At 34.5% G+C, this 72,089-nt stretch overlaps 5 protein-coding genes across 7 annotated transcripts; all 5 read left to right on the forward strand.

Annotated features, from left to right (window-relative positions):
* The first annotated feature begins 8,587 nt into the window (after positions 1-8,587).
* Positions 8,588-18,272, forward strand: LOC141683701 (uncharacterized). Its single transcript, XM_074488455.1, has 9 exons — positions 8,588-8,660; positions 9,141-9,385; positions 9,685-9,784; positions 10,426-10,482; positions 11,558-11,675; positions 15,811-15,905; positions 16,110-16,171; positions 16,992-17,088; positions 17,622-18,272. The coding sequence occupies exons 2-9, from the start codon at positions 9,150-9,152 to the stop codon at positions 17,673-17,675; spliced, it is 819 nt and encodes a 272-aa protein (XP_074344556.1). The 5' UTR covers positions 8,588-8,660; positions 9,141-9,149; the 3' UTR covers positions 17,676-18,272.
* A 14,261-nt stretch (positions 18,273-32,533) lies between these two features.
* LOC141684827 (photosynthetic NDH subunit of lumenal location 3, chloroplastic-like) lies at positions 32,534-34,743 on the forward strand. Of its 3 annotated transcripts, none has more exons than XM_074489958.1 (3): positions 32,534-32,660; positions 33,606-33,859; positions 34,450-34,743. In XM_074489958.1, the coding sequence occupies exons 2-3, from the start codon at positions 33,629-33,631 to the stop codon at positions 34,588-34,590; spliced, it is 372 nt and encodes a 123-aa protein (XP_074346059.1). In that variant the 5' UTR covers positions 32,534-32,660; positions 33,606-33,628; the 3' UTR covers positions 34,591-34,743. The 3 variants fall into 3 exon arrangements, with proteins under 3 accessions (XP_074346059.1, XP_074346061.1, XP_074346060.1); XM_074489960.1 differs by lacking the exon at positions 32,534-32,660 and adding an exon at positions 33,284-33,479; XM_074489959.1 differs by lacking the exon at positions 32,534-32,660 and adding an exon at positions 33,285-33,454.
* Positions 34,744-35,237: 494 nt separating this feature from the next.
* Positions 35,238-36,338, forward strand: LOC141686145 (protein FAR1-RELATED SEQUENCE 5-like). The gene has a single exon (XM_074491199.1). The coding sequence runs from the start codon at positions 35,238-35,240 to the stop codon at positions 36,336-36,338; it is 1,101 nt and encodes a 366-aa protein (XP_074347300.1).
* A 12,889-nt stretch (positions 36,339-49,227) lies between these two features.
* LOC141682941 (photosynthetic NDH subunit of lumenal location 3, chloroplastic-like) lies at positions 49,228-50,743 on the forward strand. The gene is made up of 3 exons (XM_074487629.1): positions 49,228-49,366; positions 49,516-49,771; positions 50,392-50,743. The coding sequence occupies exons 2-3, from the start codon at positions 49,541-49,543 to the stop codon at positions 50,533-50,535; spliced, it is 375 nt and encodes a 124-aa protein (XP_074343730.1). The 5' UTR covers positions 49,228-49,366; positions 49,516-49,540; the 3' UTR covers positions 50,536-50,743.
* Positions 50,744-53,190: 2,447 nt separating this feature from the next.
* On the forward strand, positions 53,191-59,604 carry LOC141683836 (peroxisome biogenesis protein 22-like). Its single transcript, XM_074488601.1, has 8 exons — positions 53,191-53,391; positions 53,867-54,055; positions 54,154-54,201; positions 55,506-55,562; positions 55,659-55,760; positions 56,373-56,438; positions 58,759-58,860; positions 58,964-59,604. The coding sequence occupies exons 1-8, from the start codon at positions 53,275-53,277 to the stop codon at positions 59,075-59,077; spliced, it is 795 nt and encodes a 264-aa protein (XP_074344702.1). The 5' UTR covers positions 53,191-53,274; the 3' UTR covers positions 59,078-59,604.
* The last annotated feature ends 12,485 nt before the right edge of the window (positions 59,605-72,089 follow it).

Below are 72,089 nucleotides of genomic sequence, written 5' to 3' on the forward strand. Positions count from 1 at the left end.
AAAACCTTTAATTTATGGTCTTCATAATTCATAAAATATATGATAATGTTGGTTTATACTGGTATTTTACTACGTCATTACGGCATGAACGGATAATATTAATTAAAATAAATAATCTTGGTAAAGTTTACATATGAAATACAACCAGAAAGCGCCTAGTATGCCGAGAGATGTGGATTTATTAATATTTTTTGAGAGAGGGGAAAGAGTTACTGATGTCGGAAATTAAAATTGAAGAATACTAAAATTCAAATAACAATTATAAAACAAAATCTTATGTAAACAAACACCTATATTATGTAAAATTACTAAAATTTCTAAAAAACTTCCATGCATCTCCTTAATGGTAAAAAACAAGAAATGCCACTACAAGTCTCTACGTCAATTGTAGATAAACACTATTGCACCAATGTCATCACAATAAAAATCTACTCATATACACAAATAAATTCATCATCATTAGGAGGGAGGACAACATGAAATATTATCAACAGGTATAACTAAAATAATATCGATTCGCCCAATTTAGAGCATGCTCGTGCATTGCACGGGCTATAAAGCTAGTTGCTATCAATGACAAAACAATTATATTCATTAAATATAATCATCATCATAATATTTTTGTTTAAATTAACGTATACTTAGTTTTATGTGTCATATTGTGTGTTAAATTAACTAAATTTTGAGTTACATATATTATATGATTAAGATAACTTTAAACCTCGTACTTTTAAAAAAAATCTATTTTATAATATAATTTCCATCTTTTAAAATACTTTATAACATTAGCATTATTAATTAAAATTTGATTGATTTTAGAGTTAAAACGAAATACATTACACGGGATGGAGGGTGTGAAATGCAACAATTTTTTATTTTTTCATCGGTATATTGTATGATATAAGATTATTATTAATTAGTAAAATCGAGACTTTTAAAATTAAAAACTATAGAGACATAAATAAGAACATCATGAAGTAGGAAGTGATTCCAAAAGTTAGACACTCCAAAAGTTACTCAATTAGAACAAGTTCAATAGTACTCTAAAAAAATTGTCTTCGAGGCATTTTGTATATTTCAATACTCCAAAAATGTTCTAATAATGCCTTAAAACACTAGGACATTAATTATATACCTTATTTTTAAAGCACCCGTTTACATGTCCTATATTATTTCAATTAATAAAAAATGAGTAAAATGCAGCGTGTACCTCAAATTCGATCTCCTCCATGGCCTGTATTTGAACTTTAGTAAATAGAGAGTGTGTACCTCAAGTTTATTTATTATTGTAATATGTGTACAAAACTTAACCTATCGTTATAGTTGGGGTTTTGTGTAGTTTACCATTTCATTATATGCTTTTCTGCCCAATATGTATTATGTACACATACATGTTTATATTTTATTTTAAAACCGTTGTAACTTATAAGGTCATATCTCTTCAATGCAAAATATGGTTCATACGTACAAGGAGAACCAGGAACTTCAACATGCATTAACCAGGAACTTCAATACTTATGGCATTACAACATGCATTAACCAGGAACTTCAATATGAAGGTCATCCCTGTGCACATTATCTTAAGTCATCATCTAATTAGACTATTGCAGTTATGAAATATTACGTAATATAACAATGTGGTGGTTAGAATTAAAACCCATGTTGTTAAAATATATTACGACTATCAGTGGGTATGAAATGTTGATAGAACGTAGAGATCAAACGAAGGCAACCATGCATATGGGTTGAATAACTATATAAAACACATGCCCATCAGAGAAATATGGTAGACATAATTAAACATGCATGCACACAACATCTTTACACCATGTTGATGTTTGAATAGTTAAATTTTACGTGATCCTATGAAAGAAAGCAAAGTAATTCATCAAATTTTTCTTCAAGGCTCATTCTGGCATGTAATATAACGAATGAATAATGTAAAACAATAAATCTGACATTAAATGTCCTGTTATTTAAAATATAACAAAATATTGCTAGATAACTTATGTAGAGAAAAAGATTGAGCTAAAACTGTGAAACTTGACCTAGCTCGATAAAGAAGATGAATATGTGTAAAGATGCAAAATGTATTCACAATAACAAGTTTGTTACAATGCTTAATAAGTAAGTAATCTAGAGTCTATGTATAGGTATATATACATGTCTACTACGTTCCATAACTTACTAATCATTATAATAATGGTTGACTAATGCAACTTTAACTTGTCTGATGTCAGCAGCGTTTCATCAATTCCAACACCCCCCTCAAGTTGGAAGGTGTAGAATGCACACCTAACTTGCCAAGAAGATGGTGATGTTGTAATACAGTTAGTGGCTTAGTAAAAACATCTGCTAGTTGAGTTCAGAAGGGGGTAAGTGACAAAGAAATCAAACCAGAGCTCAGCTTAGTGCAAACAAAATGATAGTCCAGCTCTATGTGCTTTATTCGTTCATGATAGACCGGGTTTCAAGAAATGTAAATGCCTGCTTGATTGTCATATTTCACATAAATAGGAGTTATATCCAGTTCATGTAAGAGATGAGAAAGCCACACAAATTCTAAGGTTAATCGTCGCAAAGAACAATATTCAGCCTCCGCTGAAGATAGTGAAATTGTATTCTTAGATTTCCAAGAAAGTAAATTGCCACCCAGCAAAACTACAAAATCACTTATAGACTTGCGAGTATTTGGACACGCAACCTAGTCTACATCACAAAAAGCTTCGAGTTGAAAAGATGTATCTTTAGTGAACAATAAACCTTGACTTGAATGATGAGAAAGGTATCTGAGAACATGAAGACCAGCTTCCCAGTGAGGTACTCGAGGTGTGGACATGAACTGACTCAAATGTTGCACGCAGAAAGATAAGTCTGGATGATTGTTAGATAAAAAAAATTAACTTGCCAATGAGACGTCTATAATGAGCAGACTATGGAAATAGTTCTCTTTGATCAGGAAAGAGCTTAACAGTACGATCCAAAGGTGTAGAAACAGGTACAGTATCTGTGCAATTAAACTAAGATAGAAGATTCATGGTGAATTTTCGTTGAGAAACAATCATACCAATTGGAACTTCATCAAACTCCAGTCCTAGAAAATAGTGTAATTTACCCAGATCTTTGATTTTAAAAACATCATCTAAGTAAGCTTTGATAGAAACCATCTTTGTGGTATCATTACCAACAACCAGAATATTAACAAAGTACACAGCTAAGTAAAGCACTAAATTATCATGTTTCTTCTAAAATATAGAAGAATCATTCTCTGAGACCTTGTTTGATGTTTATTCTTCTAAAACAATGATTAGAGAAATTGAGGTTCTTGTTAGTGGTGGTAGTTTTGGTGCACATGCTGGGGTCATTGATTGGACCACTTACAGTTTTCCACAAGCCGTTGAATTAACTGATTTGCCAGAGAAGTTCAATGGTGGCATTGACTTTTCTCGTTGGTAGAAAATGATGAAATTGTGGTTGACCTTTATTATGGCCAGTTATGGAGTATGAGAAACCGGTTATGGATCAAGAAAAGGCTGACACAGTTAAGGCTTTTGCGAAGTGGCTGAGAAGGATGGGGTGGCTAGGACGGCCATTTTGGCTGCTCTAACAAACACCTTGTTTGATGTTTATTCTTCTGATGCCTACTCCGCAAAACTCTTATGGGAGTAGCTGGACCAGACACACAATACTGACTCACAAGGTCTGGAAAAGTATTATATTGCTAGGTTCCTTGAATTCAAGTAGGTGGACAATAAGTCCATGATTAAGCAAGTACATGAGTTCGAGATGATAGTGCATGATTTGAAGGAGTCTGGAATGGATATCCCTGAAAAGTTCAAGGTTATGAGTGTGATTGAAAAGCTTTCAAAGTCTTGGGAGGAGTTCTCTCTCTCCCTGAAAAGAAAGAAATGAGAGATCACCTGGACCAACCTTATGCTGGACATCTCGGTTCAAGAACAACACAAGTCCAAACAGGAACATGTGATGCCAACTGAGCATGGTAGCTCAAAGGTGATTGTAGCAACTGCAGAACAAAAAAGGAAGGTTGTTGCTAAGAAAGTTAATAGCAATAAACCTAAGAGTGACAAAGATAAGGCCAAGAAACCAAAGGAAATAAACCATGTTGGTCTTGTGGGCGGGTTGGGCACTGGAGTAAGGACTGTCTTACAAAGAAAGCGTAGAAAACCGAGGTGGTAGCGCATGCGAATGTTGTGCTTGGAACCGCAAGTGGGCCCGTAGTGAACATGATTGTTGGTGAGGCTACGGCTTCTGAAACCAACGTTGACCGGTATGTATCCTATAACCCTGTACTATTTTCTACCTATCTGTCAAATGAATGATTGATAGATACTGGAGCTAATGTGCATATTTGTACTGATATTAGTTTATTTTTATCTTATCAACAGAGTCATAGCCTGACAATGAAGATGGGGAATGCTAGTGTTGCTCAAGTACATGGAGTAAGAAATGTGGACCTGAAGTTCCCTTCAAGACGTATTCTATCTCTGACTAGAGTGTATCATGTTCCCGACATGCGTAGAAATATAATAAGTGGAAGCTGTTTAGTTTCTAATGGTTTTGAAATCTCTTTCAACTGTAATAAAGTAGTTCTTATTCATACTGGTACATTTTTTGACAAGGATTACTTGTCAAATGGTTTATTTGTTATTAATGCTGAACCCGTTTTGGGGACTTTGAATAATGATATTATTCCTTCTGTTAAATATGTTGAATCCTCAAATTTATGGCATGCTAGATTAGGTCACTTAAACTTTGGTGCTCTTAATAATATGATGAACTTAGAGTTAATTCTAAAACATACCATAAACAAGAATTTTAAATGTTGAGTATGTGTGTCTGCTAAACAAATAAGGAAACATTTTCATAATATTGTTAGGGATTCAGACTTGTTAGATTTAGTACACACTGATATTTGTGAATTTGATGGTGTGTTGACCAAGGACCAGTTTAGATACTTCATTACTTTTATAGATGATAGTAGCATATATTGTTATGTTTATTTACTTAGACATAAGGATGAAACACTTAGTAAATTCATTATATATAAAACTAGAGTAGAAAAACAAACTAGTAAGGTACTTAAACGATTGAGATCTGACAGAGGTGGTGAGTATACGAGTGACATTTTTAATGAATTTTGTGCAAACAATGGTATAGTTCATTAAGTTACTCCACCATACACACCTGAGTCTAATGGAGTTGTTGAGCGTAAGAACGGAACATTTAAAGATATGATTAATCATAGGCTTATTAACTCTGGGTTGCCTAAATATATATGGGGAAAGGCTCTAAATACGGTGTGCCATATTTTGAATAGAGTCCCTCTGAAATACGTGGATAAGACACCTTTTGAGTTATAGAAAGGCAGGATGACTAGTCTTAAGTATCTTCGTGTGTGGGGGTGTCTTGCTAAAGTGCTTGTCCCTGAACACAAGAGAAAGAAACTAGGTCCGAAAACTGTTGATTGTATCTTTCCGGGCTATCTTGATACCACCACAACTATGAGATTTTTGGTATTAAAATCTGACATAAATGGTATAGTGGCAAACACGATAATTGAATTTCACGATGTTACATTCTTTGAGAATGTCTACCCTATGAAGACTGGAATACCTGAAAAGACTTCTGAGGAAGATCATACTCACAAATCAAGTTATATTCCTGATCATGTGGAGAAGATGACAAATATGGGGTGGAACCTAATAGTAGCTCTACTCCTAAGGAAGTAGAGGAACCGAGGAGAAGTAAGCGTGCAAAGGTAGTTAAGGATTTTGGAGGTGATTTTATCACTTACAATATCGAGAACGAACCTTTAACTTTCCGACAAGCTATAGATTCTTCGGAGTCTAGGCATTGGAAGGGCGTTGTGAAAAGTGAAATTGACTCTGTTATTTCTAATGGAACAAGGGAGTTAGTTGATCTCCCTCCTGGATGTTCTACTATCGGGTGCAAGTAGTCTTTAAAAGGAAGTTGAAGCCTGACGGCTCAATAGATAAATACAAGGTTAGACTGGTAGATAAGGGTTTTAAGCAAAAGGAAGGCATTGATTACTTTGATACATACTCTCCAGTTGCAAGGATGGTAACAATCTGAATGCTTATAACATTGGCTTCCGTCCATGGTCTTATCATTCATCAGATGGATGTAAAGACAACTTTTCTTCATGGTGAACTTGAAGAAGAGATTTATATCCTGGAGGATTTGTTGCAAGCATCCCAACACAGCAGGTGGGGGCAATTATCTCTTTAAGAGCATTCAGGATCTTTGACGAGGCCTGACGACTCAGCTGTTCTATTTTCTTGTTTATTTGTACATGTTCATACGTTATGGCTTCTGGTCCTCTACTCTTTTATAATTCGGCTAAAGCTATGGTGTCTGGTACAAATTCTGGATTTTTTTTGTTCTTACAGTAATGATATGCATACTTTTTACCTTCATTTTTTGTTTCGTTAATTGTTGTCTTGGTCATGACTTGTTAAATATTTTATATAACTGCCTTTATGTTGTTGTAACAGTTAATATTTCCAACACATACTTTATACTCCCTCCATCCCATTGATTAGTATATGTACGAGGTGTGACACGGAGTTTAAGAAAAAATGTAATTAAGCGGAGAAAAAGACGAGAAGTGGGTAAAATGGTGAGTCCAATTAATATTTAATGGATAAAGTGAGTGTAGTGAAGAAGTAGGGGAGGTGAGTAGGTGATTATTTTTTTATATTATAAAAAATTACTATTTTTGGAACATATACACTCCGGAGATCAAAAAGAAAAATCAGCTGTTTTTAGGGCATCTCCAATAAAGGTTGCTAACAAAATTGCCAAATCATGACAAATTATTAAATATATTATTTTTTAATTGTCTCTCACATCCATGTCACTCTAGGCAACATTTATTAAAATTTTGCTCCAATAGTTAAGCAACTTTAAAGGCTGTGGTCCCTCTATATTAATTTTATATTTAGTTCAATATAAAAATGGATTGGGTAATATAAACTTTAAATGTTTTTATGACTTTTTGCTAATTTAGGAAGTTGCCAAGGGGTTGCCAAGTTTTGACAACTTTGGTAGGCAACCTTTTGGCAACCTCCCAACTCCAATAGGTAGGCAACCAAGGGTGCCATGTCACGTAAGCTTGCCAACCCCCATTGGAGATGCTCTTAGAGTAGTTTTCAAACCCCGTCCTAAGAGCATCCACAATGGAAGTACCATTTCCGGTTTTTCTAATGTGCCATGTAGGCATTTATCATCCTTTCTAACATAAATGGCCAATATACTCCAACGGTGTCAAGCCCAGTTAGAGTAATAAAATAGTAAACTCTTACTACCTCCGTCTCATTCGATTCTATACGTTTATTATTTGCACGTATTTTGAGGCTTTTATAAAATATAGTTTGATAATGTTTTTTTCAAACTTTCTTTTGAATAAAAGTTTAAACATGAAACTTTTATTGATGATTTTTTTTTAAATATTGTGAAATTATATTTTAAATGAGTATTGAAAAGCATGCCGAAAAGTAGGGCTGAGCAAAACCGAACCGAAACCGAAAAACCGAACCGTGCTAATTCGGTTCGGTTCGGTCCTAATTTTTTCAGAAATTCGGTCTATTCGGTGACTGAAATAAAATTCGGTTCGGTTCGGTTCTTTTAACAAATATTTCGGTCCGGACCGAATAGACCGAATAGACCAAATAATAAAGGCTATATTTTCATATTATATACATTTTACATATATCTTAAAAATTATAATCATAATTTTTAATTTTTAATTATATTCATGGACTATTAGAACTCGACATAGCACAATACTTTAATTATATTTTAAATTTTATAATTTATGATTTAATTTTTAATGCAATTTTCTTTTTGAAAAAATTTTCGGTCTATTCGGTCCAAAACCGGACCGAACCGAATTATTTCGGTTCGGTTCGGTCCGGTCCATAATATAACTTCGGTCCGGTTCGGTCCAAGAAAAATTGACTATTCGATTTTTCGGTCTATTCGGTTCGGTCCGGTTTTGGACCGAACCGACCGAATGATCAGCCCTAACGAAAAGTAACGTATAGAATTAAATGAGACAGGAAAATAATTAAATATAGTACATGAATATGAAGTTAAGTGTACAAAAGAATAAAAAACATAAAATAATACTTATGGTACAACACTGTGAGGAAGTGGCGAGGCCCGCCATAGAGGTCCTGCCCACTTTTATTTAACATCCTCCGATGCTAATTTGCTGGGACAGTTCCATTTCACGCATTCCTATGCACGTTACGGACGGAGGCAGTAATAAAATACCGTCCTTTCCCTTGTTGAGTGATTTCCCATTGGCCAAGGTCGTGTGTCTTTCTCTAGCTGAAGAGATAGATGCATACTATTTTATACAAAGTACTAAATGCAAATATAAGCACAGTTAAAAGAAAGAAAGGGCAAGTGGACAGCAACAAAATCAAAAGTAGTCTTTAGTGACTAGTGATGATGATACAAAAAGGGCAATAACAAAATAACCCATTTAACCACTTTGCATCAAAAAGGTACTATTTTTCTTTCCCTCTCTCTCAAATTTACTGCCACACATTCTTGGGTTTCTGGGTATTCTTTTTGGAAAGAAATTCTTGTACAGTTTTGATTTTTATCAAGTGGGTCAGCTCCACACTCAATCATTTACTATTACCCTTTGTTGTTGTATTTTGTTGTTTCTTGATTTGTGTGTGTGTATATATATATCTGCTATGCAATTGTGCTGTTGAGGAGTTTACTCAGTTAGGGCTTGGCTGGAATTGTTGATTATATTTTGTTTTTCGAAATGGGAATAATTTGTGAAAGATTGCATTTTCAGCTTGAATTTGTTTCTGGTCTTGATTTAGATTTTAGGAGGAGACATAAAGTATTTGAATTTTTTTTGTAGAACTCTGGAAAGTAATTAGTGTGTGTGACATGCTTTGCTGGGTATTTTAGGACTGTACAGGATAGGGTTGTACTGCATTGTAGGCGCCTTTCCGGTTATGTTGTTTTAAGTTGATTATTTGAAGTTTAATTGAATGTCGGCAGAATCAAACATAGATTAATATGAGCAAACTTTTGCCTCACTGTTAAAATCGACATGCCAATCATTTCAGTCTAGTGCCATGGACAGCTCGTCTGAGATATTTGCAAAGGGGAATCACCATGGTACAAACATTATTGGAGGCGTAACATTTTCAGGAAATTCTTATAACAATCAAGGGTCAAGTTGTGTAACTCAAGCTACAAACTCTTCTAGTTCCCTTTTGCTTGATTCCGTGCCTGGCCTCAAGCGTGATGCAGGTTTTGCTGTTGAGTGGTCGGTTGAGGAGCAGTACAAGTTGGAGGAAGGACTTGTTAAGTAAGTAGTTTGTTCCATACATCCAAGTATGTATGAGCATGAGTATATACTTTTGCGCTCTCAGTCCTTCCCATAAGCCGGTTATCATAATTAGGCTCTCTGTTTTTTTTAAAAGGTTCAGAATTTGACTTTGAAGTGTGTGTTTGTAGGTGCATTTGAGAATTTAGGCTGTCCACTAAATGAATTTTTAAAATTTGTTTTTGTATGACTTTTATTTTACTGATAATATTCTTTTAAAAGTCCCTATCTGGTCATTACCTTTGTTGTAGTATGTTAATATTCTTCTTTAAAATATGTAGATATGCTGATGATCCGAGCATTATGAGGTATATAGAGATCGCATCAATGTTGCGAGATAAAACTGTACGTGATGTTGCTCTGAGGTGTAGGTGGATGACGGTGAGCTCCTTACTGCATTAATATATATAGATGAACAATTAAGGAATATCTTAGTATATTTGTCTCTAGTATTTTGTTTCCCCCTATAATACCATGGTTGCTGATACCTAATGTCAAGTATAGTATAGGGCTGATAACTAGACTTTTGAATTTTGTCAGTTAAAACACCTATGGCAAATGATGTCGATGTCTAACAACTCATAGCTTCTGAACAGGAAATTAGGTCCAAGCTTTGGGTGTTTTTTAGTTGGATAAGATTAGTGGACATCACATTGGTCCCATATTCTATTTGGCTTCTAGTACTGATTGCTTTACTGGGACAAGTGGAGGGTAAACATTTCATTGTTTAACCCCCACTTGTTATAGTATTAATGTTGTATTTGGAATACAGTCATGAATATAATCATGTGATTTTGCCAAAGCAACCAAAAAACATTCTTGTTTCTATTATCATTATAATCTCTATGTTATGTATGATATTTACTTATGCTTTAAGTTAAAAATTGACTTTCACTAGTAATCCATTACGTATTTTACCATTATGTGCTCCTTTTCCAATTTTAATATTGCCTTAGGAGATTACTTTGTTATTTTTCTTCTCCCATTTTATCCAAATGCTTACTGGACACAGTATTATACAGGGAAAACGAAGAAAACAGGACAATAATAACTTTGGGAAGAAAGTGACAAATAAAAAGGTATAACTGTAAGCTACCCCCTTTTTTTTGAAAAATGTTTTTGATATAATGTTTCCTTTTTTTTTTGAAAAATGTTCTTGATATAATGTTTAAAAGGTATTTTAGCATAATGTTATCTAGTATGAACACTCTCCATTTTGTCATTTGAACAACTATGGTAACTTAAATAAAAGGATAGGTTGGTGGAGGTGTAACAATGGTAATTGGTTAATTTACAACTATAGCTTAATACCTTAGAGGTTCTTCTATCTACGCTTATCCTTTGATATAAGTCAATTTTGATGAAGGATAAATATTTGGACTAGATATTTATAAAGGCAATTAGTTTCTACAGTAGGGTGCATTATATACTGGAAGTTTAGCACTATATAGCAGGATCATTTACCAGTAGAAAAAGAGTGTAATTGATCACAATATATTTAGGAATTATATCTTGTACAAAATCTGTTAAATGCATAGACAAACTCCATGAATGTAATATAGTGAATGAGGCCTATAAACATTTAGTCAAATATAAATAAACTGCTTAAATTGTATCAGTTCTATTAAAATTATATAATATGAAATCCGACCCTTGACATGAATAGCATTGACACTGCCCATCAAGTCATTTAAAGTTATTTCCAAGTGGAATTTGTAGTTTCCACGAGTATCTATGGACCCCTTATTTCCACGAGTATATAGGTAGAACCCTTTTAAATAATACTCTCTCGAGTGATACCCTCTCTATAGTGATTAAATGTCTCGGTCCCATGTGGTAATGAATTTTAATAAATAAAACTCTGTAATGTGATAACCTTTCTAAAGTGATAAGATTTTCCGGCCCGAAGTCGTTAATCACTTTAGAAGGGCTCTACTATATATATGTATATATATATATAGTTATTCTGTTGTGTCCTTCCAAGAAAAATTGAAATTTTTAAACCTGCTTTGTGAACTACAAATTGAAGGTTTCTACTTTGTGGTGTTGTACTTCAGGCTTTATATATTTTATAACCCATAAATCAATTCATGCCTTTGGAGAAATTAAAGTTCACAAATGAATCTATACTAGTTTGACGATATGTTTTGGCAGGATAAATCTACAGATTCATTATTGAAGGCAAACACATTTTTAGTTTCACCATTACAATTAGCTGGATTTTCAGTTACTAGAAATCATCAAAATGGAACTAGTTACATGTCTCATGAAGGTTAGTATATTTTTTACTTCACATCAAGAGTTTTTCTCTTGGATATAATATCCTGCAATAAAAATATATAGTTTTGTTTATATATATGAATGTTTCTTTGTTTTTTACTGTTGTCATACAGTTTTGTTGATTGAATGTAGCTTATTCACAGAGTAATATATATGTATATATGGTAGGGTTTTGTCCCACAATCATGGTGGTTTGGTATGTCCAATCCAAAACCGGCTCCAACAATTGAACATTGCTGGAGGGAGTGCCGCAATGACCAGCTCCAACAATGTTTGATTGCTGGAGGGACTCCCGCAATCTAACATCGTGGCACCCCATGAACAAACAATGCGGTAGGTGGCATCATGGCAATGTTAGATAAATATTATTTGGCAGTAATATATTAGAAAATAAATTATTTGGCAATAGTGTATCATTTAACTGAATAGTTTCACTAATTAAAAATTAAATTGTTTATTAATACTAATTTGTAATAAGCTATAAAAAATGACTTTTTTTTATTTAAATATGTTTGAATTTGATTATTACTAATTTATTTTTTATCTGTTTTTATTTTTACTTGTTTATTTATTACTCCTCTATCCCAACCATTTCTTTACATTTCTTTTTTTGAATGTCTCTCCCAGTTCTTTACATTTGAAAAATTTCCAAAAAATATAAAGTTGAATGATATAAAAATTAACGATATCCACTAATTTCCTCCATAACAGTCACTTTATCCATAAAATATTGATCGGTCCCACTACTTTACTCACTTTTGTTACTTTCCACCACTTCTATATAGTTTTTCTTAACCTCTGCGCCTAACCCAAATACCCAAATGTAAACAAATAGGAAGGATAGAGGGAGTAATTTTTACGATATATAAATGATTTTAAAAATGAAAAATAAAAAAAAACTATCAAAATTAATAACTAGTACGATTAAAACGCAATAAAAAACAAATTAGTAATTGCTCAAATTGAAATATTTTTGCATTATATGATATAACGAACAATCATCTCGTATGAAAGGGTGGAAGATTAGTAATGACAATATTGAATTTAGAAGATTGTGGTAAAGGAATGCAATATAGAAATGTAATTCATCAAACTAAATGTGATGCTCGAATGTGCGTCGTTTACAAAGTGAAGATAAACAAATGAATTTTTTTTATTATAATTAAGATTTTTTAATTATAGGTTGATAACACTTCATAGTTCATAGCAATGCTAGGAAGCCAACCCACCCATACCAAAAGTTTGTATCAGAACCACCTATGGGGAAGCAAAAGACGTACCACAAAACAACCTAATAACAAGACTGAAAAACAACCTAAAAACATGACGAAAAACAATAAACAGAACCAAACTAGACTAGGTCTCATTCAGTCCCTGCAGCAACACCTCCATTAACTGGCCGGATGTCCGGGGCTTTCTGGATCTTGAATAATGATGACAACATCTGGAGGTGCGAAACCTAATACAAAACCCTGAGCGTCTATAGGGATGGGAGTCACCTGCATCTATGGGAGGTCCAAATCACATATCTAGGTCAAGCTTCTCTTGAAGGCGGCCAAACGACTCCAAAACATAATGCATTAGGGTGCTAGTTGTTAAGCCCAAGCACTGACAGGTTGTGGGCTGCTCGGTTTGAAGACTCCGCCACTTACTAGATGCAATTTTTCCACTCCGGATTGTATCTAGAGAGTGGAAAAAATTGAACCTAGTGTCAGAGTCTTCAAACCGAGCAGTCCACTATCTAGCAGTGGTTGGGCTTAACAAATGGCACTTAATGATGTTTTGGAGTCGTTTGGCCGCCTTTAAAAAAACGCCTTTAAAAAAACTTGACCTAGACATGGGATTTGGGCCTTCCATACTCCAATTGTAGGTGACTCATCCCTATGAACACTCAGGGTTTTGTGCAGGGTTTTGCACATCCAGATGTTGTCATCCTTCTTTAAGATCCAGAGGAAGCCTCGAAAATCCGGTCAATTAACGAAGGTGCTATTGCAGGAACCGCATGAGACCTAGTCTCGTTTGGTTATTGTTTTTCCGTCGTGTTTTGTGGTTTTGCTTCCCCATGGGGTGTTTTTCTACCAACTTTTGCCCTTTTTCTAGGGTTGTACGGGTGGGTTGGGATTTCTAGCATTGCTATGAAGTGTTATCAGCCTATAATAAAAAAATCTTAACTATAAATAAAACTTTTCATTTGTTTATCTTCACTTTATAAACGACACACATTCGAGCATTACTTTTAGTTCGAGGAATTACATCTCTAATTCATTTTCCTTTATCACGATCTTCTAAATTTAGTGGTGTCATTCATAATCTTCCACCTTCCGACAAGTGGACAAATGAGAAGATGGTTTATTAGTTCGTGAATTTCTGTGAGTAATCCTAATTATTATCTCGAACTTCACACTTCAACCATAATTCCTAAAAAAAATTCACCTTATTTAATGTGTCGAAAATCATATCAACACAATGCACAATATCATTAATATTCGTAAATGTAAACCCACTCTCTTTGCTTTCAATATTTATCTCATCTACATCGTGTTCATCATTTTTCTACAAACCTAATATCCTCATTATCATCATCAATGTTCACCTTATTCCTACCCACCAATATTATCCATATTTATTCTTTATCCACATTATTAAATATATATATTAACATCTACTATTAATTAGTATATCGGATCTAGCAATGCTCATTAGATAAAGTAGAATCACTAAATGAAAATGTAGCCATTGAAATTTAACTTTTTTTTTGGAATTTCTGACCTTCACTAAGCTTAAAAATCACAGCAATGGTTGAAACTTGAAATGAGAGGAAAAATGATAATCGGAGAAAGATGAGAAGAGGAAGAAATTGGGGGTAAGAAATTGCATGCTGCATGTGGCCATTAATTGCAACCACCAAACACATTTATTGCAAAAAAGCAGTGGGTGGGAGTAGGTACCTCCGTAGTGAGTTGCTGCGGAGGGAAAGCCTCTAGCAAAGATCCAGTAGGCACAAGATTTGTTTTCACTTGATCTTAAATATGAACACAAAAAAATAAGTAAATTCATTAAAATTCAAAAAAACTATAGTACTATATCAGGATACTTATTTTATAATATGTACTTTTAATAAAAAAATATTAAAATTGAAATATTACCATTAACATGTGAAACATCATTTTAATACTACTTAAACAAAATATTGATTATGTTATTTGTGAACATTTAGTTGTTTATTGGTGTTATTTTATATTAGGCCGGGAAATTGGTGTATATGAATTAGCTTCCTTGTTTGTTAAGTGGTCGAAGTGGTAAGAAATCACTCTTTAAAAAACATTTTTCTGAAGTTATAAAATTCATTTAGTGGTTTTTTCGTAATACCTTAAGAATTTTTTAAAGCTTATCGTCTAGCATGAGATTAGAGTTTCGGGCGGGCCACAATTTGGCGACAATATACAAGACTTGAAGCTTTATAAGTAGGGAAGTAGTCATCTTTCAGTGGAGTTAATTATCTTTAATATTTATCTCCTGTAGTATAGACTTGGATTTGATCTAGCAAAGAGTTAAGTTTGGTTGTAAGTTGTAACCAACGATTAAGAGTTTATTCCTTGTAAGACAGAGATCTTGAGTTAAACACCTATATACTTGAAACTGAAACATGAGTGCTAAGATTGACCCTAAAAATGAGCCTGCAGTGCAGTGATCCACTCTTTAATCCCAATGGCTGGATTTTAGATGCGGGAAGTATCAACCTTATGGCATGGGGAGAGTTAGTCATCCAGCATGCGGTCAAGCTGTCTGATCTAGAGCTGAAAGACTTGAAGTTTGAGCCCCTAAACTTTCAACATTTTATATATCCATATAGACTTGCATAAGCAATAATTTAAGTAAAGTACCTTGATCTGTTAAGTTTGCAGCTGTATGTCAACTCGCAGTGTTATATGCTCCTTCTTTCACAATTCCTCCTTGGTCTCTGTTATTGCCACATTTTGTTAATCATCTCAGAAGCAAAAAGCACATTACAATTTTTAGCTTCAAGTAGTTATGGGCCGTGTTATAAGCTATTTTATATCGATTTGTGAGATTATCAATATCAGGATTCTGTGCCGTTGCTATTAAAAATATCATCTGCTTTTCAGCCTCAAATTATGCAAAGATTCTCTTGGAGCAGAACAATCATGCTTTTGGGATTTTAACAGCTAATCTCTATAGTAAATGTTGCAATGCGGTGTTGGTTAGTACCATACTTCTGTTGCCTTGTTAATGATGCCCCTAGGCGATACATGTCTTGATGAAATTATTATATGATTTGATATGAATTTTATCTCTTTGAAATATTTAAATCTATCTAACATATTTAAACTGGCGTGTTTCAAGATATACATAATTGGATCGCCTGTTTTCTGCTGATTTCTTACTTTAACCGTGTTACAAACAGTTACAGGATAACATTAATCTCTTTTGTCGCACGAGGAACAATATCACCACCATCTTAAACAAGTACGTAAATGTCTACATTGATTCTGTTTCAGATACTTTTTAATACCTGGGTTTTACGATGCTCACGGAAGAATACTCACGGAAGAATAATCAGACATATGAATACACCATAGCACAAACACAATAAAGTCTAAATAAGTAGGGTACTTATTTAAAATATTTATTGTGACTGAAAATTATACTAAAGAACATTTGTAATAATGATCTAATCCACCGCCTCTAGGTGCAGCAATTCAATTTCTTACCAGGCATGCTTACAAACTTTGGCCCCGGAACATCTTAGCACTTGTGCTATACATGTATATATATGTCTAAGCATGCCAGCATGATATGTAGTCTAGAACTCTAGATACGTAATAATGATCTATATGCATAAAAATATTAATAGATAAATAGCAAACCTTCCTGCCTTCTTTTTGCTTCCTGGACGGCTTAAAGTTTTTTTTGTCAGGCTGGAAGACTTAAATTTGTTGTAATAAATATGTATATTTTTACCTGTCAACAATAATTTTTTAATATACTGCAAGTTAATATATACTATCCAAGATTTTAAAGTGTATAATTAATTGGACTATATTTTGACATAAAAAATATACAAATGAGAAGTTATGAGTGCAGAATTTGGTCTCATCAAACCCTTTTAGAGTGCTGGCTTATATAATCACAAACATGTCGGAAAGCTGACCTTGTGACATTATCCATGTTTACTACTGCGAAACAATCATGATGGTTCTCATAATGTCAGTTCCGTTTTTGAAGCATAAGCAATATGCTTTGAATAAATAATCATTTCTCATAAAGTTCACTACATGTCTCACAGCATGAGCAATATGCCGGGGATAATGAGCCGGATGCCGGCACTGCCTCTATCAATCAATGATGAACTTGCAAATATTATCTTGCCTGGTGTGAGTGAGGTATTTTCTCGCACTTTCTCGTTTTGTGCATATGTTGTTGGCGGTGCATCATCCTTAAATTACAGATTTAGGAATTTTTTAAAAAGAGCAGTGTACAACCATTTAATGTCAAATATAATCTTCTCTTGTTTGGGCAGCCAAACGAGATCTAGATTATTTCTTTGCATGTCTTCTCCTGATATACTTGCATCCTTCTCTTTGATTGGAAATTAGTTCTTGTAATGTTACTGGTATCTTCACGTATACTGGATCAGGTGTTATATGCTTTCGTAGTGATTTTGTGTCATTAAAAGCCCCGACCTACACAAATGTAAATAGCTTAAGCATTAACATACTAATTAATGATGCTACATGTGAGGATGTGTTGACACAATTGACGTTGCATATATTAATGTGATTACATGTGCTTTGTCTTGTTTATAGTTCATTTCTTATTGACACTTCTATATATGGTCGATGAATCTAATTGCCATTCAAGTCCTGCTGCAAATGAAACCAGAGTCTAGACTTACCATATATGCTTGTATTTCCAGACAATGATAGCTGGTGTGTCAAATGAGATCCGCATAAAGCAGGAGTTAAGATGATGTTAGCAAATGTTGAGCTTAAGTTTTTGGATCTGTGCAAGTAGATATGCTCCTTCGTGTAAATATGTGATTCTTTCACTTATGTCAGTTCCCATGATAAGAGAATATGCAGATACCATTTTTGAAAGCAGAAATCTTCGCCTCAGCGGATACCAAAGCAGCTCTCACAGAATAATGATGCATAGAGCCAACAATCACCACAGTCTTTTAGACAACAAATTTCTTTTCAAGTTAGAGGATCCGTCTTGGGCAGTATCATCTTTGAACTACGGGGATGTGAATCATGAAATGTACTGTGCTAGTTTTGTAGTATTAAGTGCTATACAGTTTTGATTGGTTATATTCAGTATTTTCTCCCAACAAAAGCTGTATGTTAGTTTGGACATTCTAGCAAGATTTGTTCCCTGTTGATTTGGTCATTGTTTTTTGATTCTTTTTCAGTAATGTTGGATTTTACTTTTTTACTCTAACCCTCTTCAAATTTTTAGCTGCCTTTTCCTTGCAAACTCTACAACTAGGTGAATTGTAATTGTGTTCTTACTAAATTTTTTTATGTATTCTTTTTAGGGAATAGTATTTTATCTCCGATTCATTTCAGACTATTTCTTCTTTTCAATATATGCGTATAAGTCTCAAATTTGACAATTTAATGATATATGCACACCACTTATTATAAAATATGTGCATTAAAATAATATCCTAAACATAATTTCCAGTCGGTTAATGCTTATATAATGCCAAAAATAAATTGTTGGAACTAAAAACTATATAAAAATTGGAAAATTGGAAAATTAGGGCCTATGGCTGAGGAGAAAATGTTAATTTCAGGTATGAATCTCGTATAATAATGTGACTCATGTTGTGTATTTTAAGTCTTGTATTCTTGTGTACTTACTTAGATTTGTATTTTTATGTTTGTATTTTCATTTCGTGTCATGTATTTTTTATTTAATTAAATTAAATTAAATAATTGAATAAATAAAAATATACTAATATTTATAGGCAAAAAAATTGTTAAATGTATGAAATATATATTTATTTTTAAAATAGTTTTTGATTGCGTATTTATATTATATATTTCGTGTCTTATCTTGTACTCAAAATATAAATACAAAACTAACAATAAATGGTGAGTGTGTACTTTCGTGTATTACAGTAAAAAAATAAACACAAATAATAAATTTTCGTGTTTGTTAGATATATTTGATAATGTCATGGCTAATATGTTTTATGTTTAGATTTCAGATCTTATTTGAACAGGACAAATCAGTACTTAACTGTTGATCAGTACTTATACTGGAAGTCAGGACTTAAGGGATATCAGTACTTATGTTATCAGGAGATAAGCATCAGGAGATAGATATCAGAACTTAAGTGCTGAAGGACGATCAGATAAGGACAGTAGCTGGTTGAAGTTAAGAAGATCAAGATAAACATAAGAAGAGATATGCATGAAGAAGGAATTCCGTGAAGAATGGAATACTTGGAATAGAAGATATCTGATTGATATATTTTAGGAAGCAGAATTATATTCCATATCAATTAGCGATTATCTTGTAACTGTGTAGTATATAAACACAGACATAGGGTTTACACTATAAGTGTTTTCATTATCGAGAATATTATTTACTGTAACCCTAGCAACTCTCGTGATATTTTGTTCATCACTGAGAGATAACCGTTCCAGATTGTAACAGAGTTTATTGTTTCAATAAAGTTTGTTTTCTGTTACATAAGTTCTTGAAGTTTGATTTGATTGTAATAAACACTGTATTCACCCCCTCTACAGTGAAAGTGTGACCTAACAAGTGGTATCAGAGCCTTCTGTTAACACACATATAGTTAAAGATCCAAACACAATCATGTCTGACACAGAAACTCCAACTAAGCCTACCAAAACTGAGGAATCATCAAAGACATCAACTCAGAGTCGATATGAGACTATCAGAGTTCCCATATTGAGACCATCTGAATATCCCATATGGAAGGTAAGGATGACCATGTTTCTGGAAGCAACAGATCCAGAATACCTTGATAGAATCAAGGAAGGGCCTCACAAACCTACCAAGCTCGCTGTTGTAGTTGCAGGTGAAGCAGCAAAGACCGTACCAAAGGAAAAGAGTGATTACACTGCTGAAGATATAGCATCTATTGCTAAGGATGCCAAGGTACGACACTTATTGCATAGTGCCATTGATAATGTAATGTCAAACAGGGTAATCAACTGCAAGACTGCTAAGGAGATATGGGATGCACTGGAGACAAGGTGTCAAGGAACTGAAACAGTTAAGAAGAACAGGAAGACAATACTCACTCAAGAGTATGAACACTTTGACTCTAGGACTAATGAGTCATTGACTGATGTATATGATAGATTTGTCAAACTCTTGAATGACTTGTCATTAGTAAATAAGGAGTATGATCTTGAAGATACAAACCTTAAATTCCTGTTAGCTCTTCCTGAATGTTGGGATTTGAAGGCAACAACAATAAGAGACAACTACAATCTTGATGAAACAACTCTTGATGAAATCTATGGAATGCTCAAGACTCATGAACTTGAGATGGAACAAAGAAGCAAGAGGAAAGGAGGAAAGTCAAGGACAGTTGCTCTCAAGGCTGAAGAGGAATCCCCCAAACCACCTTCCTCAAAGAAAGACAAGGGTAAAGCTCTTATCATAAAGTCTGATACTGAGTCATCAAGTTCTGAGAGTGATGATGACTCAGATTCTGAAAGCTTGCCTGAAACTGATGCTGATGAGGAGATGATGAAGCTGTGTGCTCTTATGGTGAAAGGAATCACAAAGATTGCATACAGGAAGTTCAGGAAGGGAAAGAAGTTTTCCAGGAAAGGCATAAGTTCTGATAAGAAGAATTTCAGAAGATCTGAAGGAAGAGGAGGAAAGTCTGACAGAGGAGATTACGCTAATGTTAAATGTTATAATTGTGGTGAGAAAGGCCACATATCTCCTGATTGCAAGAAGACCAAGAGTGACAAAGGCAAAGCTCTTGTCACAAAGCAGAAAAGCTGGACAGACACCTCAGACTCTGAAAGTGAGGAGAACTATGCATTGATGGCAAATGCTGATAAATCAAGTTCTGAGAGCAGTTCTGAAGCTGCTGAAACAAAGGTACCTCAGACTACTTATGCTTTTCATACTGATGATATTAATGAGTTGAGAAGATATCTTAAAACCATGTTTGTTAGTTATAGAGATCAAACTTTAACATGTAAAAGATTAACTTCTGAAAATCTTGCTTTTAGGAAAAGAAATGAGTTCTTAGAAAAAGAGTTAGTCATGTTCCATCAAACTCAGAAGGATAGAGATGATGCTTTTTATGTTAGGGATGAAGTGCTAAAAATGAATGAATCTCTAAAAACTGAGTTAGAAAAGGAGAGAGAGATTATCAGAACTTGGACTAACTCTGGAAAAACAACTCAAAATTTGCTAAGCAGTGGAAACTGGAAAGAGGGCATAGGTTATGGAGAAAATAAAAATGAAAAAGGAACTGTAGAAATTAAGCCTGTTGATAAGCAAAAGCTGAAGTTAAAACCTGTTAAGTTTGTAACTGAAAAATCTGAAAATGAGAAATCAGAAGTTAAAAAGGAATTAGCTTCTGACAAACTAAAACAGGAAAAGACAGCTGAAGTTAACATAGGCTTAATGACAAAGAAGCAGCTTAAGCATAAGCTGAAAGATGTTAAGAATGCAAACAAGGTAAAATCACCTAGGAAAAACAGGAATGGAAAGGAAGGTGTGAATAAAAGCAATAACTATAAATCTGTTCCTGATGCTCCTAGGAAAGCGTGTCATAACTGTGGAAGTTCTAACCATCTGGCTTCTTTTTGCAGGAAGAATAAGAATATTAACTCCTTATCTACAAAATCAGGAGTTAAGAGTCAGTCTGTTAGATACAAACCACAAGATCCTTGTTTTCATTGTGGTAGTTTATGGCATTCCATTTATACTTGTAAGGAATATCATAGTTTGTACTATGATTATTATCAAATAAAACCTTCTTTAAAGAAAGTTTCTGTTGTTCCTTCTAGTGTAAGTTCTGATTCAAAGTCTGGTAGTATAAGTTCTGATAAGAAAACTGTTAACATAAAATCTGATGCTAAATCCGCTGCAAATGTTAACAAACCTAAAAAGGCCAAAGGATCCAAGCAAGTCTGGGTCCTTAAAACTAATAATTAGTGGTCTTTTTGATTGCAGGGCAACAGGAAAAATATTTTAGTTCTGGACAGTGGATGTTCAGGACATATGACTGGAAATAAGGCCCTGCTATCAGACTTTGTGGAGAAAGCTGGCCCAAGTGTTTCTTATGGAGATGGCAACATTGGAAAAACTTTGGGATATGGCAATATCAATCTTGGGAATGTCATCATTAAAGATGTAGCTCTGGTCTCAGGACTTAAACACAACTTACTGAGTATAAGTCAAATCTGTGACAAAGGTTATCATGTTGATTTCTTTGCAGAACATTGTGAAATAGTTAGTAAATCTAAAGAAAAAATTGTTCTGAAGGGATTCAGGCGTGGTAACATTTATGAAGCTAAGCTTTCAACAAGTTCTGATGGTTCTGCAATCTGTTTAGTAAGTAGAGCCTCAACTGAAGAAAGCTGGAATTGGCACAAGAAACTCTCTCATTTAAACTTCAACAAGATAAATGAACTGATCAAGAAAGATCTTGTGAGAGGACTGCCAAAATCAGTGTTTGTTCCTGATGGTCTTTGTGACTCATGTCAGAAGGCTAAACAAAGAAAATCTTCGTTCAAGAGCAAGACTGAATCATCAATTCTTGAGCCTTATTATCTGCTTCATGTTGATCTATTTGGTCCAGTGAATGTCATGTCTATTGCAAAGAAGAAATATGCGTTGGTCATAGTAGATGAGTTCACCAGATACACATGGGTGTATTTCTTGCACACAAAAAGTGAAACTGCATCTATCCTGATTGATCATGTCAAACATCTGGATAAATTGATCAAAGATTCTGTGAAAATTTTGAGGAGTGATAATGGCACTGAATTCAAGAATCTGATAATGGAAGAGTTCTGCAAAAATCATGGAATAAAGCAGGAATTTTCTGCTCCTGGAACTCCACAGCAAAATGGAGTTGTTGAAAGGAAGAATAGAACTCTCATTGAAGCTGCACGAACAATGCTTGAAGAAGCAAAGCTTCCAACCTATTTCTGGGCTGAAGCTGTGCAGACTGCTTGTTTTACTCAAAATGCAACACTCATTAACAAGCATGGAAAAACACCATATGAGATGGTGAAGAACAAGAAGCCAAATCTCAAATACTTTCATGTATTTGGATGTAAGTGTTTTGTTCTCAAGACTCATCCTGAACAGCTATCCAAGTTTGATCTAAAAGCTGATGAGGGAATCTTTGTTGGATATCCACTTTCAACAAAAGCCTTCAGAGTCTATAATTTGAGAACAAAAGTGGTCATGGAATCTATCAATGTCTCTTTTGATGACAAGAAGATCACTGGACTTGAAGATTGCATTGATCATGATCAGCTGAGATTTGAAAATGAAGATTCATATTCTGATACCTCAAGTCCTGACAGTCTAAGTCCTGATACTGTAAATTCTGATGGATTAAACTCTGATGTTATTGAAACTGTGGTGACTACGTCAAAGGAAGATGCACCAATGCAGGGGGAGCATACTCAAGATATTATCACATCTCAAGAAGCATCAGAACATACATCTGGCTCTTCAAATTCTGATTCGTCAAGTTCTGATAAGCCAAGTACTGACAGTACTGAAAATCTAAATACTGAAGGATCCAACTCAGAGAGCATAGTTTCAGGGGGAGCATCAGAAAATGAAACCGAAGACAGCATGAATCATGGGGGAGCATCCAGTTCTAGAGAAAATCTTCCATCTGCAAGGAAGTGGACAAAATCACATACACCTGATTTGATAATTGGAAATCCTGAGGCAGGTGTCAGAACTAGAACAGGTACTTCGAATGAATGTCTTTACAATTCTTTTCTCTCTCAGACTGAGCCAAAGAAAGTGGAAGAAGCTCTTCAAGATGCTGATTGGGTGCAAGCAATGCAGGAAGAGTTGAATGAATTTGAAAGAAACAAAGTCTGGACCTTAGTGCCAAGACCTAAGAATAAATCGGTTGTTGGTACAAAGTGGGTATTCAGAAACAAAACTGACAGTGATGGCATAATTGTAAGGAACAAGGCAAGGCTGGTTGCAAAAGGATATTCTCAACAGGAGGGAATTGACTATGATGAAATATTTGCGCCAGTTGCTAGGTTAGAATCCATAAGGATATTCATGGCTTATGCTGCTCACAAAAAGTTTACTGTCTTTCAAATGGATGTGAAAAGTGCTTTTCTCAATGGAGAATTGGAAGAGGAAGTATATGTTGAACAACCTCCAGGCTTTGTAGATTCCAAACATCCAGATTATGTCTACAGGCTTGATAGAGCACTTTATGGACTTAAGCAAGCTCCTAGAGCATGGTATGAGACTTTAGCTCAGTTTCTTCCGGAAAGTGGATTCAACAGAGGAACTATTGACAAAACACTGTTCTATCTCAACCATGGCAAGGACTTACTTTTGATTCAGATTTATGTTGATGATATTATTTTTGGGTCTCCAAATAACAAACTTTGCAAAAAGTTTGCCAACCTAATGCAGTCAAGATATCAGATGAGTATGATGGGAGAACTTAGTTATTTTCTGGGCCTTCAAGTCAAGCAGAGTGAAGAAGGAACTTTTATTTGTCAATCTAAGTACACCAGAAACTTGCTGAAGAAATTTGGAATGCAAGACTGTTCAAGTGCATCCACTCCCATGGCCACTGCAACAAAACTGGATAAGGATACTGGTAATTCAGTAGATATTACTGATTACAGAGGTATGATTGGCTCACTTCTCTATCTAACTGCTAGTAGACCAGATATCATGTTTGCTACCTGTCTTTGTGCAAGATTTTAAGCAGATCCAAGAGAACCTCACTTAACAGCTGTAAAAAGAATCTTTAAGTATCTTAAAGGAACAGCTGATCTAGGATTATGGTATCCTAGAGAATCAGATTTTAAATTAATAGGTTACTCAGATGTAGATTTTGCAGGTTGCAAAATTGACAGGAAAAGCACAAGTGGTAGCTGCCAATTTCTTGGAGGCAGGTTGGTTTCTTGGTATAGCAAGAAACAAAAGTCAATTTCCACATCAACTGCAGAAGCAGAGTATATTGCTGCAGGAAGCTGCTGTGCACAGATTCTCTGGATGAAGAATCAGTTACTGGATTATGGGTTAACATATTTCAAAATCCCTATTTACTGTGATAATCAAAGTGCTATTGCTATGACAGGTAATCCAGTTCAACACTCTATGACAAAGCACATCAGCATCAGGTACCATTTCATCAGGGAACATGTGGATGAAGGTACAGTGGAATTGCATTTTGTTCCCACAGATCAACAAGTAGCAGATATCTTCACAAAACCACTGTGTGAAGCTACCTTTATAAAATTGGTAAATGAACTTGGAATGATTTCAGGTTCTTTCTCTAAATCTGCTTAAACTTGTTCTATGTTATCAGACTTTATGATCAGTATTTACAGAATTAATCTCTTTGTATATTCTGTGCATTAATTGATAAATGTCTTTAAGTACTGACTGTTGTCTGATATATGTTTCTAAACTCTGATAAGTGATATGTCTGTTTCAGTAACTATTCAATCCTATGAGGATAACTGTGCTAGATACTGATCTAGTAATCTTCAATAAACAAATGATTCCATAGAAGAAGTAATTATTTCAGTGGAAATCTTATGACACTAGCAAATTCTGATAACTGAGCTTAGTTAAGTTTACTTTGTATATCTTATTACTAAGTCACAAATTAGAATAATGCTACTCATCTGTTAAGTTCTGATACTAGTAAAACTGCTGAATGTACTAAGTGCTGATAGACCTCTCTTATTAAAAAAAAAAAATCAAAGAATAAAATCAGGTACTCCTTTGAGATCTAGAGTAAAAATGTGAAAGGGACGACCCAAGTGCATTGCTGGTATTAAGTAAATATGCATTAGAAAAGCAAAATATTTTCTTGGTGACTTTTCACACTCTATGATTACTGGAGAAATACTCTGATAATAGCATAAATTCTGATAAGCAGTCGTGACTCACTTACACTGAGAAGCCACTGTAAAAGAGAATTTTAAAGATGCATAAAATTAGCACAAAAACAGTTGAGGTGGACTCATGCATGAACTCATTTATCAGTAGGTTTCAGGATAATGACAGCTCTTTAGCAAAATTTTAATTATGACTTATTTCTAAGATGTACTGAAGTAGATCAGACTTTACTCTTTGTCTGTTATTTAGCTTAATGCACACACTAATCACTCCATCTGAATGATGAAAATTTCTGTGGTGGTCTATGTTATTTTAGATAAACAGTCATTGTGTCATTTTTGCACAAATTCTGAGGATAAGTTCTAGTTACACGTTCTGATGATTAAGTTCTGACGTTCATAACTAAGAACTTGTATGAGTATTTACTAAGATGAGCATTCCTTTTTCGAGTTAAGAAATTATGTTCTGATGACTGTTAAGTTCTGGTATAGGTCTAAGTTCTGATTTCTCAGTCTAATCCTTTACTTGGCTTATCTTTGAATGAAATTTAATAACAGTCTCAGTTTGTACTCGCATATGTTGAAGTGGAAGATTAATAGTCACTATGATTAGGATTAATGGTTTTGTACTTGAACAGTCCACTGTTTCTTGTGTCTTGTGCGGTCTAGACCATGATTCCTCTTTCCAATGACTGTTATTCTTTTTCAAAGTCTAGGGAGACGAGGTAGAATTAATTCTATCTGTCAGCATTAAATATCTTCGCGTCTCCTGGCATTCTCTTGCCTATATAATCAGCCACTTCACTTTAGCCCTTTCATCAATTTTTCTCACAATCGTAACTTCATATTCTTTTTCAAAAGCATCATGGTTCGATACAACATGTTTTTGAATTACCAAAATTTTCATATGGAGCTTAGCTGCGCCGACTGGCAGCAGGAGTGGCATGTAACTGCCATTCCTGAAGAGATATGGGGCTCTGTCCCACAGGCGGTGCTGAACCAACTTCTGTTCTTCGAGATGGACTACCAGCTTCATCTTGATCGATTGGAGGCGGAACGGCGGGAAGCTATCCGTCAGCAAGAGCGAATCATTCGACTCGCTATCTTGTTTGTCGAAGATAGGAAGAGGAAGTTGACTTAATCTCGTCTTCTTCCTGTTCTTCTTCATCCTCAGCTTTGTCAGGCTTCTTTGCTAGGACTAAAGCTGTTGACGTTAGGATTAGAAGCTTAGGGAAAATCTTGTATTGATGTAATTTCTATTTCATATATGTATTGACTTGATATATTAATGAAAACTATTTTTACTTCAAGATTTTGTCTCTGAGTTATTTTATCTTGGGTTGTTAAATCCTGCTTGATATTCTGATGACCATTTAAATTTTGTCTTTATTTAAGTTCTGATTCTTTGTCAGCACTTATTCATCGCAATTATCTCGGTCATTTTTAACATGATTCATTTTCAGAATATTAATGTTGCAGTGAAAAATAATTCAATCAGTGCTAACGGTTTAAATTTTGAATTAAAACTGTGTCTCTTGATAAATGAAATGGTTTTTCTTTGAAACAAGGCAACTGGGTAAGTAATCATTCCTGTTTTCTCGAGCCCAGTAACTATCCGTTATTACTGCATGTCTGACAGGTGTCCAAAGGTAACATTCTTTTTCAGAGTATAAGAACAACAGAGAGAATATTTCTTTAATCTTTTATTTTCTTTATACTTTATCTCTCTTCTTACTTTTACTCTCTTTCTCATTCTTTCTCACGTTGGTTTTTCATACAGACATTATCTCAAACACCTAACAGGCATACTTGAATTTCAATATTTTTTCACATGGCACCAAAGGATTTAATCATTGATGGAGCAAAGTTTGTTCCAAACAACTATGCTGCAATTCTTGATCATGCTGAAGCTCCATCTGAATTGCATTTTGTGCAAGATCTTCTTGCACATAGTGAGGTTGGGTACGCCTTAACTCAGCCTGAATTATTTTCAAGTCAACAAGTTCTGCGGTTCTGGAGGACTGGAGTTTTTGATGATGGTGGTAAACGAGGAACTCCCAGTATTATCTTCCAAGTGGGTGATTCATCCTATGTAGTCACTCCTGGTACAGTACGAAGAGCATTACATCTTCCAGAAGATTGTACCTTCTCTATACCAGAGGAATCAGAACTTCGGGGGTTAATGACTGATTTGGGATATGAAAAGAGTCTGACGAAACTTGGCCAGTTGAAACGGGCCAATATCAGAAGAGAATGGAGTTTCTTCTTCGATTGCATCACCAAGGCTTTTGGCAACAAGTGTTCAAATTTTGATGCCATCCCAATTCTGAGTCAGCACATCGGGTATGCTATTATCCATCAAACTCATTTTGATTTTGCAACTGGAATAATTGGTTTTATTGGGGATAGGATGACAGAGGATCGAGATGTTGTTTATTTTGCTAGATTCTGTCAACTTATTTATACGTATTGTACTGCTGAACCCCAATTAGTTAGCACTCAAACCCCACCTTTTAAGGTTGCAAAAAGGTACTTTAACGACCTGATAAATGCTGACACAAAGAAATCAATGGTGAGACAATTACAGATTCCTCAGTCTGTGAAACAGATTCTGGTAAATGCTGATCCTGCTACTTACAAATCTGTTTACTCAAATGTTCAACCAACTCACCATAACCAAAATTCATCAACCTCAGTACCTACCTCTCCTTCTACTCAACCTACCCTCAGAACTTATCTCAAATCCTATCTCTCCACTTCACAGACTGCTCAACCTTCTTCTTCAGCACCTACTGTGAAGCCTACATCCTCTAAGCCAAAGAGAACAAAGACTGTTCCTCAAACACCTCAAAAGAGGAGAAGCATTACTTTGAGAGATGAATCAGATTCTGAGGATCAGATTCCCTCTTCAGAACCTGTGGTAAATGAAGCTGAGAAGGCAACTTCTCAGAAGGATTCTGCAATTGGGGGTTCTAGGCTTCTCAAGAGGCTTAGACGTATGACGGTTCCTGAAACTCCCAAGGAATCCAACTCAACAAGGAAGTACAAGAAACAGAGGGCACAAAGGCCAGTTTCAGATGATGAGGAGGAAGCAGCTAAGGAAGGGGATCAGGAATCTCTGATCTCACAAGACAAGGAATTTGCTCCAGTCACTTCTTCTCCATCAACTCCATCTCAGGAACCTGTATCTGACAAGGCTAATTCACCTTCTATGTCTCTTGTTGATCCAGGCACAAGTGCTGAAATTGATATTCAGAACCTGGTTGTGCCTGAAATACTTTTCTTAGAAGCTCCAACAGCAAATAATCCTTCCACAACACCTGTTACTGATGCTGTTCAAACTCCTGAGTTATCACTAACACCTTCTCTGCATCAAGATGCTGATGATCAGATTTAAGGTGAGCATCAGGATATGGCTGTTGATCAGAACTTAGTATCAGATCAGCAATTAGAGGATGTTGAAGCCTCCATTGCTACTCACACAGTTGTCTTATCAGAAGATACTGATTCTCTAAGTTCTGATGCTGCAAATGTTGGAGATACTAGTGAGGCTGCTACAACTGTAGATGCTGATGAAGCAGGTCCTTCAGGACATACTCCTCCACTGACTCTTCCTAAGTCTGAACTGGTAAAGGAGTTTGTTATCAGGGATGCACCAGTACCTTGGAGTGAAACTCCTGCAGGTCAGGAGTGGACTAAGGAATGGAACTCAGTTTCATGTGTTCCAAATGCTTTACATCTTGCTGAGCACTTGACTAAAGCTGATGAAATGTTACATTCTGATGATTTTAAAACCCAGCTTAGAGTCACTGCATTGAGTACTAAACATCTACAAGGTCTTCATTCCAACACTCATGCAGAGCTATACAAGATTCAGGAGAACTTTATCAAACAGGAACAAGTTTGGAAAATTGATAAGAAAAAGTTCTTCCAACCTACCATTGACAGGGTTGCTTATATTGAGAAAACTCAAGAGAAGCAACAAGCTCAGATTGATCAAATTCTGACAAATCAAGCTTCTCAGCAATCGCAACTTACTGAAATTCAGACCTCAGTGGAACTACTTATCTCTCTTTTATTACCTGCTGATGCCAAAAAGGGGGAGAAGGTAATTAAGTCCAAATGCAAAACCAACAATTCACTACAAGGAAAGGATGATGGAAAAGATGACCAAGGAAACTCTGGAATGGGTAGTGGTCATAGTTAAGGTAGAAGGTTTACATCAAGACAAGCTAGTCACAGAACAAGTTCTGATACTGGGAAAAGAATAAGTTCTGCTGCTGGTAAAAGGACAAGTTCTGATGAACTTCTAGATCTTGATGAGGAAATGTCAAGACAGTTATTTCTTCAAGAAAATCCAGGGATGGACTTGGAAAGTTTAAAGGAAGAAGAAGCCAGACTTAAATCAGAGAAAGTCACATCTAAATCTGAAGCTTCTGGTAAAAAGTTACTTCCAAAACCTAAAGGCATTGTGATCAAAGAAAGGATACATACTGAAGAAACTTTGGCTAGATCACAACCACAGATAGATCCAAGATCCAAGGGTAAAGAAAAGGTTGGTGAACCTATCAAGCCTTATGTACCTCCTGAGGAAGAAGAAATTACTGATGGAAAAGATGATCTTGCTCTGACTTCAAGAAAAGTTCTTAAAACAACCTCTGACATGGCTCAAGTTGTTCAGAGTCAAGAAATTGTAAGTTCTGATATTCAGAAGAAGCAAGTAACCTCTGACAGTGCTCAAGTTAACTTGATATCAGAAAATAAATCTAAAACACTCCTACCAGGATTCACTAAAGCAAAACAGACTCAATCTTTGAAGACTACTCCAAGTGGTTTTGAAGCAAGAGTAGTTACTGGAAAGGAAGCTAGAGATAAAACTGGATTGGGAAGTGCTGATGAAAGAAGAGTACACAACACTACCAATGATCCAACTTCCTTGAGTGAACCAGGTATTGGAGCAACTCCTGAGAGATTGAATCAACTAGAATCTGTACAAATGGTTTACCATACCTACTTGAAGGAACACATCTTGTTGTATTTCATGACAGATGGTAGGGTTTATCATATAAGACAAAATGCCATTCCTTTGAAGTATTTTGAAGAATTGGAGCATGTACTTTTCTTACTTCAAGTGGATAACAGATTAACAGAGACTGCTGCAAACTACTTAAAAGAACAGATTCAGAGACAGAAAAGACTTTATTCTGTTAAGTCTGACAGCATATATGTTCCAAAGTACAGAAATCACAATGGTGATATTGTTGATATGAAGCCTAATACTGCACAGATCAGAACATATCTTGGTATTAAGGGGCTTGAATTCAATCTAGAGTCTAACAAAGCTTATGTCATAAGACTAGATCGGGAGTTGAGAAGAGCAAAGATTAATGATCTCAGAGCTGCAATATTTCAAACTGGTGAAGATACTGCAGAGCTTAAAGATGTCAAACGGAGAATGATTGATGAACTCAGATATGCTGAGAAATGTTTGTTGAAGAATTATCTCAGAACAACTCCTGACATCAGAGAGATCAGAAAATGATGAAGCCAAGTCAAAGATCTACAACTACTTAAATTCTGATGTGTATACAGACCAAAGTTGTTATCAGAAGTTGAATTGGTAAAAGCTTTAAGGACTGTAAGTTGTAGTTATCTTGTCTATTTCTCATGCATTTGTACTTAATGTTTTTGACATCATCAAATATCTGTTAAACTTGTATATTTTGCTAATTTACAAGTTGGGGGAGATTGTTAGATATATTTGATAATGTCATGGCTAATATGTTTTATGTTTAGATTTCAGATCTTATTTGAACAGGACAAATCAGTACTTAACTGTTGATCAGTACTTATACTGGAAGTCAGGACTTAAGGGATATCAGTACTTATGTTATCAGGAGATAAGCATCAGGAGATAGATATCAGAACTTAAGTGCTGAAGGACGATCAGATAAGGACAGTAGCTGGTTGAAGTTAAGAAGATCAAGATAAACATAAGAAGAGATATGCATGAAGAAGGAATTCCGTGAAGAATGGAATACTTGGAATAGAAGATATCTGATTGATATATTTTAGGAAGCAGAATTATATTCCATATCAATTAGCGATTATCTTGTAACTGTGTAGTATATAAACACAGACATAGGGTTTACACTATAAGTGTTTTCATTATCGAGAATATTATTTACTGTAACCCTAGCAACTCTCGTGATATTTTGTTCATCACTGAGAGATAACCGTTCCAGATTGTAACAGAGTTTATTGTTTCAATAAAGTTTGTTTTCTGTTACATAAGTTCTTGAAGTTTGATTTGATTGTAATAAACACTGTATTCACCCCCTCTACAGTGAAAGTGTGACCTAACAGTGTTTGTATCCAAACTTGACGGGTCCTCCCATAAAAAGAAGGATCCTTCCTTCATAACCCACATTATTGAATATTTGTTTCATTATTGGGTGTTTCTTATTATATATTTATATGTAAATGTAATATAATATATATTTATCTAAAATTAATGTATAATATATTGAGTGGATATAATTAAATCTTGATCAAATAATAATCGATAATAAAAATAATAATGTCACTAAAATAATATTTTTCTCCGATTCTAACATTATAAACAAAATATATTTTTACTTATAATAAAGTAATAAACTGCAAAAAAACTCAACTCTACTAGTATATTTAGTTATCATTATTTTTAAATTAATTATTATTATTATTATTATTATTATTATTATATTGCTACCTTTTTTATATATGTAGACTGGGTATTTTTTTTATTCCTTTTCATCTTCATATAGTTCTTGACCCATCAATTTAGGTGTACGGACCAGTCTTGCCCGTAAAACAACAGTATTCAGGTGAGTCAGCTTTGATGTTCATTTCCTCGTACATATTTTATGGTACCTATATATGTTGTATAGCAATATGTGTGTGTTTTGTTATTCATGTTTTAATGTTGTTTACATTCATTTGTTGTATTGATCATGTATGTGAGAATGATTACATGTTTAGCTTTTCAGTAATTAAATGTGGGTTGTTTCTTATTTCTTTCAATGTTAATTAGGATTCTCCTTTACTGTATAACTTTAATCCTCCTCTTAATTTCCTTATTGGATATTGATGCTTTTTCGATTTTTTCGAGTTATTCTTATGCATTGTTTCACTAGACAAAGTTAATGTAGACTATGATTTTAAGACATTTCTGTATATGATGTGAAACAAATGATCACTTGAAGTCTTGAATCCAGATTCGAGAAAGCTAGTTAAATTGTAGTATTTGTAATGCAACAGTGTGTGCTGTGATTAGTGATTACATGGTCCTGATCAGAAGGGATTAGAGTGCTATTCTTGTTGTTCTGAGATTTAACCAATGTTATAGCCGTGTAAATTCTTTTCTTTCGTTGTAGGACTTTGAATAAATTATGCTTGTGTTAGTGAACTACATGAATGAATAAAGTTCTAAAGTTTGTCATTTCCTTTGTTTTTTTCTTTAGTAATATTATTCTGCCAATCCAGAAAAAAAAAAGAATAACCAAAAAATACGTTGTTTTGAATGAATTTTAATGTTGTGTGAACTATTAGCCACTTATCATATATTAAGCTGCAAGATCTTCAATCTTTTTCAATAAAGGGTGGATTATACAAGCGCAAGGTTTGGTACCATAGAGGCTCGTCCAGTTAATGTTTTCTTTTATTCTATAAAACAAAGAAGATTTGTCCTATGTTATTTCGGATTGCGTCATTGGTTAAAATTGTTATTTTTTTATGTGTACTCCTCTTTACAATCCTGTATATAATTTCAGTTCTCTGTTCGAAGATAACAAAAATGGAGTTGAAGGGCAGTGCTAATAGAATTCGAATCTGCGCATGTGAGTTAATGTCAATTGGCGATGACTTGATGGATGATGATGAGTCCTGGGATTTCGTCGGGAGAGATCTTCAGCTAAAAGCAACATTCTTGTATTGTGACTTTAACAAAGTGATCTCTGGTTCTCCAGATGATCAGAAGAGATCTCTCACTGAACTTGCAAACAGATTATTTTGCTCAATCGAAGAGGTAAGTTTTTTAATTTTGTTTTTCTCGGTTTTTGATTACATAGTGTACAAAAGCCATTCAATACATTCATTGGTTGAATTGATAGTGCATCAATAAGGACTTCATGTTTATCTAGTTTATAACACTGCTGGGCAGTGGTACTCAATTTCTTGAACAATGCAATCAGTTTATCACTGAACTTTATTTTCATTTAGTACGCAGACAATTCTATTCCAGTATTAATTTGTAGCTAGTAAAATCAGTTAGAGTTAGAAGGAATATTTAAGTTCAGATTGGATATCTTGTGTTGTCCTTGTATCTTGTGCAATATTGCACAATTGCAAATTCAGCGGACATGGGCCAAATTTATTGCTAAACTTGGTAACCTGTTTAGTTAGCTTTATACTGATATGAAAAGTCATTTAGATTCATTGTCGAACCTACAAAGCAAGTACTTGATACTATGACATTGACATTCTTCATCTATAATAAAATTTCCTGGTAACAGATGTGCGTGCACTTTTGAAACTGTAGGAAGATTGATATATTAGTTGTTAACTACAATCACATTGTTTACTTGATTTGTAATTAATAACTATTTTGGTTCATAGTTGGATTTAGCAGTGAAAGTTCAGAGTATCCAGCAAGCACAGAATCGATTTAGTGACCTGGCTCTTGTTTTGGAAGAAGTGGTTGATACTGATCTTATGCCTCTGCTCATGCCTTCAAGTGATTTAATGGTCGATAGTTAAAAATGTTTGTGCTTTGTATATGGACATGCCAAGTTATCTGCAGGTTAACAAATAATAGTCAAAATCATGTAACGCTATGTACTCTTTGTCGTCATTTTGCCCTTATGCTTATGTATATGCTAGTTTTTCATATTAAATGGTTGTTGACCGTTATTCGATCGATCCATGTGATGTTTAGTTGGTTGTATTTAAAAGGGCATCCATTTTCTAGAAATGTAGATAGACAAGCATGGTGGTCGTGAAAATTCAAGTTTCTTTGCAAGTAGAAATATAATAACAAAAGGGGGACGATCTACAACAATGATAACAAACACATTCTGAGCCATTGGATGGGGACTGGGTGGCTGGGATTAGGGGCGGACCGCGAAAAATTTCCGCGGTTGGATGGGACGGGCCGCTGAAATTTTCCGCGGTTGGGGGTGTTACTCCCTTATCCCCAGCAACCCAACACCCTCCCCCACCACACAAACCAACAAAAAATCCCCAACAAAATTCTACTTGGAGAGTGAACTATTTAGGCGAATTTTGGGCATTTTCATCAAGAAATTCAAGTAGTTTTGTCAACTGAAGGTATATTTCTTGTCTTAAATTTTACATTTACATGGCGGATAAATTATTTGCTCGTATGTTTCGTCATAAACGTCAAAATGAAAAAAAGAGAGGCTATTGATCATAATTTACATCTTGATGATTTAAATACTAGTGAAGAACCTAAAACCCCTGTATATGTTGAAGATGATGATTTTGTAGATAGAAATGAAGAATTTATTAATTTAGATGACGATTTGGTTGATGTTGAAGATGAAAATGATGAAAACGAGGTTGAAAATGATAGTGATAATGTTGAGGGTGAGGATGAAGATGAAGATGATAATGTAGAGGATGCAAATTTTTATGAAAATGTTGATGGGGGAGTTCCATATTTGAATCAAATTTTTCAAAGTGTGGATGAGGCCGGTCATTTTTTTAGGGCTTATGCTTTACGAAATGGCTTTGCTATTAAAATTCAAGCTAGCCATCGTAATAAAGACAACGAGATATATGGTCGTTTATATGTTTGTAGGCTTTATGGAAAAAGTGTCGTCGCCGAGAGTAGTCAAAATAAACGGCGTAGAGAGGTTCTTCCTAAAAGCGAGTGCAAGGTTAGGATGTATGTCAATTATCAAAAGAAAAAACGTCACTGGGAGGTAACTAGCCTTGAATTGGTACATAACCACGGTCTTGTTTCCCCTAGTAAGATGAATTTGGTACAACGAGAAAGACATGTCAACACCGCGACCCGTAGTTTGATTAAAACGCTTTATGGTTCGGGGGTTCGTAATTGTCAAGTGATGAATGTGATTGGTAACATTCATGGAGGTAATGGCAAAGTTGGTTTCAATGTTCAACATGTTAGGAATGTGTTGAGAGATGAGAGGAAGAAAAGGTTTGAGATTAGTGACGCCCAAGCGGGGTTGGACTTGTTGCATAGGTTGAATGAAGAAAGTGGTTCTAAATATTTTATTATGACCGAAGTCGACGAAGAGAATCGCTTGAAGTGTCTAGTATGGATTGATCCGAGATGTATAATGGCTTACCAAAATTTTGGCGATGTTATGGCTTTTGATACCACTTATCGGAAAAATAGGTGTGCAATGTCATTTGTCCCATTTATCGGAGTCAATCATCATTATCAATCGGTAATTTTCGGGTTTGCATTGATGCAAGATGAACACGCGTCGACTTTTGAGTGGATTCTTCGTACTTGACTTGAAGGTGTGGGGAATAATCCTCCATTGACTATAATCACGGATCAAGATCAAGTCATGGCAAGCGCTATTGCGGTTGTACTCCCGAATACTACCTATTTATTGGGTTCTTGGCACATTAGTCAAAAATTCCCCGAGAAATTGGCTCATTATTATTCGGCTTTTCCGGAATTCAAGACGAACTTCAACAATTGCATTTATAAATCTCTCACCGAATGTGTTTTTGAAGCTAGATGGGCGTCGTTTGTGGAAAAGTATCACTTGCAAGATCATAAATAGTTAAATGGGTTATATGAGTTGAATCACAAGTGGCTTCCTGCATATACTAGAAACAAATTTTCGGCGTTTCAAAATAGTACATCGAGGAGTGAGGGGATGAATTCTTTCTTTGATAAGTATGTGAGTTCAACAACGGGTTTGAAGGAATTCATTGAAATTGCCCAAAAAGCATTGGCAAGGCAATTCATGAGGGAGAAGGAAGCAGATTATGTCACCATTAATCTAAAACGTCCCATGAAATTGCATACCACATTGGAGTATCATGCTTCTTGTATCTACACTAAGGAAATGTTTAGAAGATTTCAAGATGAATTGGCTGAGTTTTCAAAATACTTTGTTGAAAAAGACCGACGAGCTAGTGAAGAAGGGGAGGGAATGGGGGATGTTTATACGTACTATAGTTGTTATAGGCCCATGACCAAGCCTACGAGAAGAAATGTTTATTTTGTGGCATTCGAGAAAGCAAGCTCTTTGGGAATGTGTACGTGTAGAATGCTTGAACATTCGGGGCTAACTTGTAGACACCTATTGGCGGTCTTCACTAAGAAACGGGTTTCGGAAATTCCCCCGTATTACATAAACCGGAGGTGGACAATGCATGCCAATAGAGTTGATGGCGTGTTGCCTTACAATTTGGATGTTGGTCAAAGTCATGAGATGACCTCAACCGATCGATTTAATAGCATGACAATGTTAACCATGAGTTTTTGTCAAAGTAGCATTGCATCCAAGGAACGGTATGATTATGCCGTTGGAGTGATGAATCGAGAAATATCAATTCTCAAAAGAATGAGCGTTGATGGAATTAAATCTTACGAAAGCAATTCGCATGCTCCAAATGCAAGTGCTCATGAAGAACCAATTCTTGACCCTATTATGTCCCAAACTAAAGGGAGGAAGAAGGACGTTCATTTCAAAAGTCCCATAGAATCGATTGGTAAAAAGGAGAAGCCGCCAAGAAGGTGCACTTATTGTCAAATGGAAGGCCATGATAAAAGAAAGTGTGCTAGTAGACTAGAATATCTTAAAAATGTTCAAGAATCGTAATATAATTAGTAGTGTAGCATTTTGTAACTGAATGTTGTAATCTTTTAATGGCTTTGAATTTTAAGTGTTTAACATTGCTTTCTTTTTTGTTATATTTTATTATCATATAATTGTCAGTTATTGTCATATAATTGTGTTTTATTGTGATAGGTAATATGACTAGCGATTATAGTGGTGAAAACAACTCCGATCATAGTTGTGATTCGATTTCCCACGTTAGCAACACATTCTCGGACTCCCTACCAAGCGACTCGTGGTATGAGGACAATGACGAGGAAGATGTGGTCTCACCAACCTTTAGTGAGATGGAAGATGCATGTGCCGAGTTGATGCCCCTTGTGGACAATGACGAGCCGCCCCATGAGGAGGAAGAGGAAACATACTTGTACCTACCCAATGAGGAGGCTTATAAGGCCAAAAATTGGATCGAGGCATGCAATTGGATGAAGGGTACTGAACCGTGGAGATTGGTGAACTCTCATCCGGATCCGTACTTCCTTCCGATCTTGAATTTGGGCAACAACACGCCCGATGGAAAATGGAAAAAATCCGGATGGAATGGCGGTAAACTTGTTAAATGTGATCGGATTGCCGATATTGTAAACTTGAGGCCTCGTGAGGGGGTTATAATATGGACCAAATGCGCATTGAATATGTGAAGGGTTGGGTTTCACACCTAATGGGATGGACGGAGAGGGAACGCGAGACATGTTTTGCAAGATTTCGTCTCTACGATGGCTCAAATACGATTCCCATTACCATTTAGAATGACTCCAACCCTTACCTGTGGAAACTTACGGAAGGCCATATCCGTGATGGTTGTGTACTTGTTCTCTACCATATTGCATGCTTCGTGGATACTACGCAAGGAGTTGCTCAATACCGGTTATCCGGTGGTCTTTCTAATATACTAGGTATTTTTGGTTAGGACCAATATATTTCATAAAATTTAGTGGATTGTATTGATCGTGTAATTTTCATTCGAACCTATGTATTTTCATTGAATTTGAGCGGCAATTGTGTATTTTATATGAATTCAAGTATGAAATTTGAGATTGAAAGTGTACCTATAAATTTGAGATTGAAAATTAAAATTTACAAGTCGAACTATACATTAGAAATTGTTATGAAATGTATTGAAAAGTTTTTTCTAACATTTGGACAAAATGTTGACTTTTGTTGACTTTTTAAGGAATTTTAAATTTTATTTAAAAATTGAATTTTTTTTTTTAAAATCACTCATTACCATATTTTAAGACTTTTGAGAGGGGTTTGGATTATTGGAAGTTAGCTTTGGACTAACTTCCAAAAATTAAGCAATTTCAACAGAAGGTTTGCATGCATTGCTCTGTTTCTGCTCTATTTTTTGGAAAAACACCAAAGGGACGGACCGCGGAAATTTTCCGAGGTTGGGCTAAAGAGGGACCGCGGAAAATTTCCGCGGTTGGGCGGGGATTTTTTTTTATGCAGACTGTATACAGACAACCAACCTGCACAAATTCACCAAAATTGCCAACAAAATCGAGCATAATTGACCACCTATAATCCTCCAAATTCACCAAAATTGGCAACAAAAATCTCACACACCTATAATCCTCCAAAATCCAGCATAATTCACCAAAATAATCCTCTAAAATCCAAAACAATCCACAATCCACAAAATCCACCAAAATAAAATCAAATAAAACTGACAATATAAAATCAAATGAAATCCAAGTACATAAACCGACAATATAAAATCAAATGAAATCCAAGTACGTAATCCGACAACCTAAAATCAAATAAAATACAACTAAATACGAAATGAAATCCAAGTATGTAAGTACTACGAAGCTTCGTGACGCCTACGCATACAAATCCCGGGAATCCCCCTTGCCTTCCCTAGCTGAAGCTCCTTTGCTATCCGATACCTAAAGGTATCCACCTCCTCCTGCGACCAATTCGGTACCTCGGCTAAGTCATATCCTTGTGTGAAGTAGTTCATGTACTTCATCACATAAACATCGCAATCATTAGAGTTTCGTTGCTTTGGTCTGGACGGTAGAGCTAGGACCTCGGTTGAAGTAGGGTCACGCCCCTCGACTGGGTGTATCATATGCAATAGCCTCGGCAACAACCATGACTGCAATGAAATTATGATCCGAGAATGAATATAATATACAATTGGTAAGGACTATATAGAAGACAGTAATAGTAGAGGGACATACCACCACTCGTATATCCTCACGATAATCCGGCTCGTCATTCATTGAATCTATGATAAGACCTTCAAATCTTCTAGTACCGAACATGAACAAAACCTAATGCACATCTCCGAAACAATATGGGATGAATATGTAGTCCGCCTCGAGAACAGAAGGACCAACAAGAGCACTGGAAAAACCAGTAAAACTACGTAATGCTTTATTCCATGCCCTCTGCAATGTATCTCCACCGACCCTCGATGCTTTTCTGATTTTCTTCACATGTCCTTTCCCGAGAACCACGAAGTAGGGATCCATGAAATAATAGACGGGTTTCCTCTCCCATATACCTCCAGTGTGAATCTCCTCCTCCCGACTCCTTAGCAATCCCTGAAAATATATATGAATGTAACAAGTAAAATGAATGCAACAACTAAAAGGAATGCAACAACTAAAATGAATGCAAAAACTAAAATATGTTAGACAACTAAAATATATTAGAAAAGTAAAATGTATTAGACAACTAAAATATATTAGCAACGAGTAACGAACAATATCATATAAGTGTATATGATCCTGTCATCAACCCATGTTCCTGGAGCCAGACTCTGCATAGCTGATGTATGGATGTCATAGTCCTGGACACTAAGACCACCGGGATTCCTCGGCGCCATCCCAAAGCCCCATCCCCAATCTGAATATATAGCATTCTTCTTTGCCATGCTGAGACTCTTAGTGATACTCCACTTCTCCTCTTTCATCCTGCGGGATGCAAGCTTCGCGGGCCTACTAGATGATGCAATAGCCTGGGGTGGCTGAGACTGAGACACATGTTGGGATGGCTGTGTCATGTCAACGACATCCTGGGCAGGAATGGCTGGAATGTCAAAGTCGTCAGCCAAAGGTGCAATGAAATATGATTTTATGTTCTGAAATGTGGGAGGTCTGTAGGCGGGTCCTTTGATCTTCTTCATCAACCGAGAGAATGGTGTGAGGAAGGTACCAAAAATCCTCCCAAACTCCTCCACAAACTCAGGAGGAACCCTAGCATCCAGCTGCTTCAACATATTAAGCCCGACAACCATCTACAAACAAAAACAAGCAAACATTTTTTCATTAATTCCACAAGGATATCATATCATCAAGATGAAATACGTGTGAATGCAAATTTTGTAGTGTGTGGGGGTGTAATGTGAAATATGCATATTTATAAAACACTTACAACTTCATATCCCTCGAGGCTATCATACAACTCCCTCGTCTTGTACTACTGTTGAGGCTGTGGATCGGGGTTCCCTATGTACGTACGAGATATATCACCATACCACGCCATGTAATCAGCCTCCGAAGCTACGTCTACCGAGTCATCAACAAGTTCATCCAAATCTGAACAGAACCTGGCCCATTTGCCAATATCAATAAACCACCGCACCAGCCAATCCTCCCCTGTAAACGTGGCATCCTTAGCCCCCTGTAACCAACCATGTTCACCGGTGCCCGTGGAATCTGGGGACTAGAACCAAACTGTCTCGACACCCTGTCCGGATGCTGCCACTCGACCATGTCATAACATACAAGGGGAACTCGACCGCACCCGGCTAACTGTGTCTGTATCATCTCACTGTCCATAACATCCTCGAACCTAGCATACGGCCTCCAGACCACCTCATCACCAGCAACACCATCAAACTCACCCATATAGAACGGTAAGTTGTGGTGAGGACCTGACATCCTGCGCTTCTTCGAAACCCCGACATGAGTATCACTATAATAGGCCCATCCCTCAGCAACCGGATAATCCTCCTGACTGGGAGATCGTAAAGGCACGTCAATACGAGGAAATCTCTCGTAAGACCAAACCTGTAACACCCAGACACAACAAGCATGCTCTTGTTGCCCTTCCTTGCAGCAATCTCCAAACCCCGGTCTATATGAGCTAACACAGCTGCACCCCAAGTATAATAAGAAATCTCCCGCATATTAATCAATGGGTGCATATACCGAACATGAACAAAAGACCGGTTAATGTTGGGGAAGAGGATACAACCCATAAGGAATAGCAGATACGCCTTAGTATGTACAACCGTGGCCCTCATATTGTTCTTCTCAGGCTTCTGTGCACCACCCCAGCTTGATATTATTCCGATACAAAGCCTCCTTCACCTCCTCCTCGGTCAAAGGCTCAAACCAGTTATTAGCAAAATACGCAGCCTTGTTCTCTATCACCCCACAAGTCAGTGCATCCCCCTGAACTGGTAACCCTAGAATAAACCCTACATCCTCCAGTGTAACAGTTATTTCCCCCTGCCTCGTGAAGAAAGTGTTGGTCTCAGGTCTCCAACGCTCTACCAAAGCAGATATCAACCGAGTGTCAGTAGCAAAGACAACAACAGGGTCTGCAAAAATCCCAAACCCAAGCATGTGTAGCAATTCCCGTTGTGGTCTCCTTAACTTCCACAAGTGCAATGACTTGTTCCCCGAATAACTCTGCAACTCATCTCTCCCTGCACCATCCCAAACATCCTCACTAACATGATACTGATTATCCCAAATAACATTATGCGCGTTCGAACCCGGCAACATATTCCCGAAATCACCGAAATTATCCATACCTGAAAATATTGTCAACAGAATTCATCAATCACCATAATAAATACACCACAACGTACACAATAAAAACAATTACCATGTTAGGTCACACACACTGTAGAAGGGGGTTGAATACAGTATTTACTACAATCAAATCGAATATAAGAACTCAAGTAACTGAAAACAGATTTTATTCAACACAATAAACTCTGTTACAATATGAAACTGTCCTCTCTCAGTGATGAACAAATTATCACGAGAGCTGCTAGGGTTATTAAGAATAATAATTTCGATAATGATAACACTTATAGTGTAAACCCTATGCCTGTATTTATATACCACACATTTACAAGATAATGTTCTAATTGATATGGAATATAATTTTGCTTCCTAAAATATATCAACTAGTTATCTTTTCTTCCAAGTATTCTATTCTTCATAGAATTCTTTCTTCATGCATATTTCTTTCTGTCTTAGTCTCGATCTTCTTTCCTTGCAATCAACCGCCTTCCTTATCTGAAAGTCATCTTAAGTCCTGATATTATCTCCTGATAAATATCTTCTGATAACTTAAGTTCTGATATCTTAAGTTCTGTCTTCAGTATAAGTGCTGATTTCCAGTTAAGTACTGATTTGTCCTGTTAGGTAAGATCTGAAAACTAAACACAAATCATATTACACATGACATTATCAAATATATCTAACAATCTCCCCCAACTTGTAAATTAGCATAATATGCAAGTTCAACAGATATTTGACGATGCCAAAAATATTAAGTACAAATGCATGAGAATTTGACTAGATAACTACAACTTACAGTCCTTTCAGCTTTACCATCTTTAACTTCTGATAGCAGCTTCAGTCTGTATACACTTCAGAATTTAAGCAGTTGTAGATCTTTGACTTGGCTTCAATTTCGGATCTCTTTGATATCATGAGTTGTTCTGAGATAGTTCTTCAACAAACATCTCTCAGCATATTCAAGTTCATTGATCATCCTCCTTTTAGCATTTATCAATTCAGCTGTATCTTCACCAGTTTGAAAAATAGTTGCTCTGAGATCATTTATCTTAGCTTTTCTTATCTCCTGATCTAGTCTAATCAGATATGCCTTGTCAGACTCTATATTGAATTTCACAGCCTTATAACCCAGAAAAGTAGTTATAATCTTAGCAGAGTTAGGCTTCATTTCGACAATATCACCTTTGTGATCTCCGTACTTGGGACAGTATGTGCTGTCAGACTTTACAGAATAAAGCTTCTTCTGTCTTTGAATTTGAGACTTTAAATAACCTGCAACACTATCTATTAATCTGTCTTTCACTTGAAGTAGAAATAGAACATGTTCCAGTTCCTCAAAATACTTCAGTGGTATAGAATTCTGCCTAATCTGGTATACCCTTCCATCTGTCATAAAATATAACAAGATATATTTTTTCAAAAAGGTATGGTAAACCATTTGTACAGATTCAAGTCGATTCAATCTTTCAGGAGTTGCTCCAACACCTGGTTCACTTAAGGAAGTTGGATCATTGGTAGTGTTATGTACTCTTTTTTCATCAGCACTACCCAATCCATATTTATCTCTTGCTTCCTTTCCTATAACAACTCTTACTTCAAAATTACTTGTTGCAGTCTTCAAAGGTTGAGCCTGCTTAGCTTTGGTGAATCCTGGTAAGAGTATCTTTGAAGATTTAACATGAGCAATGTCAGAGGTTTCCTTTTCCTTATCTTCTGATATCAAGCCAACTTGAGCTATGTCAGAGGTTGCTTGCTTCACTGTCATATCAGAACTTACTACATCTTGACTCTGAACAACATGAGCCATGTCAGAGGTTGTTTGAAAATCTTCTTTTACATGAGAGTAAGATTAGCATCTTCTTCATCATCAGTTATTTCTTCATCCATGACTGGCATATAAACCTTTACAAGTTCATCAACTTTTTCTTTGCCCTTGGACCTTGGATCAATTTTCACTTGTGATTTGGCTTTGGTTGCCTCAGAATTTGTTCTTTCCTTTATCACAATACCCTTAGGTTCTGAAAATTTCTTTTCAACAACAGAAGCTTTAGATTTTGTCTTGACACCTTCTGCTTTGAGTCTAGCTTCTTCTTCCTTTAGACTCTCAAAGTCCAATCCTGGATTTTCTTTAAGAAATAACTCCTTTGAAATTTCTTCAGCAAGTTCTAAATGTTCACCAGAACTTATCCTTTTACCAGTATCAGAACTTATTCTTCTCCCAGTATCAGAACTTGTTCCTTGACTTGTAATTCTAGCTTTACTTGATGAAAATCTTTTGCCTTGACTTTGACCTCTACCCTTGTTAGAGTTTCCCTGGTCATCATGTCCATCATCATTTCCCTTCAGTGTCTGAATAGATTTGTATTTGGACTTAATCACTTTCTCCCCCTTTTTGGCATCAGCAGGTAAAAGAAGAGAGCCAAGCAATTCCACTGAGGATTGGATCTCATTGAGTTGATTTTGATGAGAAGCTTGATTCTTCAGAATTTCATCAATTTGAGTTTGTTGCTTCTCCTGAGTTTTCTCAATGTAGGCAATTTTGTCAAAGGTTGGCTTGAAAAATCTGTTCTTTTCAAGTTTCACATTCATATCTTGCTGGATCAAGGTTTCTTGAATTTTATTCACCTTGGCATGAGTTATTGAGTGTTGACCCTGAAGGTGCCTAGTACTCAATGCAGTAACTCTCAGTTGTGCCTTGAAATCATCATTTAACAACATTTCATCAGCTTTTGCCAGATGCTCAGCAAGAATCTTTTCAGAAGGAAAAAAACTAACAATGTTCCATTCCTTAGTCCACTCCTTTCCTCTAGGAGTTTCACTCAAAGGTACTGGTGTTTCCCCTGTAACAAACTTCTTGACTAAATCAGCTTTATTAACTGTTTGTTGAGGTGCATGTCCTGATGGACCAGCTGCATCAGAATTTAAATTAGCAGCAGCTTCACCAGTAGTTTCTTCATTGGCAGCATCAGAACTTGTAGATCCTGCAGTATCAGCATCTTCTGATAAAATAGCAGTATGAGAGGCTATAAATTAATAATATTACCTATAATCTTTATCAGTTTTTTGAGATTATTAGATTATCGAGATTATATATACACATTATTGTATCGAAACCAAAAATTTGTATTCAAAATATTTATTCATAGTGGGTTATTATTTTATTAATTACTAGTTAATGGAGTTTTTATTGTAGTGCTTTATTCTAAGAGCAAGTCCAATCGTTCCCTTATATGAGCTCTTAAGTTCAATTATAAGAATTTTGACAAAAAATGAAATTTCAACAGTGTCTTGGTACTTCCTTAAATTACTAAGACATGAACATCATTCTTTATATGTAAGGAACTTCTAGTGCTCCCTTATAACATTTTTTGCAATAAAAAAATCATTTCTCTCTCTTCTTTTTACCTTTCTGTCTCTTTTTGTCCATATCTTTTCAAATTTATTAATATAATAATAATAAGGAAGGAAGATAAAAATCATTGTTGGAGTTGAAATTCAAAATCATGTCTTAAATTATTAAGAGTTAATATTTTATAATATTTATAAGGAACCAACTAGAACACTGTTGGACTTGCTCTAACGTGATACCATTAGTTGGATCTTCAACTAGAGATATTCAAAAAATCTGAAACCCGAAATACGATCCTATCCGTCTGGAAAAAAGTCTGAAAAACCCGATCCGGAAAAAAGCTCGGCCTGGTTTGACCCGGCCCGCAGGCCTTAAATGGGCCTTTTTTTTCTCGAAAATCCGGCCCGAAGTCCGAAAAGCCCGGATAAAAGCCAGGTTCGGTCCGGAAAAAAACCCGACTAAAAAATCGATTCTTTATATCAAATCTGAAAATATACAATATTTTTTATGATTTTTAACTTATATTATAATATTAGAAGCAATTAAGGTATATATGATTATTTATATATTATATTAAAAAATAATTATTTATTTCGGTGTCTAAACTACTCTATTTGATATATCAAGATATTATCTTCTCTGGTATTTAAACTACTCATAATTCGAGTTATAAAATATTAAAATATTTTTTAATATATAAATAAAAAACCCAGATAAATCCCAGTTCGGCCCGATCAGGCCCGACCCGCGGACCTAAAATGAGTCTTATATTTCTTAGGAATCCCGGCCCGGCTCGACCCGATTTTTAAAAAAGCTCGACCCGATCCTTTTTAAAAAAAAATAGATTTTTAAAATCCGGATAAAACCCGAGTCGTGTTTTTTGTGCATCTTTACCTTCAACCAGCAAAAACAACAGCCTAAAAAAAATGTAAAGATACCTCTAATTTCCGTACTATACTGTTTCTAGATTTACATATATATATATTTTTTGTTATTAATATTTTGATTACAATTTTTTCTGAAATGATCATACCCCTTAAAATATGTAAATCTGAGAGATGTGTTTAAATAAAATAATTCCATATATTTTAATTGGAATAATTTTGTTAGATTACTAACTTTTATTTCAAATTTTTATGTTAAATTAAAATGAAAATTTCTAAAAAAATTTATTTGATACAAGTATTAGATTAAAATTTATATCTAGAGATTTAATTGTTGTCTCGTCATCTAAATAATAAAAAATGAAGTTGTAAATTTAATTTTTACGTGCAGATTACAATTAAAACCCGAAAAAAGAAAAAGAATCATAGAAATTTCAATTTGAAAGGTTCCTAAATTGTAACCGACCTAAGTTACATAATTGATATTGAAATAGACTTGCGCAGAAAATTTAATACCGAATTGGAATCGAATTTGATAACGTGAACATTTGTACAAACTTTATTTAAGTTGGAGCCTATAAATAGTTGCAAACATGCATCATTACCTCTTTACTCTGTGATCAAATTACAGAAAAAAAGAGATTGACAGCGATCCTGCAGAAGTTCACATCGTTATAATTACTTCTCTCTTCGATCTTCTATTACAGATTTTCAAAAATCAGAATTATTTAATTGAGGTAAGGATATTCCATTTATCAGCTTCTTTTTAAAAAACTATATGTTTTATTGGTTATTTGTCAAAAGTTTATCAAATTAATCAAATACTATCGCGTAATCTATGAACAATTTATAGACTGAGATTTAAAAAATCTACCTATTTGTCAGCAATTTATTACTCCCCTCCGTTGAGTACACTTTCTTGGCTTCTTGTTACGAATATAAAATATAGATGTGATATCTATCCCTCTGGTTACTTAAAATAGAGAATATAGTAGATACTAGAATAATGTTATTCGATTATTTTTTTATTTACTATTATAATATGCTGCTATTTTTTTCTATATATGTACCATTTATTTTTATTCATTTTCTAATCTTCTTATTACTCTTTACCCTTGTTTTTAGGTGTACAAACGGACCTTGCCAGTAAAACAACACTCTTCAGGTGACTCTTTTCTGCTGCTTCTTGTTCATGTCTTTATACCTAGATATTTGTGATACCTATATATATATATGTATGGATGCATATGCTATTATGTTTGTTTTATCATACGTGCTTACATTCATTTGTGTTCATCATATATGTGGAAGTAATTTAATGATTACATGGTTGGCTTATTAGTGATTAAATGTGTGTTCTTTCTTATCTTGTTCAATGTTTATTAAAGTCCTTATGTACTTACCAACTTTAATCATTCTCTTTATTTTCCTAAGTAAATCCATATTTTTCAACATTTTGGTGATTAAATTTTTTTTGGTTCCTATGAATTGTTCCACTGGACAAAGTTAATGTAGGTTATACTTTTTAGAGTAAATTTCATTTTGCATCCCTTTGGTTTCAGCATAATTCGGATTGGATCAAGAACTTTAGTTATATACAATATGCATCGCTTAGATTTTAATACCCTTATAATGACCACCCTTCGCCGATTTTTGTTAATTTTGACCGTTAAATAACGGTTGACTAGGGGTAAAATAGAGATATTAAGTATAAAATATTTAAAAAATATGTTAAAAAATTGAAAAAACTACAAAATAATATGTAAAATATATATTAATTTTTTTATAGTGCGAGTATCTATATAAAAATTCTATAATGTGCGTAATAATTATAAATATATCAAAAAATATTAAATATATCAAAAAATATTATTTAACTTGAATATTTTAAAGATGAAATCATTAAATAAAAAAAATAAAAAAAATATTATTATTATTTTTTTAAAAGGCTTAAATCGATTTAACACCTGATTCAGTTTATTTTTTTAAATCATTATATTTTTTACTATTTTTTTAATATTTTAAATTTATTAATGCTTTATTTAAATAATTTATATGTGTTATCCGTAACTGTCAAAATGACATAAAATTGGTTAAGAGGTGGTTATTGTAAGAGTATAGAAACTAAGGAAAGCATATTGGATATAATTAAAGTTTTTAACCAAATTTGCATTAAGCTGGGATGCAAAATGAATATAACTCTACTTTTTAATGAATACGTTATGTAACAAATGATCACTTGATTCCAGATGCAACGCAACTAGTTGAATTGTATTTGTAATGCAACAGTGTGTGTACTATACTTTACATGGTCCTGATCAAATGAAATTAGATTGCTATTCCATTTCTGTGATTTACCAAAAGTTCAAGAAATTGCTATTCTTTTTTAGTTGTTGGACACTCAATAGTATTTTGTTGGGGTATAGAACTACATAAATGAATAAATACAAAATGTCGTCATTTCCTTTGGTTTTTCTATAGTTCAAGTTTATATTTTGCCAATTCGAAATAAGAAATAACCTAGAAAGGCGGTATCTGTCTTTACCTCGGGTAGGCCTTATCCCCAAAAGAAATTTAATTAATATCGTTTGAACTGTTGGCCCACATACCATATAATAGATCGCGATATCTTCTATCTTGCCCAAGAACTTGTGAATTTTACAAGCTCAAGATTTGGTACCATAGACGCTCATTCATGTTTTCTTGTTTTCTGATTATTTATAAAACAGAACAATCTACTTGTGTACTATTTGTGATTGCATCATTTGTTTTGACTGTTATATAATTTTGTGTCCTTTTGTTTACAATCTTATATAACATTTCAGTTTAATATACAAAGATAAGACACCTATGGAGTTTAAGGGCAGTGCTAATAGGATTAGGAGCTGTGCATGCGAGTTAATGTCTATTGGTGATGACCTAATGGACGATAATGAGTCCTGGGATTTCGTCGGGAGAGATCTTCAGCTAAAAGCAACATTCTTGTATTGCGACTTTGACAAAGTGATATCTGGTGCTCCTGAGGATCATAAAAGATCTCTCACCGAACTTGCAAATAGATTATTTTGCTCAATTGAAGAGGTAATTTTTTAATTTGTTTCTCTCATTTTTTAATTACTTGAAGTAGGAAAGCCATTTTATTAATTCATTGCTTTAGTTGATGTTTTAAGTATATAAATCGTGACTCGTGTTTATCAAGTCTATAACATCGCTGTTCAGTGGTACTAAATTTGTTGGACTCCACAATCAATTTTATCGTTGAACTTTATATCCGGTCACTTCAGTATGTAGACTATTTTATTCCAATATTCAATTGTATTAATTGTTCCCGTCGGCTTGAATAATATCAATCTCTTTCTTTTCCCCTTTTTGTTGTTCTTAAATCATGTACAAATTGCAACATTGCAAATTCAAAGGACCTGGGTAAAACACATTGATAAGTTGTTTACATGTTTTTCTTACTCTGAAGTCATAAGAAAAGTTATTACGATTTATTTTCCAAGTTGCACAGTCCTAGTTAAGTTATTGATAGAAATAGAACAACATTTGCTTTTGTTCATCTATACATTCTTTTCTTGGTAATAAATATTTACATATTTAAGTAAATGAAGATTGATATATTAGTTGTTAGATATTATCATTATTTTGTCGATTACCATGGTGCTTAGGCAATGTAATTAATAGTTTTTGTTATAATATAGTTGGATTTAGCGGTGAAGGTTCAGAGTATCCAGCAAGCACAGAATCGATTCAGTGACCTTGCTCTTGTTTTGGAAGAAGTGGTTGAGTCTGATCTCATGCCTCCTCCACTCATGCCTCCAAGTGATTCGACGGATGATGATTAAAGATGTTGGTGCTTTGTATATGAATATACTTAGCTATCTAATTAACCGATGATGGTTGATTATGTAATGGTCTGTACTATGCATCATAGCCATTTATGCTGGCGTTTTATTCCTATGGTTTCAGTTATATTGATCCAAGTAATGTTTAGTTGGTGGTATTAAAAAGAAACTTTTTTTGCTAAAAATGTTAAATATAGAGAGACCAACATTGTGGTCGTCAAACCAATGTAGTATTTTGAGAGTGATGGTATGTTGTATTTTGTTATGCAAGAACATCTCCAACCACTCTAAAATTGTATTTTTACATTAACGTAGTGTAACATTTATCTCCAATCCAATTCCAAATTTTAATGATATTGCACTAAATATTACACCAAGTTTGGTGTTACAATTAGAGTTTTTGTTTATTACAACATTATCCTTATACTTCTTATATATAAAATAAAATTTATTTCATTTGCCGATCAATTTTATTATTTTTGTACTTTTGACAATAAAATAATATATATAGTACAATTATAATATAAAATTTAATAAATCACATCATAATAATGTAATATATATAGAGATGCACAAAAAGTCCGGGCCCGAAAATCTGACCCGGCCCGATCCGGTCAAAACCCGGTCAAGCCCGGCCCGGGCTTTGGGCCTCGACGGGCCCTATATTTTTAGGCAAAGCCCGGCCCGGCCCGGTTAAAAGCCCGGGCTTCGGCCCGGCCCGGCCCGATTAAAACCCCGAAAAAGCCCGGTTATAATCTGATTATTCTAATATATTTTCTTATATATTTATAAATTCACATTTACTATACATATAAATAATATTTTAAACACATATATATTTACATATTTGTGATTAATAATATTATTTATATACTTCGTTGCATAAATAATGAAAGAAATATAATAAGTACACTATATATATTTAGATATCATTGTCACGAATATTTGGATATCATTGTTATCGTAACAATGATATCATTGTTATCATAACAATGATAAAATATATCATATAAACATGTTTATTTTTTGCCGAACTTAAATGTTTTCAACGAAGTAATGTTTTCCTAAAATATTCCATGTAAACTAATATATTTTTATGATGATCTAGTTGCTAACACATGTATTCTTCAGAATCTCTAATAATACTAGATCCGTTTTAAATTAGAAAAAAGTCCGGTCCGATCCGATCCGGCCCGAAAAAAGCCCGATTAGGCCCGCCTCGAGGGCCCAAACGGGCTTTGAAATTTCCGAAAAGCCTGGCCCGACCCGGCCCGGTCAAAGTCAAAGCCCGAAAAGCCCGGCCCGGTCAAAGTCCAGGCCTTTTAAGGCCCGGCCCGGTGGGCCTTTTGTGCATCTCTAAATACATAGGAGATGCTCTAGTGTATTATTTAGATATTTTAAGTGGGAGCTGTGCTTTGCCTCCCCAGGGAATAGTGTAGTGTATACAAAGGCCTAAAGTCCAAAGGACCTGGAAATTTGGATTACCAGAAGTTCTATAATTTTTGCAAACCATATTATAAAATACAGACCATGGCCGGGCTTCAGCCGGACTTTAATAGAATCAGGCCAGGCCAGGCTAGATTTTCGAACTCAGGTTTTGTATGCATCTCAGGGTCTGTGCGATACAATGGATTGTACGACTGCAAGCTGTAACACTTTGCAAAGTACCCAAGACCGTACAGGAGAGTCACCATTTGAGCAAAAGCACTTTTAAAATTTTACACTTTAAAGTTACCCTCTCCCCCGACCAATTCTTTATATTTGATTTGGGCATGGAGGCCAAAAAAATATGTATAAAGTAATGAAAAAGAGAAAAAAAAGTGAGTGAAGTGATGAGACCCATTGATTTTTAATATATAAAAGAGATATAGTGGAGTAAAAGTAGTGTTAAAAGGGAGAAAAAGTGGGAAAGTGGTGAAACTATTAATTATTTTTGATAAGTTTTGAAATATAAAGAATTAGATGGAATATAAAAAAAAAGTGTAAAAAAATAGTTGAGACAGAAGGAGTATTGTTTAAATCCTAAATTTTTACACTTCAATGTTTTTGTTTATTTAACTTCAAAGTTATATGGCATTTAAATCCCTATAAATAGCTCAAGTATAATTTATCCTCCTTTGTGTTATACTAGTTCCATCCCCTCATTTTTCTATAATATTTTCAAATGATATGGCAACTATAAAATATATTTTCGTAATTTATTTTTAAAATTTTCTTTTTTTGTCTAAAAGTTTAAACGTTATATTTTTATTTAGAAAAAATAAATATCAAAAAAATATTATACAGCTACATTGAATAAGAGTATTAAAGTGGGTGCCGAACCTTCTTCCTCCAATGTAAAAAATTGAGAGGACAGAGGGGGTATTAGATAAAAAATAATCCTTGTGATTGAAATGTACAAATAAAAAAATTAATTAATAAATTTAGATTGTATTAAAAAATAAAGTGTACTAATTTATTTTATTAATCTAACAATGTATCAGATATTTATATATTTACTTGAGAAAATTTCAATCTATTTAGCAGTACATTTGATATTCATTTAGATGAGAATTGGACTAATTAGCAAACAAAAGAAAAGTCAGAGAAAAAACAAACGATTATTCATTTAATTGAAAAATACAATTTAAAAATAAAATTTCAATTAGTCCCCTCATGTAACAAAATCAATACCTGTCCTATCTATCTACTTATCAAATCCACCCATACAAATTCTGTATCTACACACATATGTGAAAAATGGGAAGTGATTCAGTTTCTCTACTAACCCCGCAATTTAATACCCACTTGAAGATTCTTGTCAAGAGCTTCAATCGTAAATTCTCTCGCTTCATTTCTATTCTTGCAGCTCACAAGGTGCTTTCTTTCAACTTATAGAGTTTAATTTTGTTAAATCCATTTATGGGTCTGGTGTATATTACTCATATTTTGCTAAAGTTTCAATCTTTTTTGAAATTTGACATTTGGGAAAAGCATGATCAAATAATTTAATTAAATAAACTTATCAAGATGAAGTTAAATTTGCTTAAATTACAATTTTAAAGTTTTTAATTTTTTAATTTTTGAGCAATGCTAGATGTCTCAGAATGACTCACAGAATGTGTTTCGAATGTTAGTTTGCTGTTTCCATATGCAAATGGATGACCTTTCCACATCTTGTACCAATCAAATTTTGCTACCTTAGGGGTTTTGGTACCCGTTTTGAGAACTGTAGCATTTTTTTTTTATTTTTTACATATTTCGAATGATTACATTGCTATAAAACTAGTAAGACTTATGAGAGCAACAAGTTGCACGACGAATATGTGCACTTATATGATCTCGAATGTAGACTTCTGGATCACTTGGAGCATTGGTTGGTTTCATCATTGCCTTTCTGTTTGCTCGGAAGTTTTTAAGATCACCTATAAGATTATGGAAACGGCAGAAACATATTAATTCTGAATCTACCGGTGAAGCTACTCTTACGTTGGATGACAAGGAAATTAAATCTGGTGATGGCTTATATACTACAGAAAAGGTAGATGACCTCTTTCTACTCTTTATCATCTTATCACTAAAATGCTTTAAGTGTAAGGTGGAATATAAATATGTATATCTTTGTTGTCTATTTTGTAGGTGCCACTAGCGCAATTGGTTAGGAAGAAGTTATGTGGTGGCAGGAAGGTAATATATCAATTCCCAATTCTGCAGACAAGATATAGTGAGGAAACCTTTAATATTATATGTTTTTTGACATTTAAAAAAAAATACTAATTAAGCTCCTATGATCCATGCTTTAAGATTTTTGAGAACTGTACATTAAGGGGTCATTTGTTAACCCCTGTACCATACCAAAAGTATTGAACAAGGCCTGAATCACCTGTTAAGATTGTTTGATATAAAATTTTGTTAGCTGGACGAGTCAAGAATTTAACTGGACGACTCCTTCAAAAATGGACGGTTCATGTAACCTCCAAGTTTTCTCAAGTGATATCAAGGCAGTAGACCATAATGCAAAAGTATAATATATTTATATATAATACATAAGTGATTTCTTAAAAAAAGTATAAAATTAAAATTCCATGCCATATATTAATTTTATTTAACATTTAACTTATATTTTTAGTTTTTAAATATGTTTATATTCAAGTAATTATCTGGATTTTAATATGAATACATTTGTCTTAAATTTGTTTAATAATTTTAAATTAAACTTCCAATTATATATTTTTTATGTTAAGACTGAAAAATATTGTTTACTCTTTAAATGGATAACATTTATTCAAAATATATGTGTGTTTTCTATTATTAAATTTTCAAAATATGTGTAAATTGTTATTTGATTATTAGGATTAAAATACATATTAATTTTTACATATATGTAAATCAACAAATATTAGCGTTCAGAAATTTTCATATTTATTTACCAAATAGGATTAATAGTCCAGCATTCAGATTATCAATCGTTCAGAATTTTAATCGTCCAGAAAAAATGATTCAGATTTAACAAATGACCCCTAAATTTAGATATTAATAATTTGATCCTGTTCATTTATGAAGTCAAGCAATGTTAATTTACTTATGTAATCAGAATAGATATCAGAAAAGGGTTATAGTATAACAAAAGTATAAGGAAAAACAGTAGTGAAATGTTTTGCTCTAAATGAAGTGCTTAAAAGTTCTCAATTTAGACATTATGGAAAAGAAATTTAAAGGATAAAAGACAATTAACAACAAAAAAATAGAGGAGAAGAACCAATTTAGCAAGAAAAGGAAGAGAAATCCCTTTTTCCGGTGCTTAGAGAAAAAGATGATAAATGTAAGTGATCACTGAACTTTAAAGATTTCTAAAGTCAAAAACTGAGCCAACTTTCTTAAAGAATGACAATTATATCCAGTGTGTTGGTTGACTCCTAGCATGTCCTGTTTACTAGTAAAGGACTTGTTTTTTTTATTGCAAATTCTATCCTGTCGGGATTTTTGTGCAGATGACTTGCCAGTTACTTGGTGTTGTTCTTGAGGAAAGTACACCCGAAGAACTTCAGGTGAACTTATTAAGGATCGACAGTTTAATTATAGCCAAGTCTTGGTGTTTAGTTCCATACTGACTACTGATTAAATGTAATTGAAAATTATTCTAGGAGCATGTAACTGTAAGATCATCTGCAGTTGAAGTGCTGCTTGAAATTGGAAAGGTCTGTGATGTTTATTTGATGGAAACCATTCTTGACGATGACAGTGAGGTACGATTTTGGACTTGGCTTCAGTTCTATGTGCAGTACATATGCCTCTTTGTGAACTATCGCATGGTGCTGATTAATAGTTTTTGCTATCTCTCTGTCAACTTTTGGTTATACCCTCAGTGACTAAGTTATTTTTTTTATTCAAATAATTTTTATGTCTATGGTCATCTGTCACTTATAAGTGGACAGACATATGTTAAGGATTATGTCTCATTGGTGTCAGAATGTAGTTATGCTCTAATTCCCAGGAATTAAAAGAGTGTTACTATATCCTTTGCTTCTTAATTTGTAACTTGGCTGATAAAATTTTTGTTATTGATCTGGAGTGACTAATATTATTCATAGACTTTCAGGCATTATTTACTCTTTTGTCAGACCTATTTAAACTTTTGTAATTGAGGATACTATCAGTACCATTCAAAAATCTCTAAGTATTCGCCCATTAATTTTGGAGCCATGAATTATGATTTATTTATAGATCTTTTTCTGAAATGGATAACAGAATTTACATAAATAATAAGCTGTCTGCTCTTAGTTCTTTTCACATATATGCTACTTTTATGCATCCTTCACTATATTTAATGAAGTAGTTGAATGTTGCTACTGTTACAGGAAAATGTACTCTCGGCTTTGGAGAAGTCTGGTCTACTTGGACCTGGAGGTTTAATGAAAGAGAAGGTACCTTCAAATATCACTACCTACATTAACATGAACTAGTATTTGCATCTACATATTATGTCGCACTTGTCCTGAATTGTTTATAACCAATTATATTAAGTAACTAAACCTTTTCATATTATGAATTTTTGATGCAAAAGACACTGAAATATTGCTCATGTGATTACTGTTGATAATAAGCTTGCAACAAAGAAATTGGTCATTGCCTTTTGAAGTATTTCTGAGTGATCTATAATTGTTTATACGTCTAAGAAAATTTTTGTTAGTGTTGCAGAGATTTATATTCACTGGATCGGATTTTACTAATCCAAATATCTGATCCGATTTTATCGAACTACAAAATTGGACGAGAATTGGTGGACCAGCAGAAGCTATATGATAAATTTAGTATGGACTGTATAAAATCAGGCCCATTTACGTCATTAAATCCATTATTTACAAAAGATTAATTGGCGGTGGGAAGAGTTCTATCCATACTTAAACTTACTAAGATTAGGTGACTTGTTCCGAAAGAATAGGGCAGTAGTCTAATCGGACTCTGAATAAGCGGAAGAAACGTACTCATAGAGAACTACATTAGACTTGATTCTCTATAAAAAGGGATACGTAGGCACCTTGAGAGGGATCCAAACACTCTGAGAAATATAGAGAAAAAGGTCTCAAGCGCAGTCTAAATTTCTTACGAACAACCAATCCTTCGTTAAATTCTTTAAGCAGAAGCCCTGTTCTTTGAACCTTTTTGGTGACGAAAATTAGCTTCAACATTTGGCGAGTCAATAGCGAACGCCGAAGTGTTCATCTTGATCCTATCACGACACTCGGTTCAGATTGACGAAGTGGTCTTGATCGAACAGCCACGTTGGAAGAGCTTAAGTTGGGCACCGACTTAAGAGATCACTAGGAGAAAGAAGTTTGGTCATTCCATCCAAGACCAATACGAAGGGAAAGCAGGTCAGCCGGGGTCGTCGAGATATAATTCGAGGAAAGAATTTAGAAGGGGATCTCAACCGAGTGGCTTAAGGAGCTGATCCCGCAAGGAGGATAAGCGTTTGAGGATTGATGCGTTGCATTTGCAACAACAAGAGATAGCCCGTGCAATCGTGGATGAGCATGTAAGGATGGATAATGGACGTAGCACGAATCGTAGGGAGAGACGACATCATAGTGCTCCACTCATAACACCTAACTCTCGTAATCGAAACCCCTCTGGTGGGGGATGACTGTCTCGTGAGAGTCCACCCCATGGAGGTGATGATGATGGAAGTGAGAGAGATAAAGATGGTGAAGACAAAGGAGAGGATTGTGATGATGACCGAGGTGATGACCATGATAGTGACTACCAGGACGGTTATTATGGTTACGGGGATGATTATCAGGAGGATGAGTATGATAGGCGTAAAGACAGATACCGGGCCAGAGATAAGTACAGTTATGAACCGAAAAAGGATCAAGATGATGATTCTAGTGCATTGAGAGAACGCATGGAGAAGATGGAACGAATAATGATGGGTGGGTGGGGGAGTGGGGTTTTACTTGACTGAATCTCCACTATCAAGGGAGATGAGAGAGTATTTACTTCACAAACGACGCACCATACTGAAGATGACCTATTACCATGGAAGAACTGACCCAACTGAGCACGTTACCTGAGCACGTCACTCAGTTTGAAAGACAGATGCAGACAGCAGGGCATAACCGGAGTACAATGTGTCAATTGTTTGAGGTGTATTTGGAGGACAGTGCTTAAGGATGGTAACAGGATCAATCGAAACATATGAACAGTTAAAATATAAATTTTTAAAGCACTTTTATTAACAGGAGAGCTGGACAGGTTACAGTTTCATTGATTAATGTAAGGCAAGATACATATGAGTTATGGGCGTCATACTTGAAGAGATTTAAGCAAGAGTGTGAAAAGATGTCGTCACTCGATGAATCTCACGCTATGGGATTTTTCCTGGTGGACTAGATCCTATTATTTCTTCAACATATTGTTAACGAGGGTTCTCTTTGTGTGCATGATTTCATTAGAATTATGGTTCACAAACAATTTCCATTAGCAAATATTGATGTAAAACTTTTAGGATGAAATCTTGATTTTTATGACTATCTGAATACTAATAGGATCATCATCTCTTACTTGCCTTATATAGGCGGTTACTGAAGTAAATCTCCAGGCTTTCTTATTAGAAATATGAAAATGCTTCCAGAAGCAGCACTAACTTTTGTTAATAAGCAATTTCTTATATTCATAGTGCTACTTCATTGTTTGGAATTGCTAAGTGTAATATTCTTTTGTTTTTCTTTTTATATGTTCCAGGTTCTATTTTGTAGCACTGGAAATGGCAGATCATCTTTTGTTCGACAACTAGAGCCAGATTGGCATATAGATAAAGACCCCGATATTCTTTCTCCGCTCTCCGTAAATTCTTTATCTCAATGCTGTATTAGGATGTATTGAGTTTGTTCCTGCACTTATCTAGAACTCGTTGAATACTAACTCAGATTTTTTCGGTTCACTGCAGAGATTTGTTAAAAATGTGCTACTCGTTGCACCCACAGGATCTAGTTACAGTTCAAGGTCCTCTATTTTCACCTCAACAAGTTTAGAAGCTTACTTCACAAATGAAGGTGTATAGATTACTATGGAACTGATTACATCTAGCTCAAACGTTTTAAAAGGAAACCTGCAACCGTATGATGTTACACAGTTACTTGTTGAGATCAAATCACAAATATGGCCACATTTTCTGCAATGGGGGACCGAGGCAAGTTCATTGTTGTTATCTATATCAGCAAAAAATGTTGGCAACCCTTGCCACCTTAATGACATACTATATCTGAATTTTGTGAAGATTTTGTGTCAACATATTCAGGTATTTTCACCCCTGTAAATATTATAGAAAAAATAAAAAGTGAGCCAGTTCTTGTACTCCGGAGATGTGAAAAATCAAATATTACCCTGGTAGTTCATCCCTTTGATTTTAATTTTGGTTGTATTCCTTTCCTTTACATTCACCACAACGGAGTACAGAGGATATGATGGTTAGGTTGATCCCTGTATTTGTACTTTGTGTCAAGGGACTACATTAGAAATTTATGCATATGGAAAAAAGATAAAAACATAATATATTCTTCAGCATTTGTGGTTACATTTTTTCTTTTACCGTGAGGTGGAAGATCTATGCTATCTGTAGGAATATGTTGGCTTCCTGTGTTGTATGTATTTAAGCATGAACTGATTTAAAAGAAGTTGCATGCAAACAAAGTATTTTTACTTTCTCCTCGCTACATTTTTAGTTACAACAGGACACACTGTGACAATCAGTGTCATGCCATCAGAAGTTTACCATATTTCCAAGTGCCAAATTAGTGTCTTGACCGATTGAAGTTTGATTATGCTTGTGTTTTGTTTCAAGCATTTGTCCTCGACATACATTACACAGTTTTTGGTCGATGTTACTAGAATATGACATTACAAACAAAATTTATTTGAGAATGATTCTTCCCGCGTTTACATAACATACATATTATTCTACACATGCACGCCTGCTTGTTTTATATATGCGATTTTTGTTAAAAGTCATTAGTTAAGGGACAAGAAAAATGATAAATTTGTCATGGAAAGGAATCATAAGCTTCTTATTAATTAATCAAATCCTTTAAGCATCTGATACTCTCCAAAAGTAGGTATATAAATAATACATAGGGTCAAAATGTACAGATTGTTTTGTGGTTAGTATATGTGATCTTGAATCAATTTTGTCAACTTGCATGTATTATGTTAGCTGTTTTTTCACAGCCTCCGGGGTGGGTTGTTAATGACTTGCGCAGTTGCATGGGAAAGGCGAGATTAACATATTTTAAGGGTTGATTTCAGGGCGGCAAAACGACGTTGAATAACTTGTTTTGTTTAATCAAAGATTAGTTAAGAGAGCTTTTGTTGGACGGCCTTTCCATTTTGTTGAATTGTCCAACATTTGTTGTATACACATAATAAACTGTGCACACAACCATTATATGGAGAAGCAGTTAAGTATGATGAGAGGGGGATGGGGTAAGAGGGGTCACCCGACCCTTAAATAAATATCTTTCGATAAATAATATTCCTTCCGTCCCTATTAAATGTTTAAATTTGGATTGAGCACGGAGTTTAAGAAAAATGAAAAAGTAGTTGAAATTTAAAAAAATGAGTAAAGTGACGGGACCGATTAAAATTATATGTATAAAGTGGGTATAGCGGAAAGAAGTAGTGGATGTAGTTATTTTAAAAATTATAAAAACTTTACTAGTTTTGAAATTTTTTGAAATGTTAACAATTGTAAGGGACATCCCAAAAAAAAGTATAAACAAATGGGAGGGACAGAAGGAGTATGAATTATAAAAGTAAATTATAAACAAAAAATATGCTCGAATAATTCAGAGGTTCTTCTCGTATATATTATCACAAAATTATCTAAAATTCGTTATTTTTTTCGTCTATCATAAATATTTGTACATATGATGAATGTTATCTTTGTAAGTATAAAGTTTTTATAATATATTATATTATTTAAACTTTTAAATATTTTTTGTTTGTTTTTCATTTACTAAATACAACCGCTTGCAACCAATTTAATTATTTCAACCGATTTCGGTTGAAATCAAATTTTTTTTCCTGCATTTGGCTACCATTTCAGTAAATTCAAACAAAAAGAACGGGAAAATATCCCGCCATTTGGTAAAGCTAAATTCGACCGCTAGCAGTTGAATTTAGGAGCGCAAAATAATTTAGTTGGGGGAAAATTCTCTCCATTTTTTGGCAAGGCTAAATTCGACCGCACAAAAATATCGGTCGAATTTATTACTAAATTCAACCGTACTATTCAATCGAATTTAAATTCGATCGTTGACGGTTGTATTTAGCCGTGCCCAGTCAAACATTTTGGTTGACCATAAATTCGACTGAATTCGGTCGAATTAACACCGGTTGAATTTGTTCGATTATATCGACTCTTATATTTTTGTATTGTCTATATTATGACATTATTATTCCTAATATATGGCTTTCAATTTCATACTATGCATTGCACTTGATAAAAGATGGTATCCTAATCAATTTGAATATTAGAAATATATAAACTAATTTAGCAAATATTATATGACATCTATATGATTTTCAATGTAATGTTACGATAATTTTTCATTTATGTTCTACTGAAATTCTCTTCAAAGTTCTTTGTAAATTTTTTGTGTGCCAGTGTATATGACAAATTATAAGTGCACATGTTAATTTTTTTATGCCAGTGTATTTTTTTATTTTTTTCGTCGCCGTGTGGCGACAATGGCCGAGGGGCTCCTCTTGAGTCCACTCTGGTCACTCCACTAGGCCATTAGGCAGCACCATACCCCCATACCCCCTACTCGGCTGGGGTGTGTGGTCGTGGCCTCCTTGACTGTTTTTTGAAAAAATCCCATTTTTTGTTGGGTGGTCGTCTCCTACTCAGCCGAGAAGCTCCTCTGGAGCCTACTCGGCCTAGGGTACTCGACCCTAGAGCTTTGGCTTGGTTGTGATACTCTATTTGGCTAAAAAGCCTTCAATTATAATCCTACTCATCTTAGAGTATGTGAGGTGGCTACTACAGCTGAAAAGCCTTCAAATGTAATCCTACTCTTCCGAGTCCACTCTTTCGAGAGTATACGAGATCACACCCATGGCTGAAAAACCTTCAAATGTAATCCTACTCTTCCGAGAGTATAGGAAGTCACAGCCACGGCTGGAAAATCTTAAAATATGATTCTACTCTTCCGAGAGTAAACGAGGTGACGTTCTGCTAGGCAGAAAAGCCTTAAAAATAAATATACTCTTCCAAGTCTACTCTTCTGAGAGTAGACGACGGGACATCCTGCTAGGATGAAAAGCCTTAATAATAATCCTATTCTTTCGAGTCTACTCTTCCGAGAGTAAGCGAGGTGACGTCCTACTAGGCTGAAGAGCCTTTAGAAATAACCCTACATTTCTTGAGTAAGAGGAGTAGTCATCCTAGTCGGCTGTAAAACCTTCCAATGAGCCTACTCGGCTGATTTCACTCTTCCGGGAGTTTTTTTTCGTGGTCCTCATGACCCACTTTGGTCGTGGTGGTGTTCATGGACACTTGATCGTGACCGTGGACATCCTAGTAGGTCGAGAACTTTTGACCATAATTGTGGATACTTGGTCGGCTGAAGGCCTTCCCGAGAGGCTATTTGGCCTCTTCTTCAATGACCTTTATTCGTGAATGAGGAGGTTCCAATATAGCTGCGATTGGCCAATAACTCGAATCTTAAGTTTCGAACTTTATCTTTTTAGTAATCTTGATGAATAACGCAGATAATATTTGATCAAGGTTAAATCATGGGTTTTTGGACAACATATCTCGGTCATATCCGGGATGGGCTCGATCATGAATTATAATGTTTGTGTCTATGACGGGCCTTGAACTTCATATAGAATTCCTTTATGTCAAACTCTCAAAAAGTTTTCAATCCAGAAGTCATTTTCAGTTCTAGTTTGCAAAGATGTTTGAAAAGGTTCAACCACCTCTAGAATTCGTGGCTAAGATGATGGCCAAACGAGGAAAGGCTAGGTCTACTAAAGGTAGAGTTCTTATCCCGCCTTTGTTTCGTAATCCTTGCTTTGACATTCTGAAGAGTTCGTTGAATAGGGGGGATTCCTCCCTGAACAACACTGATCTTGACTCCTTCTATCATTCATTTGACGCTCTCACACTAGGGTTAGGAATGAGTACCCACAACACCAATAAACTAATATAATAACAACATAACTATAATAAACCTCGAAGCTAATATGATCTAAACAGGATAAAGTAGGAGACAAGATTACAACTACCAACCAGAATAATATTATTATTACAATCATTAATATAAATAAAACTAAATTATTCGATTATGACTTAGAATCGACAGATAATTCAAAAGTATTTGTTTCAGCTATTACATATCCCACCTATTTATTGTCGCATTCTCACTCAGCATCAATCTGATCTGGCAACTGGAATCCCATGACACGATAGGGACCGCCAGGAACGCTCTTGTGAGCGGTGCGCCTAAGTCTGTCCATCTCCTTATTTAACTGCCATGGTTAGGCCAACACAAATAAATGAGCAAAGAGACTCAACAAGTAACTATATAAACAGTTCTAAATATCAACATAACAATAATATCTGAGGCATTCTATTCCCAACAAACTAGGTGGCAACATTCTATCAATTTTCTGGAAAAGGGTTTCAAAAGAGGTTTTAGGCTTTCAATATTCAAGTCTATATAATCAACATTTCACAAGAACATTCGATAGGGTTCTCAGAAAAGTTCACACTTTGAAAGATAAATCGCTCTAAGCTATGAGCATCAATATAATAGTAAGGTAATAGGGTTCTCGAATAAGATTCCCAGGACTTTAAAGAAAATTCAATTCAAACTATTTAACTTCAAATCAAAAGAAAGACATAACGCTTGTTGCAACATTTATAAACTTTTACTTCCGTTATTTAACAACAAAGAGCCCTTGATTGGAATATCCATCTTTTAAATATAATATGGGTGATCAGCCCGTACTGACCTCCATCCGGTCATTACAGCACTTATGGCATTATTTCAACCTTATTTTGGACTAGACCCACTAGTCTCTTACGTGACTGGACTAGTCCCACTAGTCTCTTACGTCTCTATCCAATCCTTTAGGAATTCATTTTGGAAAACCTTTATATTGGAATACAAGGAAGTTTGGCTAAATTCTTTTTAACATTACCGATATGTGAAATCGTTTGGACTCATTCAAGTCGAAAGTCATTCTTAGGTTCAATTCAAGAATTCAAGGAAAATGAACAAATTGCAAATAAACATAAACAGGGATCGTAAGTTAACGAAATGATCAACATTAAACAGGGTATAACAAGGTTGTTATCAGGATAGTTCGAAAGAACAACGCATAAACAAGACACAAATTTAGTATCAAAGGAATCTAGGTTAACAAGGTATGAAATATGAAAGGTTCATTTCGTCGCTAGGGTCAATGATCACAAAGATATCAAAATATGACAATAGAGTATAAGTTATTGAAACAAAGGATTGTTATCAGGGTTTATCACAAGGTTCAATAGCAATATTACAAAAATTCTTTACTCTATCAGTGCATAACATCAATAATCTCTCTATAATCAATTCATAATAGAAAGAAGAGTTACTTGCATCAAAAAGATTTCCTGTTTCATGGAACCGAAGCTACTGCCACCTAAGACTTATTTCCTTTCCTAGCCTAGATGCATTCGCTTTCCAAATCTACGATTAAAAATAAACCCTAGTTAGAAACTTTATCGATTCCCGACGTTTCCCAGGACGTCTAACTTTCTACCCCAATTGCGATATCCGCTTATCTTATATACATATATTACACGTAACACATAATAAGTTACACTTTATACGCTTTATATCACCAAATAACTCGATACTTTACACATAGCAAGTAATCACATACTCACATAATCCGACACCAAATCTCATTAAATCATATCGACTATGCTTCTTATACATATCTTTATACTTTCTTTTAGAAAATCGGGCATGACGTATTCGTAACTACGCTTACCCTTATCATATCAACCAATCCAAAACAATCAATCTCAGTCGAGTATTCATAATCACTTTTAACTCAAATCAAGCATCTCAACTCTATACGAGTAATAACTATTGACTTAACTAACGAATCAAACTGCAATACAAGACTCGAACCCTTAGTATAACATAACATGCAACCCAATTTATACAACGATCAATATAACGACTCACTAAATCGAATCATATTTATAACAAGAGAATCAACTCCATAAACTCAATTCCTTATTTTCCCTTAAACCGGATTATAAGTTTAAATTCTATATCCAAAATTCACATTTCATGCATGCACATTCAACCTAGTTTATAACTTAATTCATACATCACAAAAATCATGTAATTTGAACCGTATAATTCATAAATTCGAATTTAGAGCCGAACAAAACAATAAAAACTCTTAAATTCTGAAATCATTAACTTAAACGCAATTGTTAAACTATTGTCACCAATCAATTAACATGCATAGCCTCAAATCATGAAACCGAATTAACTATAAAATTTTCGAATCAGAAATAAAGTTTTAAAAATCAAAATCTCTGAATTTATTTAACTAGCAGGCTACTATTCGAATAAATAAATTTTAATCGTTAGAACTCAGGCGTAGCATCATCGTTCACCATCGACTCACCGGAGTTCATCGCTGATGGCGGCGGTTCTTGGGGGTTCCCAGTTCTCTCAAATTCGAGGGTTTTCTTACACGAAAACCACCGATTTCTTGCTAATAATCAACACCATTTCATTTTCTTTTATCAAAATCGAACACACCATCAAACCCGAGCTTAAAACTCGAAAAGGGTTTTGAGGGTTTCGAATTTCATCAACACAGAATTGACATGCAAACCAAAAACAAGAATCTAGAAGCAAAATGAGACTTATCCGTGGTCTCAGATCGAAAATTGAGCAAAAACCGAGAGAGAAAAATGGAGAGAGAGATTATCGAGAGTGAGAGAGAAATAAGAGTTCAAGAGAGAGAGAGAGAGACAACTGGGGAGGAGGAAAAGAAAAAGAAAGAGAGGGGTGAGTATATGTATATGTGTGTGTGGCAGGGGCATTTGTGTCCTTTCACAAATAAAAGAAACAAAATTCTGATTTTCTTTTCTATTTTCTTTTATGTAATAATTATATTCTTGCATTTGAATAATAATATAAAAATTGCTTATAAAAACAAAAAATGCCACAATTATATGTTTAAATCAAAGAATATAAAATTAGTTCTCTCCCCGTATTTTCAGAATAATTTTTTAAGCGAACATATTAATTTCTATGGATTTTACAAACAAAACCCCAATAATAGAAATAAACTCTGGAAAAATCATTTTATAATACCATAAAATCAAATATTTAATATCTGTTATATATCGTGTAATTATTTTTTCTAATAAATAAATATTATGCATGTTTAGTATGTATTCTGTGAATTATTTGTTAAGTGGTATATGTGTTTGGGTGATTAAAAATAATATAAATTGAGATTTTAATTTTTATATGTCCAAAATAAAATATAGATAATTGTCATATCTTTCTATTTATTTTTATGTTGATTTATGATTTTATAGAAAATTTTTGAATTTAATAAATTCTTTTTCCGGGTATTTTTAAATCATTTTATATAATCGGGAACCAGCCGACTTCACCCGTTTTTACATTTTTATAATCCGAAACTCTTCCGAGAACTTCTTCCTAACCTAATTGCAATATTCCGAGCATTTTCCATATTTTGACTTTTTCGATCCGGCGTACGGTTTGTCCTGTGCGGGTCCCGGCGTAATATTTTCGATACAAAATTTGTTTCGGTAAATCAATAAAACTCGTATTTTTGATAAATGGGATCTTTTTATTAAAATGTTATAATTATCACCTCGTAATATGTGTAACCAGGCGCTGAGACCAAGACCGCAATACAAATTGTACAAATTTGGATAATTATCCCGAAACCGGTACCGTTTTGGATCTGTTTTTATAAATAAACGTACTATTTTATATCCAGTATGACCCAAAGGGGCACCAATATTCCGTAAATATAAATAGCCCTTACCGTATTTTATTTTGTACAGATAATCATTTACAACCAGTAATTATATAATTTTACAGAGAAAAACCCTAATTTCTTATAACCTTCTGAGAATCAAACTATAATTTCGAGGTGTTATTGAAATATGCTCGGGAAACTCTAGTAACCAAAACGAAGGATTTAAGGTGTACTTCCAGATTCTTCAAGTTTCAGAACTGCAGAAATCAAGGTTTATTTTCTATATTTTTATTTATTTTTGAATTATTTTGATTAAAATTATGAATTTTTGTTCGGATGATTGTTTGGATGATTTTATGATTGCATGTTGTAGAGCTTTTTTTTCTGATGACTTTGATATATTATATGACTCATTTGGAGTTCAATAACATGTTCAAAATTGGGTTTAATTTTCGAATTTCAAAATTAGGGTTTATAACCCGTATGAATGTTTTTAATTGAAATTTGGGCCTTTTTATTCTAGGGGTTATTAGATGTTTTTGTTGATTTTATCGTGTTCCTTGTTGAATTTGCAATCGATTCATGTATATTACAACAACTGACAATTTCTGGTTTGTTCGAATCGAAGTAAACAAAGTTTGCCGGAACCGGCGAACTTCTCGGCCAATTTCCGGCCAACTCCGGGGTTATTAGAACGATTTGATTGTTGGGTTGTGTTCCTGGTGATTAGGAGAAGTGATCTGGAGCTTGTGGAGGTGTGAGGATCCCGGGAACGCCGTCTCTGGCGAGACAGGGCGTTTTCCGGCGACGGGGTTGTAAAATTACACTTTAGTCCTTGTACTTTTGAAAACGATGAAGTTTGGTCCCTAAACTTTCCAGAATTTGCAAAAATAGGATTGTTGTTTATAAATTATTTAAAAATCATATTTTCCATTTATTTAATTACAGAAATTCGTTTTTAATTATTAAAAATTCTAAAAATTATTATTTTAATTCCAAAAATTATTTTTAATTCAAAAATTAATCTGAGTTAATTAGTTAATTAATTTTAGTTAATAATTAATTAGCTAATTGGTCAATTAATTCAAAAATTAATTGATTAATTGATTTAATTAATTATTAATTGATTTTAATTAATTATTTAATTAGATTTAATTATTTATTTTTGATTTAAAAATTCCGAAAAATGGTTTCGAGCTTTAAAATATTATTCAAAATTGTTTTTAAGGCTCAATAATTATTATAAAATTATTTTGAAGCCATAATCGGCCAAATGAATCCTGTTTATTATTTCAAAAATGGTTCAACGGCCCGTTTAAATTCCGAAAAATATTTAAAAATCCATATTAAGTATCTGAAAAATCCTTTTAACATCAAACCTTCTTTGAAAAGTATTTTCAATGAAACATCTTATGTGTTATGTGTTATATGTGCATTGATTAACGTGTTAAATGCATATGTGTACGTTATATGACTGTTTTGATCGTATCTTTCAATCTGTAAATTGGATTTGGATAAAACGAAGGGTAGATAAAAACTTATATCGAGTAGAATCATATTAGTTGAGTATTGATAGATACTTATGCTATGTGAGCAGAAGAGGCAAGGCATAGGAAAGTGAAGCAAGTAGTCGAGGAGTAAGAGGTTGTGATTGAAAGCTAGTATTGTGTAGCAAGCTAATACAAGGCAAGTGTTCTGAACTTTCTCGAGATATACTGTGAATAATTGATAGTTCTGTTTTATATTATAAGTGCTTTAAAGCACCGAACCCTAAACCTTGATTCCAGTTGTTGATCTTTGAGCCGTAAACCTTATTCTTTCTGAACCATTGTTTATTGAATACCCGAATACGAACCACATATATACGATACTACTCCACAAATACATACAAACTAAATACTGAACACTGAACCGGGATTACTTACCTACTCAAACCATTGTACCTTATACATTGAAATACCAAATCCTTGTAACTCTGAAACTTTGATTCTTTTGTTATCCAAATTCTTTCACCGCCTGATAGCCATTCTTTGTAATTGCCATATTGTTTCCTTGTGAAGATTGAAACCATCCCTTGATTGGAAATCCAATGTTATTTATGATTCTGTTTATTGCTTTACATTGTTTATTCTGTTATTGTGATATAATTGGATTGTTTTATAAAATTATGGACCAGATTCGTGGTCAGACCAGATTGATGGTCAAGTTAGGCCAATGTGTGCCTTGGATTCAGTAATTAGAGCAGAGCTGTGTGCCTTACTCGGGATTAGTGTGTGACTGATCAACAACCTAACCTTGATTTTTAAAATGAAAATCTAATATCCAATTCTAAATCATTATTCATTATCCACTTGATACCTTAACTCATTTCACTTGATCATTATTTATTCTCAGTATTGTCAATGTGACTTGCTGAGCTAGTTAGCTCATTTGTGCGATTTTGTTTATACTCTTTTCCAGTTAAGAAGGAACCGGTTGGTAGCGAGGATCCCCAATCTAGTGTGAGAGCTAGGATTCCAGGTTGATCGGAATAAGCTAGCTAACGGCTTTTGGAATAGTCTAAATTTGTATAGTTTTTAATAATGTTTAATATTCAGTTGTAAGTTTAAATAGTTGGGGTTTGGGCATTTATAATATAAGTGTGTGTGTGTGGCTTGTGTGCATACTTTAACCTGTTGCGATCCGTAGTAGTTGGTTAGTAGGGTCACTGCATATTATTATCATCTTTATTATTGTTATAAGCAGGTTATAAATAAGGTGTGTGTGTGGACCCCAAACTTCTGACCCGGGTTTGGAGGGCGCTACAAAAATAAACCCAATTATGATTTTTGAAAAGTCCCTAGGACTATTTTAGAGATAATAAAACAAATTTTAAACCTTGATCATATTTTAATAATTTTATAAAAATATATAAAGATCAATTAATCCTTATTTTAATCAAATAAATCCTCTGGAAAATACTTTAAAAACTCGTGATTCACAGATTCATACTCGTTATTTTAAAATAACATATATTCACATAATAACATCAAACACATTTTGTACGGGTACACTTAAACACATTATTCCCCTTTTAATAGTTGATTATGCGAGTAACAATTACCCGATAATTCAAATAATGATATAACTTTTTTAATTACGAATCAAAACCACAGATATACATAGAGGACTCACCATTTATCATAACTCATTATAATCCTCAATTTTATTATTCTCAATCATTCTCATTTAAACCATCTGACGGCCCGACAATCGTAGCGTAAACCTTTTCGCTGACTCATCAAACTGGTACGAGACTTTGCCTGTTCCTTATTACTATTTCACAAAAATTACACATAAGCCACAAAATTATATAACTTTATATTTATTCACACATAAATCCACCTAGTCCACAAAACTATACTTTATTCATATAATTATATCACAAAATGATTATGTCCTCAAAATCTAGTTTAAGCAGACAAATGGGGATATCTCTCATCCATTTTGCTTTCAAAGCGCTTTTTTCTTTACGATCTTAAATTTGAACGGGTTGTTCCACATAAGATAGATCTTGCTGAATTTCCACGGTTTCCAACTCGATTATGAGGTTAGCATCTGCATTATACTTCTTCAAAAGAGATACGTGGAACACGTTATGGATATGTTGCTTTTGCGGAGGTAACGCTAACTCGTATGCCACTTTATCAACTTGCTTTAACACTTCAAATGGTTTAATATATCCGTGACTCAGTTTTCCTTTCTTTCCAAATCTGGATAAGCCTTTCCCTGAAGATATCTTTATCACCGCTTTGTCTCCGGGTTCGAATACCATATCCTTTCGATTATGGTCTGTATATTTCCTTTGTCGATCTTGAGCAACTACCAGCCTTTTGTGAATCACTTGCACTTTCTCTTTTATTTGTTGAACTAGTTCTGGGCCGAACAGCTTGCGCTCGCCAACTTCATCCCAATATGTAGGGGATCTGTATTTTCTTCCGTACAACGCTTCATAAGGCGGCATTCCAATACTCGCGTGATAACTGATATTGTAGGAAAATTCGATCAGCGGTAAATGATCATCCCAATTTCCTTTGAAATCCAATTCACAGGTTCTCAACATGTATTCGATTGTTTGAATAGTACTTTCGCTTTGTCCGTCTGTCTGCGGATGATATGCTGTACTCATTTTCAATTTCGTACCCAAATGATCATGAAATTGTCATCAAAATCTTGAGTTAAATCTTGGATCTCTATCAGACATGATAGATACTGGTACTCCGTGACGCATCAATATTTCCTCCATGTATAACTTGACTAACCTTTCCAATGAGAATCTTTCATTGATTGGTAAAAGATGCGCTGACTTTGCTAGTCGATCAATAATCACCCAAATCGCATCATGATTAGCCTTGGTCTTTGGTAATTCTACCACGAAATCCATTGAGATATGTTCCCATTTCCATTCTGGTATGTCTAGTGGCTGAAGCAATCCACTCGGTCGCTGGTGTTACGCCTTTACTCTTTAACACGTATAGCACTTGCTTATCCACTCTGAAATTTTCCTTTTCATATTCGGCCACCAATAGTTCTTATTTAAGTCCTTGTACATTTTTGTACTTCCAGGATGAATTAAAAAACTCGAATCATGTGCTTTATGTAGAATCTCGTGCTTTAACTCCGTAATATTAGGAATCCAAATACACGAACAAACTCTGTATATCCCTTTATCATCCTTTTGAGCTTTAATCTCTTCACCTGACAATTTATCCTTCTCGTGGTCCATCGGTTGTTCCTGACAACGTCGAATCTCTTCCAAAATCTCGGGCTAAAATGATTTTGTATAAATCACTTCATTTGCTATCTCCAGGATTCGCATCTCTATTTCCAACTTCTCGCCCTTCTCATCGGGTATATCGGCACAAAAACTAACCTTTTCTTTAGTTCCTGGAAGCTTTCTTCACACTTATCTGTCTAAACAAATTTCTCATTTTTCGTTAGTAACTTAGTCAGTGGAACTACGATCTTAGAAAAATCTTGAACGAATCGTTGAT

This window comes from Apium graveolens, chromosome 9, assembly GCF_009905375.1.
Source record: "Apium graveolens cultivar Ventura chromosome 9, ASM990537v1, whole genome shotgun sequence".
Lineage (NCBI taxonomy): Eukaryota > Viridiplantae > Streptophyta > Magnoliopsida > Apiales > Apiaceae > Apium > Apium graveolens.

What these genes read in the sequence shown, in the direction of transcription:
- LOC141683701 (XM_074488455.1), top strand. Translation starts at nt 9,150, where the DNA reads ATGGACAGCTCGTCTGAGATATTTGCAAAGGGGAATCACCATGGTACA. An exon ending in TGAGGTGTAGGTGGATGACG is followed by an intron (nt 9,785 to 10,425) that starts GTGAGCTCCTTA and finishes AGTATTATACAG; the next exon opens with GGAAAACGAAGAAAACAGGA. An exon ending in TCTTGCCTGGTGTGAGTGAG is followed by an intron (nt 17,089 to 17,621) that starts GTATTTTCTCGC and finishes TTGTATTTCCAG; the next exon opens with ACAATGATAGCTGGTGTGTC.
- LOC141684827 (XM_074489958.1), top strand. Translation starts at nt 33,629, where the DNA reads ATGGAGTTGAAGGGCAGTGCTAATAGAATTCGAATCTGCGCATGTGAG. An exon ending in TATTTTGCTCAATCGAAGAG is followed by an intron (nt 33,860 to 34,449) that starts GTAAGTTTTTTA and finishes TTTGGTTCATAG; the next exon opens with TTGGATTTAGCAGTGAAAGT.
- LOC141682941 (XM_074487629.1), top strand. Translation starts at nt 49,541, where the DNA reads ATGGAGTTTAAGGGCAGTGCTAATAGGATTAGGAGCTGTGCATGCGAG. An exon ending in TATTTTGCTCAATTGAAGAG is followed by an intron (nt 49,772 to 50,391) that starts GTAATTTTTTAA and finishes GTTATAATATAG; the next exon opens with TTGGATTTAGCGGTGAAGGT.
- LOC141686145 (XM_074491199.1), top strand. Translation starts at nt 35,238, where the DNA reads ATGAAAAAAAGAGAGGCTATTGATCATAATTTACATCTTGATGATTTA.
- LOC141683836 (XM_074488601.1), top strand. Translation starts at nt 53,275, where the DNA reads ATGGGAAGTGATTCAGTTTCTCTACTAACCCCGCAATTTAATACCCAC. An exon ending in TTCTTGACGATGACAGTGAG is followed by an intron (nt 55,761 to 56,372) that starts GTACGATTTTGG and finishes CTACTGTTACAG; the next exon opens with GAAAATGTACTCTCGGCTTT. An exon ending in ATATTCTTTCTCCGCTCTCC is followed by an intron (nt 58,861 to 58,963) that starts GTAAATTCTTTA and finishes GGTTCACTGCAG; the next exon opens with AGATTTGTTAAAAATGTGCT.